The sequence below is a fragment of the Vanellus vanellus genome, assembly GCF_965231255.1.
Source record: "Vanellus vanellus genome assembly, chromosome: Z".
Taxonomy (NCBI): domain Eukaryota; kingdom Metazoa; phylum Chordata; class Aves; order Charadriiformes; family Charadriidae; genus Vanellus; species Vanellus vanellus.
Genome location: NC_138908.1, coordinates 47,321,226 through 47,382,173, shown reverse-complemented (window position 1 = coordinate 47,382,173; position 60,948 = coordinate 47,321,226). Strand labels below are relative to the sequence as shown.

The following is a 60,948-nucleotide window of genomic DNA, read 5'->3' as shown; positions in this document are numbered from 1 at the left end:
TTTTGTATATATTTCATTATTTCTTTTTATTTTATTATTAATATTTTATTAAAGTAGTTCAGTTCCTTCTAAACTCATAAGTCTCTTTTTCCTCCTCTGCCTCTCTCTTTGAAGAGGGGTAGAGGGGAGCATCTGTCGGTCCCGTCTGGGGTCCCTCGGGTCCCCAGTGGTGGATTTGGCCTAAACCACGACAACAACAAAGCTATTTTGAAAAAACAATTTGGATTTTTCAGCTAAAAATACCTCCCAGTGCCCACCAAGAGTTGTAATACCTTTCTTCATATTTGTATTTTTGCTTATTTGACATCCAGAATGCATCAGCTTGCTTCAATAATTTCAGACACCATACATCATCAAACAGTGTCTGTACAGTTTATAAGGTGAATGAAAACCTGGGGCAGCACAGCCATATAATCCAGTTACCTGAAATCAGCATTATCTAGTCTTAATACACGGGCTATTAAGAAGGCACTGTAAAATCTCCTATATCTAGTTAGTTTTCTAATTTGGAGTTTTAACACACTGAACCTTCAAATTAATCTGTGGAGGCCCAGATTTGTGAAAGACTACACTCTTTTAATGTAGCAATCACATTTCAAGTGCCGTATGAATTTACAGGCTCTTCTCTTCTTATTTATACAAAAAAATTTACCGAGTTGAAGCCCAAACCAGAATTAAAGCATCATTCACTTTCTCAACAAATGCAATAAAGCAGACCAATTCTTCAGTACTTCAAAGGTGGTATTTTAGACCAACCTCACGCTATTACAGCCTCTTTTTTTCTGGCCATACACTGGAGTAAAAAGAACTACTTAAAGGAAAAAGAAACCTATGTGAATTCAACATTTACGTAGTTATTGTACTAAATTACTTTCTCAGAATCCTAAAAACAGTTTTGGCAAGTACGTTGCACTGCAGCCAACCGGAGCAGCTAACACAATGCCTGCTGCGTACTTTCACTTCCAAAGACATTTGGTTCAGTATTCTTCAATTCTGGTGTCTTGCCATCTGACACCACCAAGGGATCCTCGCTTAGACTATCTACTTAAATTAGACTTACAACAAAGTAGCCTGTCCACAGTCCAGAAGGTAATGTGATGGTGAAAAAAAGAAAGTCACAGGAATTGGGAACGCAGGAAATCCTGGATTCTATCTAGTTCCAGGGTACATGCTATACATAAACCCTGGTCAGAGGAATATGAGTCTAAACTTGCATTCATAGTAAGTGAAAACAAAAATAAAGCATGCACGTAGAAAAATATTGCAGCAAGGTTAAAGAGATATTTATAAACACCTAAAAATATTATTTCGGGGAATACATGGAAAACAACATAAAAAGAGCAAGAAGTTACCTTTCAGCAGTTGCTGCTGATGAGATTTCCAACACATCCTCCTCAGCTTTTAACACTGAGCTTCCATCAGCGTCTTGTTTCACTTGGGATTCCTTGCAGACATCACCTCCGTGTTTCAGTCGCCGTATCTTAACAACTTTAACTACCAAAAAGGCAGGAGCCAACATGAAACACGTCTCCGTTTTAAGGTTAGTTTACCTACAAATCCAGCTAAAAGTTGGCAACTTCAGCATGCGAGAATACATTCAGTGTTTCTCTAAGGGTTGTCCACCTTTCTATTTCTTGTTTTAGACATACCCTTGACTGGCCCCTTCTTCTCTCCAGATCCTTTCTCATCCTCTTTCTTTTTTTCTGAAGAATATACAGTGTGTCTACCAGGCCTTCTGGGTGGTGGTGAAGTCAACAATGAAGCAGATGATGATGACGACATCGCAAACTTCCCAATGAGAGACAACTAAATTATGCATAGTTAACAATTTGTAAAACAAATTGTTTTGGAATATTAACTGAACCAGTTACAGTTCAGAATTATAACCTGCTCTTCACATTCTGCCTGCAGACCTGAGCACTCATCTCCCTTCTACGCCGGGGGAGAGCTATACACACGCACTTATCTTTTAAAGGTACGTGCCTTGACATCTAGCATGGGTATTAAGAGCGATAAAAGTACGAACCGCTAATTTAATGTAGAAATTAACTACCGCTGCTGCTTTTGCTTGTTTGCCTGTCAGATAAGGGAAGGGCAGCCGTTAAACAAGCCCAATTTGCGCGTGACCGGCACACCACACCGCTTAACCCTCAGTCAGCTTTAACGCCGCCGGAGCCACTTCGGCCGCCGCCGGCCCTGCCCCAGCCTCCGCCATGAGGCGGCTTTGCCGGGCCCCGACGGGGTCAGTCCCCGCAGAAGCGCTCGGCCCCAGCGGGCTCGGAGGAGGTGTAGGGGCCTCGCCCTGCGAACGCGGCCACCCGGTCCCCCCCGCGTTGGGCGGCAGGAGAAGCCGGTCACACACGCACGCACACACACACTGCCGGCCCGCCTCCCTTCAGAACGAGTCGCGCCCCCGGCAAGAGAGGCCATTTTACAACCGCCTCCTCCAGTTCCTGGCGCCCGGCCGGGCCGCTTCCCTAGGCACAGAGCGGCACCGCCGGGCGGGGCTGAGGCGGCGGGAAGGAGGCCGGGCTAGGCCGCTCCCGCCCCGATCCCGCCGCCCGCGCCTTACCCGCGGCTCCCCGCGGGCCGCTGACCCGGAAGCGCTCTGCCCGCCCGGCCCGGCGCGGCGGGGCCGGCGGCGGAAGATGGCCGAGTCGCCGGAGGAGGTGGCGGTGCTGGTGCAGCGGGTGGTGAAGGACATCCGCAACGCCTTCCAGCGGAACCCCCACATGTGAGTGGGGCGGGGGCCGGGGCGGGAGCGCTGCCCGCCCTCAGCCCCGTGCGTGCTCCTCGGCCGGCGGCCGCCCCGCTCCTATCGGCTTCGGGCGGGCGGGGGTGTGGGGTCCCTGCGGGGGTGGCGGAGGCGCGGCGGGCCGGCCGGCGCACAGCGGTGCCCGCCAAGGACCGGGTGGCGGGCCCAAGGTCACGCCGTGAGGGGGCCGCGGGGACCGGCCGGGTTTTCCCCACCCGGCGCCGGCGGCTTCGGCGCGGCACCTCCCCGGGGGCGTGCGGGCCGGAGGGCCGGCGCCGGTCGGCTTGCCTGGCACCCGTTGCTTCGAGGGGGCAGGTCGCTGCCGCACGTCTCCTGCTGCCTCTTCGTCCTCTGGATAACGCCCCATACCCGCTCCGGCAGCGTGAGGGGCGGCTGGAGGGGGGGCCGGTGTGGCCGGCCGGGCGCGGGCTGCGGCAGCACACTACCGCCGGCGGGCCGTGCGGCTGCGCCCGCCCTCCCTCGGCCCGCCGGCAGGAACGGCCTCCTCGGTAAAAAAGCGCTGGGTTATGGAAGCCGGCCAGAACGCTACAAATCTGGAAGCGGTGAGCCTCTTCTTAAAGACGAGTCCTTAAACGAACTCTGCGTGAATTGCAGGTTTGGCGGCGTTAAACTCGTGGAGTAGTCGAGGTGGAACTGTCCTCTGCCGGCGTGGTGGGGTCCGTGTGTGTCTGAGGCAGAGCGCTGGCGGGAGCAGATCTCGGGGCTGAAGCCCGCGGAGTCGTACCCTCGTACAGACGGTGCGGTTTGATGAATCATAAGATGGTTAAGGCTGGAAAGGGACCTCAAAGGTCACCTAGTTCCAACCCCCCTGCCGTGGGGGCAGGGGGCATGGATGGGCATGAATCACTGTTTATCTGTTAATAGAGGTGCCAGTGCTTTTCATAGTGTGTTGTTTTGAAGCAGACAAACGGAATGACGGCGTAAATACTAACTGCAGTTACTGCTATCTTGTGAGTCAGGATTATCTAATAATCTAGGGGTCAGATGGTCAGCTTTTTAATTTCAGTTCCACAGCTGACCAACTCCGAGACCCTGACCTAGGTTCCTCCTGTATTTCTGTTTACTTCCCGATCCTTTATTGTTTTAAGACACAGACTGTTTAGGGAAGCATCTTTCTGTCTATTTACATAAAGCCCATATTGGTTGTGGCAAATGAGGTAGCATATGATGGATAGCTATTTCATAACGTAAGTACAGTGTATTTGTGTCAGTCAGAAACACTGCAGTCTCTGAGGTGGTGGCCTATTAATCTGTTCCAGAAAATGGTATGCTAAGCAACTACATAGCAAAATTTTACGGGCAGTTAATTTATCCCTTTGCTTAAAGGAGAGGATTAGAATGAATACCCTCATGTTTCTATAAATGTAGTAAGCAACTTGGGTGGGTGGCCAGGTTTTAAAATACAGCATATGGATGCTGTCTAAAAAAGAACTGCGTTTTGCCACAAAGCTTCATTTTTAGGTTGTGAGGCATAATGTGCTGTAAACAGCCAGTATTTGTGAATGAATGTTTCTGATTCTTCTTAGTGCCTGCTCTTCCACCAGAATTCTTTATAGGCAGCAAACTCCGAGCTTGTTTTTGATGAATGTTATACTCTTTCTGTTTTCTTTTGTAGATGCAATCTCGGAGATGAAGGTAGGCTACAGGAGTTGTGTCCTCTGAGGCTAGTGCGCTGTGCTGTGCTTTGAGTGAGGAAGCTTAAGCTACTGCTGGTTTGCCTCCTGAAAGTAGAAGTGGCAATTCTGTCTGCTAGATTTCTGAACTGCAGTAGTTGAAATGGGACTATGCGTGGCAGGTGTAGACTGCAGGCCCTTTGCTATGATGCCTCTCTGCCTCTAGAGCACCAGGTTGCCGCCATGCTGCCTAAATGTTTTCCTGTATCTCGGAGACATCTTGTCTTTCTGCTGGTGGCCAAGACAGTTGTTACCAGCTGCAGTCCCTGACAGATGTTATCCTCTTCAATTGAGCAGCCTGCTTGTGTCACAGATCCAGGTTTGAATTTTTCTGCGTGGCAACTGCCGTGTGCATGATGTTCCTGTTCACATTTCATACTTTCGTCCCCTACTCATCTCTCTCCCAGCATTTGTTGTCCCTTGTCTTTGACAGTTTGTTCACTTACGCCCTTTGCATCTGTCAGAATGGGTGGTTTGTTCTGTCAAGTTCATGGTTTTGTAGGTTTTAAAGGGGGTGTTGTCTCTGATTAACACTAAAAAGCATGTAAAAATACAGCTTTAGACTTAGTAGAACACTGGATTGTTGTTTCTCTATTTTTTTTTCCTTTAAATTAAATTTGGAGCAAGACTGTATCTTCTTAAGACAAGCTTACTTCTAACTAAATATACAACTCAAAATTCTTTTTGCCTTGTCTTGCTGATAGCTCCATTTTCTTCAGTTGGATAACTGTCAGCATACTAGTCCTCAATTTTGAGGTATGAAATGTACTGGAATATATTTTCACCCAGTCTTTCAAGCATAGGTCATATACGTGAGCTATCCCACTGGAACTGAATGGATCACCAACAGTGAGCAGATCAACTTTTTGAACTTTCTGGTTTCTTTTGTCTTTTTGAACATTGCTATTCTTTTGCATGTCAAGTCAAACAGCAATAAACTCGCTTGTCAAAAAAGTACACGAATTTAATCTAAGATGAACTCTTAGATGGTAGCCCAGCGTTTGTGTACAAAATCTGAGGATTTTTTGAAATTGTAAAAGAGAATCTTGTGTATATAATGCACTGCACGATATGGGAAAAAAAACCTTTCAACTCTTTGATTTAGGCCCCCTCTTCCTTGCCTTTCAAATGTTGTAAACTCATTAGCTGTGTAGTCATTTCATTATGCTTATTTTAACGTAAAAATATACACCTTTTGAGTGTCCATGCTCTGAATTGTCTTCCAGTATTAAAAGCTTTTTATAACTCCAGAAATATTCAACTACTTTGGTCCAGACTTTCTTGTCAGTAGGATTGTAGTTGCATTGTATCTATTCACTGATTGCACCTCATTCAGATCTCCCAGCCATTACTTAATATCCTCTGTCTAATTTTGTGGGGAGAGGATGGCTTATTTTAAATATGATATTCCAGAAAAATAGTTGGAGAAGATAGGCCCATTCACATGGGATACCTAAAGCTGAAAAATGCCTCTTTCCCTAGCAGTACTGTGGTGCTGCGGTTTTGTGAAAGAGGGAACTTTTTTGTACCATCATGGTTTTTAAAGTTTGAAGTAGGTTGGCTAGGGTTTATTTTAGGGAGGGCTGAGTCAACCAAATGGGGCTCTTGAAGCAGGTCCTGCAACAGCTTGTCAGTACTGTTCTACTATTGAGTCAACCGACTGGGGCTCTTGAAATAGGTCCTGCAACGGCTTGTCAGTACTGTTCTGCTATTGATGAGGTTTCCACTATGGACCAGGTCTGGATTTTACGGCTCCACGCTCTCCTTGGTCTTGTCTTGCACATCTTCTCTGGTCTCAGCACAGGCTGAAGCAGCTCTGTAGTGGCTGCAGACTTCATGACAACCCACCTAAAATTTTGCACTGAGTTCCGGCTGCTTCCACAGTGTATTTTAGGACTGTGAACTAGCATGGTATCCTGTAAATACAGATATAATTCATGCAGTTTTGGAACGTGACTGTGGTTCTTACTTTGAGGAAAATAAATGTAAAAGCACCAAATAACTCCTAAAATTCAGGAGACAGTATCAGAAAACTGGGAAATCTAAGGACCTAAAATAAATTTTACTTTCATAGTAGAAGGTGTTTCTGGTAGTACAAAGTACTGACAAACAGCAGCCCTCAATTGGTGTCTTCTTCAGTATTGTGAGCAGCTTGCATCTGTCACTTGACCTAAATGTAGGCATCCTCCATCCTGCAGTGAGTTTGGGCAGTCCTGTCATATGAACAGGCACATCTTCTGTGACATGGCCAGGGGCAGTTTGAGCAAGATGAAGGGCACTTCAGTCACTTCATTTTACAAGCAGTAATTCAGTGGTGCCTGCATGTGGGTTCTGCTGCAGAAGCTTTCTTCAGGTGCGGAACGGAGTAGAGGCTGCAGGTATTCTCAAGCAGTGTCTCCTGAGCTGACAGACCTGCCCCATTACTTACTCCTTCTGCAGATCTGAGGGGCTTTCAGGAGCAGAAATAGGTGGTGGTTTGAATTAATTGTTTTGGTTGTGACCTAGACACCCCGCCTTAGATAAACCTGCCCTGCTGGTATTTTGCACCGTGAATTCTGTTCCTTCTCAGGAATTGACTGCAACATATGATTTATGAATGACACAGATCAACAAAAACAATACCGAGGTGTTGGAGACAACATTTCTACCAAGTGACAAGCCCTTATTTGCATCTTAGCAAAAACTGAGTAGTTGCCAGATAAACCATTTTTTGTTTTGCACTGTATCTTGGTGAATTTCATTGTACGGTGTTCTAGTCCTCTGCTGATTTTGGTTAGATGAGTGTGTTCTGGAGTTGTGGTGTTTCAGGCTGACTTGTCAGCTCTGTGCAAACCCTATCTATCTGTCATTTTGGCATGTTTAAAACAATGTTGTGAAACTTGACTTAGCTGAGTAAAACTTTTTGTATTTGGTAGGAAGTGAAGGTGTGGATATATGTTGTCTTTTTTTTTTTTTCTCTCTCCTTGCTGTTTACCTTTGATGTACTGTTTGTAAGCAACAGCTGGGAAATTCTTGTAATTCATGGAGTTAATTAGCAAAGTTGTGGATGACTGCATCTTCATTGCGGCTGGTGACCTGTATGTCCTTATATGCAAGGTCAGGCAGAGTTTGGACTTAACATTCATAAAGGAAAGGAGCCAGCGGTAAGTACAGACTTTAGGCTGCAAGGTGCCATGTTGAAAGAAGTAGACTGGAATGTCACTTTATGTCTAATCTGACTAGTTTCCTGAAGAGTTTAACTTGTGTTGAGTAGAGCAGCAGGGATGAGGATCCTGCTTTGATATCCATGGCTTGCAATTGGTGGTGTAGGAAAATGCTGGTTTTCCTGTCTCTGTTCTTGGATGACCAGTGATGGGTAACGGAGAGGGGTGTGTGTTTGGAGACAGAGGCAAGTGATTTGCAAATATCTTACTTTGAGTTACTTGTGCTCTTTTTGGCTTTTGGTGTATGTTGTGATGTATGGAAGATCAAATCCGTTTTCTGAATAAGCAAATATATTCTTAAACAAACACGTTGTGTCACTTTTGATTACTTTAGTAATAATCCAGTGAGGACACAGAACTAAATCAGTATGCTCAGATTGTCCAGTAACAAAATTAGTTTATGATAATTGAGTTGAGGTTGTGGGGTTTACACTTGAGTGCATCTGTATACCTTGTATTTAGAAAATTTAAGGTGGAGAATTCACTTTCTGTCTGACATCATGAGAGATCTTTTTTTTTTTCCTGCCTGAGATCTGACAGTCTCCTTCCTCAGCAACAAAATTTTCCACTAAATTCGGGTTGGTGGAGAAATCATGCATAATGGAAAGTATAAAATAATGTTGCTTTTTGTCCAAATGAGTGTGAATGCTTGACAACCTGTGGGGTTTTTTAAGAAGCTATTAAAGCTGCTCTTCCAGCATCTCTACATGCTAGAGAAAGATGAGGAAAAAGCAAAACATGTGGCCCTTTGAAACTAAACAGATAGGTCTCTTCTGCTTTGTTTGCTGGTACAAATTGTTGTGGCCATCACTATTTTTTTTTAAAAGGCTTGATTAAAACCTCTCATACAAAGTTGCCGTTAATTCAGATTGGCCCCTCTGTCTCAAATTTTCCCCCTGATCAGCAGGCTGCCTTGCCTAGGAGAAGGAAAAATGGGACATGTAGAAACACACACATTGCTGTCTGTATGATTTTCTTTTGCACGATCTTTGGTTTCAGAGCATCTGGTCACACTGCCACAGGGCACACCAGGGAAGCTTTGGATCAGTTAGGTGCCTGTACTGGTTAACATGTTTTGTTTCCCTTGCAGTAGCAGTTACGGCTCCTTTGCATCTCCATCACAAAGCGAGGGTTACTTGTGTTAATTCAGCTGGGTTAAACTGCTTAAGTGATAATCTAAAAATATAAAAAAGGGAGCTTCGTCATTTAGAATCTTTGGGAAAATCTAATAAAACTTTTCCAATTATCTTAAGGTGAGAAGAGCCAGAGTCACGGAAATGAATCTTCCTAGAGAACGTTTAAAGGATTTGGAATTCATGCTGGCGCTTCTAATCATGGCTATTACTTCCAGAGTCTTCAGCAAGTCTTAAAATATTTCTGTTTTCCTACCAATACAGCATTGAGGAACTAATACATTTTTTTTTTTTTAAGTGACTCTTAATTCAAAACCACAACTGGCTTCTATGTTGTGTCTGAATAAATTGTACAGAGGTAAAATGCATTTAACTTTTTTTGCTCAACTGAAGTCTTTATTCATGCCTTGAAACATGTTTGAATCATTTATTTGCCAAGTTAATATACTGCATGAGTTTTGCAGAGAATGGCTTTCTGAAAATGCTTTTTATTGTACCTGCACTCAGGCAAGAATCAAGAAGGTGAATTGAGGATAATGACTATGGATTTCAGTAAAAACAGGGAAAAAGATGATGGACTGACCGTGTGGGAAGTATTGCCAGTCTGCTTTATTGAGAAAAATAATTGGCATCTACGGAAATAAGCTTAATTATATTTCTTTCTGTTTTTTTTAAGAGATGAAATTGGATTAATACCCTGCCCTGAAGCCAGGTATAACCGAAGCCCTATTGTCCTGGTAGAAAACAAGCTTGGTGTGGAGAGCTGGTGTGTCAAGTTTCTTTTGCCATATGTCCACAATAAACTTCTCCTTTACAGACAAAGAAAACAATGGCTGAACAAAGATGGTAAGTTACCCAGTGGGAGAGTGGTATCATACGTGATTCTTAATGCACATTTTTTATTAGTCACAGAATCATTTAGGTTGGCAAAGACCCTTAAGATCATCGAGTCCAACCATAAACCTAACACTACAAAGTCCACCACTAAACCATGTCCCTAAGTGCCATGTCTACGCATCTTTTAAACACCTCCAGGGATAGTGACTCAACCACTTCCCTGGAAAGCCTGTTCCAACCCTTTTGGTGAAGACATTTTTGCAGATATCCAATTGAAGCCTCCCCTGGTGCAACTTGATGTCGTTTCCTCTCATCCTATCACTTGTTACCTGGGAGAAGAGATTGACCCCCACCTCGCTACAGCCTACTTTCAGGTGGTTGTAGAGAGCGATAAGGTCTTCCCTCAGCCTCCTTTTCTCCAGGCTAAACAACCCCAGTTCCCTCAGGCGCTCCTCATAAGACTTGTGCTCCAGACCCCTCACCAGCTTTGTTGCTGTTCTTTCGACATGCTCCAGAATCTCAATATCTGTCTTGTAGTGAGGAGCCCAAAACTGAACACAGTATTTGAGGTGGGGCCTCACCAGTGCCAAGTACAGGGCTTCTGTGTCACTTCCTTAGTCCTGCTGGCCACACTGTTTCTGATCCAAGCCAGGATGCCATTGGTTGTCTTGGCCACCTGGGCACACTGCTGGCTCATACTCAGCTGGTTGTCAACCAGTACCCTCAGGTCCTTTTCTGCCGGGCAGCTTTCCAGCCACTCCACCACAATCCTATAGCACTGCATGGGGTTGTTGTGACCCAAGTGCAGGACCCAGCACTTGGCCTTGTTGAACCTCATGCCATTGGCCTCAGCCCATCAAGGCAGCCTGTCCAGATGCCTCTGTAGAGCCTTCCTGCCCTCAAGCAGGTCAACACTCCCACCCAACTTGGTGTCATCTGCAAACTTACTGAGGGTGCATTTGATTTCCTTGTCCAGATCATTTACCTTTTTTGACACTACTCTGGCCCTTCTTAAAGCCAGTTTAACCTGTTCTGAAATAACCGAGTGTTACTCAAGGGGAGGACAGGCTTTGGATTGTGCATCTTGTCAAACTAAACAAGTTGTAGGGTTGCTTAGTTGAAAATGTAAATCCTCTCTCTCTTGCCCAAAATGGAAGGGTTAGAAGGAGATGATTTTTTCCCATGAGTGATTTAAGGAAGTGATGTTAATCTTCACAGAAGGAATTCTGTCCTGCTTTCCTGAGTCAGAAGGAAAACTGTGGTGATGTGTGGATCTAAAGTAAGAAGCAAGTACAGTGTTTTTCAGATGTAGGGACACCAGAAACCATTAGTCCATACAACTTAATAATTGTAAAGCATTATTTCCTTGTTCATCTTTTTGGTTTGGTTTGGTTTTTAGTTTGTTTTACTTGTATGAAAAATACTTTGGTATATGTTGTCTATTTTGATTTTTTTTTTTAAAGAATTATAAACAGATGTGACATGAGAAATATTTGACTGCTTGCAAAGTCTCCTATTCTGTTCAGAGGAAGAATGAAAAAGGGTAACTGTAGCTTAAGAAACTATTTTTTTTGTTCATGGTTCCAGGTGTCATCTGAATAGCAGTCAGCATAAAAATGTTCTTACTCTAGACTTATTTAAGTGGCTTATTTTTGGCATTTGTTCATGTTCTTTTTGAGGCTTCTTTCTTGTGTTTTTTATCTGGTACATCATTTTTAATGTTTTTGTGTCCCAGATGGAGGGATATTTTTCTGTTGAAGAACACCCAATGACCACTTACAGAATTCAGATCTTTAGTATCTCACATGTACCTGGTTTTCAGTTTGAGGCTCTTACCATGTTGGAATTTTTTTTCTGCTTGCATGAAACTAATCTAATGCATAATGGCTGTGTCCATTGTGCTTTAAAATGGCTGTCTTGGACTATCTTCCCCTCCTGGAACATACCCAACAGCCACCATCTATTGGGTTGTGTTGACTGCAACTGTAGCAAAGGCAGTTTCCCTGGTTGTTTGATGAACTAGTGAGTTAAATAATTATGTTTTTTATAGTGGGGCGCTAGCAGACATCTGGTGGAGCATCTAGTCGTCATATAACTAACATGCTGTACTGTCTTGAACAGATAGGTTTTGAGAGTAGGTCTGTGTAGATCAGGAAAAGAGTTCTGGTTAGTTACATCATTTTCTTGATATAACTGCCATTTTATTTTCTTTAATTTTTTTTTTTTTTTTACTATAGTCTGTTTGACCTTAAGTGGATGAAGCCAGCTGTGCACTTCCCCTCATTAAAGCGGAGGGTAAGGGCCAGTGAGATAGTGTTAGATGAGTCTATTATAAATGTGCATTTGAGCTTCTTTTGCATTCAGGGGCGATACGGAGAAAGAAGATTGAGGTCTTTATTGAATTTTGGCAAGGGAGCATTCTTAAGGCAATGAAAGTTGCCTACTTTTTTTGCCTGAGGGTGGGGTCTAGAGTTATTAAGCAGACTTTAGTTCCTTATTACAAACACGTGGATACAGAACACAAACATTTTGAAAAGACTAGCATTACATGGCAGAGAAGGTTCATAATGTGTGCGTGAATGCGCTTTACTTCTAGTGGATGGGGAGAGGTCATACATAGGAACTTTTTACATTTTTGCAAACCAGATCATGATAAAGAAGAATCCATTCTACTGGTAACATATAGTCTCCAGTGGTGGCTGTGTGCCTCGGGGTGGTGTTAAGAGTGACAAATCACTGGCTTGTGCACTCTGTAAATTTTACATTGCCCTTTATTTTTTGGTTTTACATCGTTTATTTTCTTCAATATTCTTTGTCATTACAGATGTCTTTAAAAGACTTTAATTCCTTTAATTAATGTATATTTCTAACATCAGTAGCTTCTATTTCTTACTTGGTCTCTGTGGTTTATGGTTGGACCTAGTAAGACCTGGATCTTCTTGATAACTGCCACCAAGCTGCTGCTGATGCATTCAGTTCTGATTGCAATCACATCACAATCACTGGTTTCTGGTTCAGAATTTATAATGCAGACAATTATACAATTCAATAAATAGAGCTTTGATATGAGAAATATAAATAATGTTGACTCTGAAATGTAGCCAGAAACAAATTTTATATTTAAAGAGCTGAACTTGCTAGCACAGGCAGTCTTACCAAGACCAATGGTTCTCATTGCAGTGTTTTTTTGCAGGTCTGAGGTAGGAGTTTATGTGGTGTATTTTGATTATGCTGCAGATCATCTGCAGGGAGGCTTTTCTTTTCGATCTCAAGTGTTACAGACAAGTCCTTCCCTAGAAGCTGCCATGCAGACAAAAACTTGTTTCAGGCCCAAATACAAACCACTGAGATTTGTGTCAGCCTTGTATGGGGAGGCTGGAGACCACTGATGGCTGTTAGCTGAAGGGCAGCTGGGTGTTAATGTGCTGGCACCCTGCTCCATTCACATAGGGCCGGGCGCATTGTTGTGGTGACACTGTGACACATGCCTGTTCCACCAGGATGGTACGATGTGCCGACTGCTTGGAGAGTGTCTCTGCTTCCCTCCCAGATGAAGCCTTGCAGTACCCTTCCTCTCAAAATGCAGATCACAAAACTGTGTTGGTAAATACTGCAGCGGCATGAAGTTTAGATTACTGCCTATTTGTTGAGACTTGTTTGGTTGTCTTTGTTTCTTCAATTACAAAAGTCAGTGTAAAATGTGTGAAAAGAGGTGATCTACAGCTTTTTCATGTCTATTGAGGTTTTGTGTCACTGCTGTAAAACTTGATCAGGACATCAGTATGTTAATAATCTGTTTGTAAAGCAAGGTACAGCTTATAGAATTTATTATGTCTTACCATAATTGAGTTTCACATTTGATAGGAAATTTTAGCAGAAACTGATCTGCAGTGGTGGAGGAAATAAAGGTAGAAGTCTCTCTAACATGGCATAAGTAGGCATACTCTGTATCACGAGTATGTTATATTTTCTGTATGTTTGAAATATCCTCAAAGGTTTTCCTCCAAATTACTTGCTGTAGGCAAAAGTGCATGCTGGAATTTGGAGAGGTAGTTTTTTCCTCTGAATGTAGTGAAGGGATAGATTTGTTTATTACTGCTGCAAAACTCAATTGCATATTCTATTGATGCTTGTAGTAAACAGTGATTGCAAATGTAGTCTCTTGTTACCTCTTTTGTCTTGTTTGAATTACTGTAAGCCATTTTAAATAGAACAGAGAAGAAAAACAGGGTGCTGATTCAAGTGTCTGCTTTCAGATGTGTTTGATATTTTTCTGGCATGATCCTGGAAGAAGTAAGTACTTTATAGTCAGTCATCGATAGCTTACTGTGACAGATGTTTAATTTAGTTATGTTTTCTTTTGGATACTTGAATAAGATGGTGTCTTGGAATCCAGAATCGTGACTGCTTTTCTTCTTGCTATTGTTCCAGTTTAGAAATCCTTATTTGACAATATGTTTTTATCCTTTCTCCAAAATATCTTTTTAATTTATGCATGCATATTATTTCTGTTATCACAAGATGGTTTTCCGAAATTGCTACAAACTTCTTTTCTTTTTATGTATTATTGTGCATACTCCCAGATTATCCTTACTTCCCATAAATCTGTGTTTCCACTTTTACGACACTCTTCTGAAAAGTACATCTTAGTGTGATACACTTATGAAAGTAAAAATCTAGATACAGCCATATTTTAAAAGAAAATGAGCTAAAACCATATCCTTTGGAGTACAGGAGACTTTCATGTACAGAAGGACATGTATGTTGTGAGCACATCTGATGCTATAGTTTGCTTAAAATGTATCTAGCAGAAAGTACTTTTAAACTGTAAGTCAAAGATATTTTTTGTTACTGATAGAGGGAACTAGCTGGCAACTACTATCATTGTGTGCCAGATCTGTCATAAGACTTACTATTGAAAAGTGGCTCAAGTTACTAAAATTGTGTCATTTGACATCTCTGGCTCAGAATCCACACTTCGTGAAATCTTCATCTGTTACTGGTTAATATGTAAAGATTAATTATTTGTTAATATGTAAATATTAATCATAGCCCTCTTTTGAGAAAATGCTGGAGCATATGCTTACGCTGCAGCACCAGACCTGAAGCGGGGTGTTTCTCTAGAGCTGGTGTACCTGTTATTGCGGGTGTGGATGTGGAAAACCTGCTCAGACTCAGGGTTTTCTTATAACATCAATCTCGCTGAGCCGAGAGCGTTTGTAGGAGCAGCGTTTGTTCCCAGTGCTGGACTTCTGCATTATAGCTTTACTGTTGGACTTGACGAACTCAAGGGTCTTTTCCAACCTAAATTATTCTACTCCATTCTGTTTTCCATTCTGTTTTCCATTCTGTTTTCCATTCTGTTTTCCATTCTGTTTTCCATTCTGTTTTCCATTCTGTTTTCCATTCTGTTTTCCATTCTGTTTTCCATTCTGTTTTCCATTCTGTTTTCCATTCTGTTTTCCATTCTGTTTTCCATTCTGTTTTCCATTCTGTTTTCCATTCTGTTTTCCATTCTGTTTTCCATTCTGTTTTCCATTCTGTTTTCCATTCTGTTTTCCATTCTGTTTTCCTGTGGGGACTGAGGAAAAAGAAGGGTTAAGTGTGGTAGAACTAATAGGGAGGAATAAGCAGCTGCAGCACTGTTTTGTCAGACGATGAAGTTCCGTGAAGCTACTCCCTACATAAGGAGGTGCTGCTCACAGGGAAGAGAGATTCCCTTTTTGGTTGGAACATGATCTTTTAGAGTACACGATGGTGTAAACAAGTAAAGTAGAAAATTACTGGCCTTGGTAGAAAAGTATATAAAGAGCACGCTTGCTTAATAAAGCTGATTTCGATCCTGCATATTGGAGTCCGTGCATTTCAACTGACGCATTTTCCATTCTGTTCTGTTGTTGCACAAAGCATCAAACAACATCAACATGAAAGAACTGGGTATTGCTTTGAGATTTTTCCTTTTGTCTGCTTCTTCTCTTTGATAATATCTGGGATACCTCTGTAACTGGAAAAAGGACAAAATGGTAGACAAGCTTTTGTTCAAGTTAGGCTCAGCTTGGTGCTGTTCCAGACCTTTGACGTTACCGGAATAGTCACATTAACTGGAAATCATGACGTAAGAGGACAAACAACTGTATTCTTCTAAGGGGAGTTACGGAGACTATGAAAACCATTTCTAAAAAGTATTTGAAAGCCTGAACTAGGCTGTAACAAGCTTTTGCTTAACAGTAGCATATACAGTGATAGTACCTAATAATGACTAAAACCATTTAAAAAGTTCCAACACTCAAAAGTTCAGGATTTTTTATTACTTAATTCAGAACTGCCTCTAATCATGTTCTTTGTTGTAGCATTTTGCTGTTTCTAGTTTTCTTCTTATCCTGCACTGCAGTTTCATTAACCTTTCCCTCCTATAGCAAACACCTTTCCCTCCTGTAACAAATGAAAAAGTCCTGCAGACAGATCTCCTTTATTGCACAGTCCTGTTGGATCGATACTTACCATGGTTGAGCCTAGTAGCCTTTAGATGAAGCCCACTGACCTCTTGAAAAAGTGATAAGGAGCTGAAAATAAAGTTCACCATGGGAAGTGTCAATCAGCTTAGGTTTGGTGCTCTGAACTCTTCATAATATGTTTAAAAAATTATACTAAGCTAGCAATTTGCTGTCAGTCTAGATTAAATAGAATTTAAAGCAAGTTTAAAATACATGTGACTCTTTTCTCTAGGGGACAAGCTAGTATTAGAATTTTTTGTGTTGGGTGGGAGATTTTGTTGGTGGTGGTTTTGTTTTTGCAAATAATCACCAGTTAGGGAGAAAGTTGGCTGGATGGGCTAAAAATGCAATTAACCAACTAAGGGTGTTTAGCCTTACTTTGTGTTAGCAACAACACTAGTACTTCCTGATTATTTTTTTTTCCTTGAGGAAACTCTCAGTCGCCATGTGGTAAGTACTGTGAATATGATGTAAAGATTTATGTTACCTTGGAAGAGTTATTATTAGCTCATGGCCTATTAGGTTTTGAAAGGCAATTTGTATGTATTGTTTATGACACAAGGTAATAATAGCAGAATAATCAGACCATTTAATTATGTATATTCATGGTATTGTTTTCAAAATATAGAATAAGCATTAATAGTTTGAGGAGGTAAAATGGAAAACCTACATGAAACAATGACAGCTCACGATTTTAACTATAGATCCTTGTAACTGGTGTTTTGTTGAATGTTGCCACTGAAGTTTTGAATGTAAAATTGAAACAGTAGCCAGCAAAACACTTAGATGTTTAATTTTACATATGTGAGATATTTCAATTGGGCAATTCATCTGTCTAAAATTAAATAGCTGCTGAAGTACTTTGCTGGTTCACAGGTTGTGTAAGTCAAAGAAAAAGCTTTGCACATTTAAGCAGCAAATTAGGAAGAAGCTTTGCACATATGATAAATATTTGTTCTCTGGCAACAAAGAGGGGTTTAAAATGAAATCTTTCATTAAAGGAAAAAAAATCTCAACTAGAAACCAGGAAGATTAAGTCAGTTTCTTGAGGTAACTTCTAAAAGATCACCGTAACAGCTTAGTGCAAAATTGACAGAGTACACTAAAGAATTTCCCCATCACCACCTTATATCATGGCCTAACATATTCCTCATAAGTGGGGAACATCATGGGAAACACAAAATTACTTTGTGGGTCATAAATGAACAAGCAGTCATACAGTAATATGCAAAGGTGTTCCACTTTTTGATCCATTTAAATATTAACTTCTCTCAAAGTCTTGGTTCAAAGATACATCAAGCCATGTGCCTTTGAGTTTTGAATATGCACCATTATTGTTGCATTTCATCAGTGTCTTTTTAAATTTTCATTTTACAGTCACATTAACTGCACTAACCAGAGATCTAGTTCCACAAGAGACCCTTTTTTCTCCGTTTCCTTTTTTTCCTTGAAAAGTAATAAAGTGCCTCTTATTTGCTGGGAGTCACCTGGAGTACAATCTACTTAGGATGTTAAATGCAGGGTGGTTAGGCGAGAATGTAGCCAAACTTTCTTGGCAGTAAAATCCTGGGTAGTCACCTTCAGTTTTGCGGCAAGTTTCTTCTTCTTACTCAATTGCAAAATTATAATGTAAATTTAAGAATTGTGATTGCAGGGCAGGTTAAACTGATCTGATGCTGTGTCTCCTGAGAGCAGAGTTTAAGGGAGCCAATGCAGTGACAGTCCTTAGTATCTCAAGCTTATATGGAGATGCCTCATGGATATCCCCTCTGTTACTATGGTGGGACTCAAACTGCTCAAGTGGTGCAGTGGAAAGGGAAAGACTACGGTACAATGAAATTGCTCTTCCATTCTCAGCAACCACAGACCTCAGTGTTGTTTTTATGATATTGTTAAAAATAAGTGTAATACATATATCTACAGTCTGCGCAGTGCTTAAACGCAGGGATGCAAACAAATATTCTGTTTGTTCTTTTTTTAGTGAGTTAGTCTTAAAACCTCAGTCTGAAGCAAGGCTGTCACTTCAGAATGTATTTAAAGTGTTTTCTGTGCAGTTAGATAGTGGAGTTATTTTGTGATCCTAATTCATGGTTATGGTGTTTCATTTTTCTAGCTACAGGCTTTTTATAGTATGTGGGTTTTTTTCTAAGAGTATGATGCATGGCAGCCATCTGCAGCTCAAACTTGTACTGAAATAGTAGGGTATATTTTTAATGGTACTACCTTATTTAAAATTGTTGGATTTTCTTTGAAGAATTCTCTGTTTATGATGTATATAGTGTGTCTGCAATTTAAATCAATAAATACTCAAGGATTCTATGTAATGGCTGTCCCTCGCTGAGGGCATACTGTATGTGTGATTGTAGCAGTACAGGTAGAGGTCAGAAATTTCCAGCTGCAAATTTATTAGATGTAAGTTGTTGGCAAGACAGAAGTCCATTATTGTGCTCCCTCTTAAATTAAGCTAACATTTCTTCTGGAATGAGACAGAGCAGTGTTTTGTAGAGGTGGGCATCCATAGGTACATCAGCCTGCAGAGAAGAGGCTTTGAGGAAGAACATGCAGTAGGGGAGTGCAGAGAGAATGCTGCTGAGTGCAAATCATTACTAACATTTGTGTCTCTTGTTCAATCTTTTTAGAGCTGATAGATATCACATGTACCCTGCTGCTGCTGAACCCCGACTTCACCACTGCTTGGAATGTGAGGTATGTCGCACTCAGCAAATGACATCAGAAAGACCTGGGCCTTATGTGTGCGTTAGCTGTGAGCTTTGTTTTAAGTGGTAATGAGTTACATACATAGCAAGAGCTGTTCATCTAAGGAGTGCTGAAGGAGTGTTAAGAATCTCTTCTATCCTGTATGCCTTGCAGATAGCTTCAGGCTGCGGGTTTTTTTGGTTTTTTGATTATTTTTTTTTTTGTAGTGCAGGCTAAAGGTTAGACTGCTCCATGTGAAGGCATGTGTTTAGCCCACATTTTTGGGGTGTTTGTAACCTTTAAATGGGTATATCCTTTTTGCTGAATCACGTGGTACCCAACTGATGTCTGCTGTCTGTCTTTGCTGTTTTCATTTTACCCCTCTTTGAATATTATACCTGAGTCCTTTTGAGATAACAGTTCAATTTGCTGCCATTCCTAGCGCAGCTTATCAAAGCTGAATAGCCCTTAATAGATACACTTCTGTTGTAGTGTATCTATGTGTCTTTTTTCCGGACACATTCTCCCTGACCCTTCTCCTTTCTTGTACCTGTTGGGATTAGTCTAGCTTCACCACTGGTCATGCTGTAGCACATGCTGCAGGAGTCATTATGGAGGGGGAGCAGGAATTTACCTCCTTGCTCTTAATGGAGCCCAGAAACAACAGTTCTTTACAACCCTGTAATCTGATGATATTTGTGTAAATCTCAGAGGTGAGGGAATATTTATTCTCTTTCTGCTGCCTAGGTAAGACTAGAGACAGTCTTAAAGGAATAGTTTTAGAAGGGCTGCAGGACTGACAAAATTTTACATTAGTGTCTAGAAGAGCTCTCATCAGAAATAGGACTTTTGTAGTTTAGATGAATTGTTGCAGTAGGAAAAATTAACAGAATGACCTAAAAAGGTGACAGCTGCAGGTAGCTGTCAGCCCTAGATATGGCAAATTCAGCCCTTTTTTTTTTTTTTTTTTTTTTTTTTCTTTCTTTCTTTCTGCTTTCACTGCTGGTGTAGTTCTGAAGGTGTCTGCTGTGATCTGTATCTTTCTAGCCTATCAGGTCTAAGAAAGTGGGATGAAAGTTATAGCAAAGGACTTACTGTCATGAAAACGCATAGGTTGAGTAGCTTTCAAGTGATAAAATGTAATTAGGAGCATATATAAGTACTAGAGATACTACAGTAATGTAATCTTGTGGTACTTAAAAGCTGAATTCAGGTTTTGCTTTGGGTTTTGTGGAAGTTTTTTAGTGTGAATGCATCCATCCTTATCAGTCTGGCTTTTTGTCTGCCTGACAGCTGCAAGAGATTGATCTCGCGTTCTCCACACACAAATTCACAGCTTTATCTTAAGAGGAAAAAAAAAAAGCATCGTAGACTCTTAAGTAACCTAAAAAATAAAAGTGTAATAGTTATTTACTGAATAGCAGCCCTGCACATGTTAAATTCTCCAGGAAACACTAACTCTTTCATTTTTGGCTGGGATAATCTCTTTTTCTGACATTGAATTTTCTGCTGAGAGCTTCAGAGATAGTGGTTGACTCAGTAGCACTGAATTTGAAGATACAGAAAGAGGGTTGTTTGAGAGTGGGAAAAGGAAATCTATTCCTTGGAAAGGAGACAGGACTTGCAGAGTAAGAAGGCTGGAGTGGTGGTGTGGAAGGCTAATGAGATTTCAGTTCAGCTGACAATCATAGAAGGTTGTATCTGGCTAATGGAGCACAGGAGAACATAAAGTATCAAATGTGTTAACTGTTAGGATGAGGTAGATAATATAGCTTGACTTTGGAGCTATTCTAAACAATTGTAATATGCCTGCTTATATTTGTCTTTTGTTTATTTATTTTAATTAGAAGTGACTCTGAAGCTACAGAAGGGCGGGGTCTATAACCTAAACCATGAGAACTGAGCAAGAGCTAATTGTATGGTGTAGGAAGGCACACTAAAGAATAGGAGATGTGTTGCTTCTTAGAACTCGGAAGGAAAACCCTATTATACTGAATGGGCAAGAAGACATCTCCAGTTGTTAATCATAATTTCAGTTATACTGTGTTTTTAGAAGTTAAAATGATCAAAATCTTTAGGTAAGTGATTGTAAAGGAATTGTCATAGATGTTTTTGTTCTTGCTGATACGCTTGCTGTTATGTACAATTGATTGAAAGTTAAAAGACTAGGTAACAAGATGCTCTGAAAATTCAAACTTTTTTCTATCAGACATCGATGACTTCAAAGGTGTCAGCAAAAACATAAGGCAAGTCAAAATCATTTCAGATTATCTTTTATGGGAGCTAGAATTCTGAAGGCTGAAAAATTATCTGTGTTCCACATGGCAAAAAAAAATGAGCTAGAAATTATTTATCCCAAGCTGGATGTTTGCTGAAAGAGTTTGAAAAAGATTTATTTGATACTTTAGTCATATTTATGATTGAAGTCCCTTACTTGTGGATGGGAGGATCTCTCATCTGAAAATCTATAAAACCAAAACCTGCTTTTCTACCACAGCAGTGAAAGTGAATTTGTCTGCAGTGAAATTGCCTGTAATGTTCCTCAACTTTGAAAAAGAGTAAATTTACTTTAAGAGTAAATATGTTTGAGCCTACTTATTTACAGCTAATGTTTGAATATAGAAAGAGCAGTTTCTTAACCAAGAGTTCAAGTTTTGGGAGCTAGGTAGCCTGGTAATCTAAATCTTTGTTGAATCTGTACATGCATTTGTTTTCAATGTTAGACTGATCTTGGCTGCTTTTTCATTGTCCATGTTGTAACTGATTTTTACCAAAATGTTACCTTCTGCATTGCAGTAATGGGACAATTATTCCACCTGCTCCAGTGTTGACATTCCCTGAATCTTTCTCTTGTCTGCTTTGCAAAAGTCAATGCACTGCCATCAAACAGTCTGGGCAGTCTGCTGCTCCTGACTGGTATTACCTGGATTTGCTGTTGAGCACCTGCTAAAAGCATCCAATCTGAAGCATGCTAGAACTTGATTCAGATAAACACAAATGTCCCAGTAGCTCTGTTTCTGATCTCTGCAGACAATTCTCTACTGACTTTGGCAGGTGTCAGGAGCAAAACTTCCTTAAGGATTTGTTCAGCTGTAGGTTCAGTAGCAAAAGAAGGGTCTAGGCTAGTGCCTGGTTGTATACGTCTCACCATTTTTCTTAAATTTGAAATAGTATGTTGATTGCTGTTAGTGTTACCATCATTAGCTTCTAACTGTGGGTATACAGTTCAATTAAAGCAACACAAAGCCAATGTACCAGGCGGAGTCAGTTTCCTACTGAAAACTTCCAAAAGAAACAGAAAATGACAGTAAGTGCACACACTAAAATTTGTGTGTGACACTCAGGCCATAATTTTAAAACCACATTAAGTGTTCTGTGTCAAATTGCAGAATTTTACCTTCTTATTGGATAGCAGCTTTTTTCAGAGGGTATTTCCTCCCTGTCCTCTTCCCCCCCACCTCCACCCCTTTTTTTTTGGTCAGAAAATGGATCATTTGCTCTTCACCTGCTAGTGCTCCTCTTGCTGAACCTGATGCCATGTGTATCGTTAAGTTGAACCACAAGTGATTAAAAAAAAAATAATCCCAAACAAACCTGTAACCCAAAACGAACAAAAAAGCCCCACCACCAAACCCATGCCGAAATTGTTTCGACTTCTTGCGCTCTCAGTTGTGACTTCTTGCGCTCTCAGTTGTGACTTCTGGAGGGTCTGGAAAATGCAGGTTTTGTGTTTGCAGATGGTAACTATAGAACTCACTGTATCTTTACTTCAAAGCCACTATCTACTAGATTGAATAATAAGATATGGAGATGAATGTCCTGGGAGTAACCGGTGATGGTGTGATGTCTACAAACATGCCTTGGGACAGGCAGTAAGAGTTAGAAAGCTAGAAAGAACAATAGGGTGTAGGGCAGGGAATTCTCTGCAAAGAGAGTGAGAAAGATAAATATGGACTTTCACTTTGCTCTGTCTATGTCGGAGGCACTCTGGGAAGGGTTGAACATTAAGGGGGAGGATGAATATTAAGTTTTGTTAGGGCAAATTCTTACTTTTTTTTAAACCAAAAGTTGTTTTACACATAAGTAAATTTAGTGATTTCAGCCTTTCTGTTAAGTTTGAAAAGCATTCTACACACAGAGAATATTTCCCACTTCTTTCTAAATTTAGGTATCCTTAATAATGTATCTTGAGCTGTATTTAAAAACTAAAATTAAGTGGGGGATTGGAAGTGTAACTGTATTTTCAGATGTACAGAATGATCTAAGGACTTAATTTCAAAAAGAAATGTTTAGTCATATATATAACCCTATTGGCAGCCCTTGTGTCAAACAAAAACAAAGAAAAAGAAGGCTACTTGTGTTATTAAGATGCTTTTAGAATGTGCAGATAAAAGCAACATTATTCTCAACAGGCCTTACATATAGCCCAAATGCCTTGGTTTTCTGATTAGTAACAGAAAATGTGATGGAGAGACACTCAGATACAGTTGACTGGGTGATTTCTTGGGAACCAATGGGTTGTATGTGTTCAGATTAAAATAAAGTTGTTTGGTCTGGATTTATTTTATTGGGCTTGGTTGAATAAGGTGTGCATATATATAGCAGAGTGGAATGGGTTAATCCAGCAAAGCCTTTTAAAACCCTTGTAATTTGACAGTGAAGTTCTATTATGATACAAAGGAAATGTCGTGTTATTTGTTATTGGGATTTGTGTTCTGTTTTCAGGTTACTACTTTTATTCATACAAATTTATTTTATCTTTTGTAGGAAAGAATTAATACTGTCTGGCACTTTAAATCCACTTAAAGATTTGCATCTTGGAAAACTGGCGTTAACCAAGTTTCCAAAGAGTCCAGAAACATGGATTCATAGGTTTGTTTCCCTTGTCTTCTGTTACCTCACCACACTTAAACATTTTTCCTAGGTTTCTTTTGTTTTTTTTTTTTTTTTCCCCTGTGCTTGGGTTAAGGAGAGCCATAAATGAAGGAAGACATCTAGAAATATAGCAGATTCTTTGAGCCAGTCATCGTAAAATACTGTGCTTTGGCTTTTGAAGATACTTGCCTGTATTGTACACTTAAAACTGAAATCATATGCACCTTTTTTTGCTGCGTATTTTTTTAATAAACTTTGGAGATGGTATAAATTTCCCTAAAAGTTTATCATGTCTTGCAGCACCTAAAATTCTCAGCCTGAGAATTCTGATTCCAGTAGTAAGTATTTGAGCATTGTGGGTTTCTGCCTTTTTTTTCTCCTCCAGCTTACCACTATATTGCTTGTCTACAGGCATTTCAGAAAGACAAGAATCTGTAAAAGCTAATCTTTATAACCAAAGTTGGATTCTTTTCCAGTCCAGTACTGGTCTTTTTGGTTTGGTGAATTTGTTTTTATAATTTCTAACCGAAGCCATGTCATTAAGTCACCACTACTAAATATTAAAATAACAGAGCACACTTTTGGAAAAGATAACTCCAGAATGATGCAAATGCACAAAGCTAACCATCTCGGTTATGACTGAGTGTATATAAAATGCCTGTAGCACAGCCAAGTGAAGTATAAATCTGTTGCTCAACTTTGTTTAGAAAAGAAAAAATAAATCTTGGTGTGTGTGATTTTATTTTTTTTCCCCCATCATGTATTTTTCACAGGATAACTCATCCTTTTATAGACAGCCTTAAAAGAGATTTGAATGTAATACATTATAAAGCAGTTTGCAATGTTTGCATTTTACATGTTCACCACTAGGACAACTGTAAAGTTAATACCCCATTAGGGGATTCATGCTTTATCAGAAACATAAAGCTTCAGTTGTACTGAACACATGAATTTTTGGAAGAGGGAGTTTTTGGTAAACTCTTGTTTGTGAGTGTGTAGCTTAAAATTCTCAAGGTTAACCTGGAATGTAATACACTTAATACTCCTATATGTTTCTTAATTTATAAACATCTACTTAATTTCTGTTTATTTCTTTCGTAGTAGCATTGACATAGCAACACCACTGATGAGTTTCTGCAATGTTGTTTTTTAATTTTGTTGTTCTTCAACTGCTTTTCATCATCTCCATGCTACTGACTTGTGCTGCTTGATTTCTTTGACGCAAAAGGAGTATGTAGAAATAATGAGGAAAAAAATCTTGCAGCTTGTCGTAGTTTAGCCTTACCTACATGGTAGCTAACACTGGAAAACTGATTTTTTGCATGTAACCTGTGCTTAACCTGGTGCCATGATGATCAATACATTTTTATGAAATTAGTCAGAACAGTAGGTTTTTAATGTTTATTTACATCTTAGAAATAATAAAAAATTCTGTCTGTGACTTCTATGCAATCTTAAATTAGGAGTATTTTAATAGTCTTATCGTTTGTTGTTCTTTTTCATATTTGCCTAAAACAGAAAAGTATATTTAAGGACAATAGTACAAATGTTTGGCTTGGATTTAGATGTGCTGGCCGTGGTTAATATATGTTAGAAAATAAGATGTGCAAAAATTTTATTTCTACATCAGCATAGTGATCAATTTTGTGTTTTCTGTTTGCCCATGATACCAAATTTCAGACAGAAGTGCAAAAAAATAGAACAGGGCAGCTTTAAAATTCAGTAAAATATCAAATATATTTTTTCTTACACATGGTGAATACACTCACTAAAGATGTTGAAATACCTGTCATATGTTTTGCCATACGGCCTTTTGCTATTAATTTTGGGGGAATTTCAGATAGATCGTGTGCGTATGCATTCACTATATCTATTGATTTCACAATTGTCACTGAATAATCCTGCATTCATTTGCAGTAATTCCAGGAACTGCAATAGTAATACTAATAGGAACAAGTCTTCAAAATTGTATATATTTATATATGTATACACAATGCGATTTTATATACGCATTGCAAAATAGAATTCTCACTTTAAAGAAAGTTAATTTATTGTTTTTATTTTATTTATTGATTTCTTTTAATCAGGAGTGACACCTTTCTGAAAGTAGCAATTGATCGGTTTTGGAACCGATGTGAGCCAGTATAAAAACAGAAAAACCTGTGTCACAGACTGGAGGATGTCAAGTTTTCCAGAGCATTCCACCTGGGCCCATTGCAGTTCTCTTGACACATACTGCTGCATGGAGGTCTATACATCTGTGATCCCTTTTTGTAGGGCCCTTTTGTGTAGGGTCTGCAGATGCACATTATCTGCAGCATTGAGGACACCTCTCAAAATACTCATCTAAAAATACTACTAAACTACCACTAAAAGTCAGTCCAAAGTAGAGTTAAAATGCCATGTAGGAATCTGTGCTTATCTCAAGTCACTTCAAATCAAATATGTATAACTCAGCAGTAAAAACGGTTGGTTTGGTTATCACAATAGCCCTTGAAACGGTAAGTCTTTTGCACTTTCTTTGCCCTGGTGATGTGCAGAAACTAATTTGGCTTGCTGTGTGCAGTACTGACTAATGTAGAAAATACAAAGCACAGTTAATTTTTTTTTTATCGTATAACTTTTTTCAGTCTCATTTTGAATACCTTATTTTAGTGCTATACAAGTTTCTGAAAGGGGAGCTCATTAGAAATTCCATGCAGACAGTTCTTGCATTTTTTTCATAAATCTGCTGTTTCCTTTTGTTTCCATTTAGTCTGCTTTAACTAGCCATGATCACTTATAGTGAGTGAACAAACAAATACAGCTAGAGTTAAATTATTTTGGAATGTGACCATAAAGTTGTAGCTTTCAGGATGGGAAGAGTTAAGATGGTTATGTTTACTACTTTTTCTTATTCATCATCTAGTTATAGTGTAGTTCAGATAACTGAAATATCAGAAAGGCTTCGTTGATTTGTGTAAATGAAAAAACACTTTTTCTCATAAAAATTGCTCTCTCACCATTAACACTGTACATCGTTTAACCAGACGATGGGTGCTGCAACAACTAATTCAGGAAAACTCCTTGCCCAGTCTTGTGACTAAAGGAAACTTGGGAGCAGCACCTGTGGAGAGAATTCACCGACTAGTGCAGGAGGAAATGAATGTCTGCTCTGAAGCTGCTGGGAGATATCCAAGCAACTACAATGCCTGGTCCCATCGCATCTGGGTTTTACAGCATTTGGGAAAGCTGACTGTCAAGGTATAATACAATAGTGAATAAAGTCTTAAATTTCCTTGTCTAAAAAAAAAAATAAAAAAATACTGATTTGCTAAGCAGATCCTTTGACATGGATGGAGAATGTCATATTAAGTTAGCACAGGTAGCTAAGAGTGTTTTAAAAAAACAGGCAAAATATTTCAATGATTGTGGGTTTGCATTTTTCTTGCTCTGCAGAATAAACAAATTTTTCTTGCTTATGTACAAAGTTCTGTTTGTGTACTTGGTGTTAATGAACTTGTGGGAGGAGGATAGATGGGACTATGTGAGCTGAAATAAAGAAGAGGCAACTGAAATTAACGCTAGCGCTAATCTTGAAATTTCTAATAGAGAAAAAAGATAATACATGATAGATACTATTTTGATAATGTAATGTGATGTCTTGTAGTGATATCCTTATTCAGCTTATCTGTGGTTTCAGAATATTGAAGAATTAAGTAAAGACAGCAGAAATTTCAGAGAAAGCACAGTAGTGCTTGTAACTAGTTTCTTCAGCTCCAACAGCATCTTTTGACAGCATTTAAACCGAGGGCTGATCAGGGTATTTCAGCTCCAGCAGGGACATCTTATGTGATGGTGAGTGTTTCACATCACATAGTATCTAAAACATCAAGACTTGCAGCAAACTGAATTAGTTAATGTGACATGGTCTAAAATCACATAGGCAGTTATGTAATACTGTGCTTTCTAAGCTGTTAGGTGAATTCCTTGTGAATATTAGGCTGGTACAGTGACACATTGCACACTTTTAATGGCAGCAGCTGTGTTTTGCCATCCTGTAAATACTTAGGGGAGTAAGGGAGGAATTTAGTGGAGGTTGTTGAGTTGGTAGAGCTGTTGTTTTTATGTGTTATGGGCTAGCTACTGCTAGCCATGGATGTTTTTTTTGCTGATGTTTCCTGTTAATTGTCACTGGAGAAACTTTAAAATTAGCTGTATCAGATCGGTAGTAAATAGCAGATCAGTTCAGACTTTGAGGGAGACAGCCCAGAATTTGGACTTATCTGCCTAGCAAGTTTGTATGAAAAAGTAGTTATGGAAAAGTCAGAAGAATTACAGAATTGGAGTAGATTGGAAGTTAGAAGTTAGGGTTAGAGGTCTATATTAACAGGAAACAGTCTTTTACATAAGTCTTTAATAGCTTTATTAAAAAGAAGGGGGGGGAAAGTTAGCCCTATTAATTAAAACTCAAGTAATTTTATGCTTTAGTTAACAGTAGTTTGAAGCTCAGGATAACACCCTGAGTGCTTTTTATGCTTGCTATACCTTATTAATTTATATAAGCAGAAAGAACTGTGTTGTGGTAGAAATAACTCTTCTCAAAGCTGGAGTTATTCTGGTGGGTTTATTCATTGGCAGTTGTTTGTCACAAAGCATGCCTGGGAAGGAAGTGTTTGAAACTTGTTCAATGACTCCCAAGTCCGTTTGCCTTGCCCGCCATCCCTGTTCCCATACTGGTCGTCTTTTTAGGCTGATTAGTAAGGGAGTGATATGTTTTTTTCTGGTTTTGTCCAACTGGCTTTTGTTACATCTGGCAAAATTTCACTGGTGCTGCTGTTCCCTGCTCAGTGTGTTTAACCCATTGGGAAATCTCCATGTTGATTCAAGGGGTTTTTTGGTGACACCACCAATGCCTCTCTTCAGATCGCGTAGCAGAAGGTGTTTGGGATGCAGGAAAATTAGGGAAAAGTGTGGAACGTAAAAGATATCAAGAATCTTGAGATAAAAGTTGTGTCTAGGTGATTTTAAAAGGCAGAATTAGAAAGTGATTATACTCAAGATATGATGTGAGGGTGGAGAAAGCAAATACGAAGGAAGACAGGGAGAAAGCAGACAGTACAGATATTAAAAAAAAAATATTCAGGTTGTTCTCTTATTTGTCTCATTTTATACCTTTAGCCATTTGTGTGCTTGAATATCTGAAAAGAATGGCAAATTTCACAGAGATGTAAGACTAGAACTGTGCTGAAGAAATTAGCAGATAAAACAGTCACTGCGATTCTACAGCCATTTAGTTCTTGCAAGGTTGCCTCAAATTAGAGCACCCTGTATTTTTTAGGGCCACATTTCTGCTGTGATAAAAACGTTGCTGGTAGCTTGAGATAGTTTTTATTACAGTGTACAAAGAAACAGACACCCAGAAACAGAATGCGTGTTATATTGTCACTGGAATAAGACTTCTCAAAACAGATTTATCATTTATGAAACTGTTGGCCTGTTTTGGAGGATTTGTGAGGGTAGGTTGTTTGGTTTTCAGGTTTTTTTCCTTTGGTTTGGTAAAATCCCAATGCTTCTGCAGACTGAACTTCAGTTCAAACTCTGGGAAAAAGATATAAAATATTAGAGGAGAAAGTTTTGGCCCTGTAGGAGGATTTTCTCAGAAAACATAGAAGTTTCTTCTTTCTTATATTAGACAGTAGAAGACATTATCTTGCTTGGATATAGAAATATCGGTTTGGTTTTCCTGCAGGTGGTGAACCACATTAGCAAGTTTACATAGTGTTTGAATAGTGTTTGTTAGTATCAGTTAAGGATTTCTCAAGAATAGGTTGTTCCAAACCAATCTGATCTTTCTGGTATTGGAGTACGTGCCTTCAAAAAGGAAGAGAAATCTTGACTTCCACTTTCTCACCTGACAGTACCATTAACTAATGAGGTAAAAACATGGGCTCCAGACACCTACTAGTAGGTTGGTGCGTAGCTAATAGGAGAACCAGATTAAGAGAATAGTATTGGTATAGTCTGTTAAAATTTATACACATGATGCTACAGAGAAATCACGCGGATACAAAAATAGAATGCAGTTCAGCAAGGATGGACAAACTTTCTTGTTTTCTTTAGATAGGAATACTCAATTTCATAATTACAGGGTGGAGACTGATGAGACCCTACATAAAAATAAACAAGGGAACAAGTGGTGGGGTGATTGTCATGAGGCAACACCTCTCTTGTGTGATGCCCAGAAGACAGAATCATAAGACACAAAGTAATCTTTCCTGCAGACAATCCCCAGTAAGGCCTTGGCTTTTTCTTAGATGACTGGACCTCCAAAGGTACCTATCTTTTGTGTTAGTGGATGTTGTCCCATTTATCTGGTTATCCTTAAAAGTTCCTTTTCATTTGCCTAGTGTCCCAGATCAAGGGAGTAGGTTTTGAGCTGCAGTTTATGATGGGTAAGCACTTTAAAAAAGCAAGCACAGGGTCAGGAAGGGTGTAAGAGGGAGTGCAGACCCAGCAGTTGAGGCAGAGGTCACCAAGCACGTATGTCCCATTCTGGAGTAGGATGCCAGTTCCACCAGCTCACCACCAGAGGCAGAAGAGGGCCCTTTATGAGAGGTTGTCGGGGGCGGGGGTGTTCATATAATTTCCTCTTTGCTTCACAGAAGAAAGGGTTTGTACTTTGTGGTGTGGAAGTGGAGAAAACTGACTTGGTAAGAAAGAACCTCTGTTGGAATTCAGACGTTAGCTGGCTTTTTGTTTTACCTCCAGTTGTTTGAAGCATTTTCCACTGTTACTTTGAGGTTCCTAGGGGAGAAGCTTTGTTTGTTGTAGATCTGAAGAGGTTTAATGGCAGTCTTCTGTCTTGCTTTTATAAAAGTGGTTTTCTAGTTCAGGTAAGGAGTGATGCTGGGAATCATTCTGTTTGCTTTGTGCAGAGTTAAAATGCATAATTACAATGTTCCCCTGTAACTTTATAGTTTATAAGTGTGTCAGGTAAATGAATCAGATTATCCCGAGATCGAAGTTGGACATAATGTGTGTAGTATCATTTCTAGCTGTATAAAGACTGGTCTGATTTTTCTGATGTTGCCCTTGAGCATTATGTTGTTTTTAATAGGCTTTTTAATTTTAATGTTCAGGAATTTAAAATAGCAAGCTCAATTCTGCTGAGAATAGAGAAGCTGATCTTGTGGTTTAAAGTGCAGAACCGGAGATGGGGAGTTTTAGGCCCCTTAAGGCTCTCACATGTGGGCTGTTATTTAATAATGCACTTCAGTTTGGTGATCTGTAAAAGGAAGACAATACAGGTATGTGTTGTCAAGATCTAAAAAAGCATGTTGAGTATCTTGGGTAGAAGGCACTAATTACATCATTTGTATTTTCTCTAATATCTTTTAGAACAGATGCACCACAAAAAAGTTTATAACTAGCCGTGCACATTTCCATGTTTTTTTTTGTGGGAGGCTGTGCCTCTTGTGCTGCAGGAGGAAAATGAAAGACTTGTGCCTATGAAAGTTGCTTTGCATCAGCTGGTCCTGTTAAGTGATGTAGATAGCTTAGAAAAAGATATTAAAAGCAAGAATATACCACTAAGGTTATATCCACAGTCTTTAGAAGTAAATGAAAAAGGTAGTTTTGATCTCTTTGGAGAGTTCAAATTCCAGAGGAACAATGTGAGGAAAGGGGTTAAAGCCTTTAAAGAAATACAACCATTAGTTGTAATAGAGAAAGTGAAATAAAAGAAACTTTGCCCAGTAGCCAAACTCACCCATCTTCCTAGAAATAAATTTTAAAGGTTTAAAACCATTCAGAATTAAGAGAAAATTCATAGGTGCCAGCAGTGTTACAAATACAGCTGCAGTCACCAATGTAAGTATTTACCACAGTTATTGGGAAAGCCCTTCTGGGAGTTCACCAATTAACAAGTGAAGCAACTTAGTTATGGACAAGTAGTTTTGTATTCCACAGGCTCTAGGACTTGGAACACAATGTTAGCGTTTGACATTCTTTTCTGGAAAATGAAAGTGTGAATTACTTTAAATAATTTATTTGTTTATTTTAAGGAACTCATCCACCCTCTGACACCCAGAATGCACTACCCAAAAATTAAAATACTTCTAACTAATATCCATGTAGTTTAGTGTACCCTCTGCCTCCTCTAAATAGTCTTTATTCCTAACCATTTTGAGATTCTTAAACCACTGCTTATTTCTCAGTATAAGTGGTTTGTTGTTTTTTTTTTTTTTTTCCCCTAACCCTGTGAGAGGGTTTCTGAGACACCTACCTTTTCGGAGTTCTGAACAAGTACAGTTTCTCTTGTGCAGGGATACCAAGATACTTGTCAGCACCCAGTGGAAAAGGCTGTGATTATTTAATTTTTCTATGTGTGTTTTATTAAACCATTACCACAGTGGCTGAAATCCCCAGAGGAGAGGTTACCTTAATACAGAAACACTGGTGGTAAATTCCTTCTTTATAATTGTCACTGCTTTTCGTTTCAGGTTCTCCTTGATGAACTTTCATCCACTAAATATTGGGTATCCATGCATGTCTCAGACCATAGTGGATTTCATTATCGCCAGTTCTTACTCAAGTCCTTGATAGGCAGAACTGTGACTGACAACAATGTACTGGTACAAAATCAAATGGTAAATGAGCAAAACCCTAGCCCTCAAAAGGAGGAGGAGAGTGCAGGGGCAGAAGCTGCATGTGCAGAGGAGCAGAGCGTGGATCTCCTCCGTCGTTTGGAGGAAGAGTTGGAGCTCTGCACTGAGCTGATTGATACTTACCCAGGGCATGAAACCTTGTGGTGTCATAGGTAAGAGGACTTGGTCAAAAGAGTGTCTTCTGATTTGTGGATTGTTTTTTGCCTGATGTTTCCAGAAAAATTGTTGTTCTGGTTTTAAAAGATACCACTCCATAGAAGATTTCTAAGCTACCATGTCTTAAGCCTTTGGAAAGTGTTCCAGAGCATAATCAGAGTAATGGAAAATTTGATTGGGCTTAAGTATCTTGTTGATGTAGACTCCACTTGTTCCCATAGTTTGTGCAAGAGACACAAGACACTGTTGATCAGCCTCCTCACACTTAAAATGTTTAAAGGGCAAAAGTTGAGCAAAGATAGGCAGAAGATGGATCAGCTGCAGAAGACCTCTGCTTTGCCAGCTGGGTGTATGTGCCTGACTAGGTAGCAGCAGATTTCCCAAAGTGTCACTGAGCCCTTTTTTGTCGAGTATGAGCAATGACAGCACATTGGAGTCTGTTTGTGGGGGAATCTAGTAGGATGGCAAATGAACTGAAGCAGTTCAGCAGCAACAGCAGATTATTTTCAGTGCATGACTTTCTTTTTCTCCCCCCTTTTTTTTCTTCTTTCCTTTTCCTCTGAAGAAGGCGTGTGTTCTACCTTCAGCACCACCTGACCAACAAGCTTCCTCTTCTGAGTGCGGTGGTATCATCTGTGGACAGCAGTGATGAAACTCTGAATAATGCCCACCACAGTCCTGCAACAAGTCACATGGCACAAGTTATGGATGTTGATGGTTTGAATGAATCCAGCAGCAAACAAGGTTATACTCAAGAAACAAAACGCCTGAAGCGTGCTCCTATGCAGGACTCTCTTGGTCCAGAAATGGAATACCAGTTCATTGATAAAGTATTATCAACTTGTAGGGATGCAGACCAATCCAGGTTTGCTACTGCTTATAGGAAATGGTTAGTTAGTTTTTTAGGTCAGTGAAGTAAGAGTTTAAAGCCTTCAGGGTTCTTTTAGTGCAATATTCTCTTTTCAGACACAAGTGCATGTGTTGGTTGCAATTATTAGCTAACCATGTGTTTCTCACTCTTTCAGTGGTCAGTCCTAAAGTTCATATTCAGAGTAGAAGTCTGTCACTTTATTTATTCAAGAACCGGTGTACCTTTTTATTAAGCAAATGCAGTTTGTTCTTTGACCTTTTTAAGAAACCAATCTGTCAGCTTCCTACCATGCCATTTTCTTATTTTTTAACTTCTGCATTAAGGTGGACTCTGAATCATTTTGCTTTTTTTTTTTTTTTTAAAAAAAAAAAAAGTAAGTCTGAAATGCTTTTAAAACAGAGTGTCTGGAAAAAGAATAGGAGGATCTGTCAGTATCAACTAAACCTGCTTTCAGGTTGTTCCTCTTTACTGTAGTGGCATCTTGCCAATACCTTATTGGATTCAGGCTATATTTGGTGAGTGCTATTACTTTTGTATTAGCAACCTTTGGTAGAACACCAGACTGCAGTGTTTCTTTCTCAAGGCCCAGTAACAGTATTGGAGCCATGCCTTTTACTATTGTAACTGGGATTTTGTTTGGTTATTATTTGTCACATGAGTTTGATAGGAAAGTCTGTGAAGTTGAAATCATGAAAAGCAGATACAGGAAAATGTGACAGAAAATAGTTCAAACGCACACGTTCACACTCAGACTTACAGTCAGAGCTGTATTTGGGAAGACTTTTCTTGGAACAGACTACTTTACCTTCATTTCCTACTTTGTATTTATTTATTTATTTTATCTCAACAATCCAGAATTAATGACATTTGATACATATTTCTGAATGTATTGTGTACACTACAGAATCTCAGCCTGCTAAATCACACATTGGTAACTTGTACTTAACCAAGACCATGCAAGTCCAATAGATGATGGAGCAAAAGGTAATTATTCTAACTGCTTATTGAGACTATACAATTCAAAAAACAAACAACCCAACAAACAGCAGGAGGGAGCTATCTTTTCACTTTTGTTCTTTTGCAGAGCTTCAGTCTGGGTTTTTTTACTTTTGACTCTTCCTTAAGAGCACTTCACCAACCATACATCTCTGTTTACATAACTGTAAATTTTAAGGGAATTTGAAACTTATTTCTATTCCAGTGAAATTAAACATGAATGGTTTATTTTGTCATTTCCTCCAAACTTGTCTATATAAGGGAATTTTTACACTAATGGAATTGTGCTGGTCCAAAGACCCAGGGGAGAAACATTGTACAAGTGTAGAAGTTTTTATAATGGCAACATTGCCTCTGTTCCAAACAGACTATTCACTGAGGGGATTAGATTTTCAGCTAGAGTCTTCACCAAAATTGCTGTGTATTTCTCCTGCCCAAAGTGCCTCCTGACTGTGATAAGTTTCAAGCTGCTGTTTCTGTTGGGCAGAGAGAGCAACAATGAGGGAGACAAAAAAAAATAAGTAGCCTGCTCAAAAGGTATCAATTGGAAAGAAAAAAGGCACTTGAAACATGGAATTCCAACAGTTCTAAATAATTTGATTGATGGGGATTACTTTTGCATTTCAAAATGAAAGTAGACGACCTCTAGTGTTCATCTCTAGTGAACATACTTAGAGAGTATGTTCATAACTCATTTCAGGCACAGAGTAAGTAGCTTACAGAGACATTTCTAAATGTATGCTCTTCTGTTTACAGTACCTAGATAAGACTGACATCGGTTTGAGCATCTCTATGGCAAAGCTTTGTCTCACTGGGCATGCACACCTGCCTCTGTATAGCTAGGGACATATTACATGGCCATCTGTTTTGAGGTGCTCTGGGATGCTGTCTTGGTTGATGGTTATAGTTGCAGAAAAACATAACTGATGTGTGAAGGAGGTGTGGGAATGGCTTGAGAGGATAATTTCATCATAAGATGTTGTCTCTATGACCACTGACAAATGGATAAGTTCAGGTATAAACCAGTCTGAACTTAAGAACTTAACTTGAGCAAGAACTTTTACGCATCCCAGAGGACCTGATGTTTTTAGAGTATGAAAGATACATTAAAGCAAGTGTAGTAGCCTGGGTAAGCTTGATTAATTTCATTAATGACTAGTATGAACCTGGAAAGTGTGAAGTCAGCTGGCAATGTATTCAGGACCACATTCTTGGCCCTAGATTACGTAGACAGTTAGTAACATAATTGTGTGTTGTGTTTACCGTGGCAAAAATTACCTGTTCATGAGAAATATATTAGTGGCGGGAGCAGACTGGGAAGGGGGATCATGATAAGAAATATTTCTTGAACTGTGGAAGGGAAGAGATGCACTGGAATGATTGAGGTTTTTAGAGGAAAAGGTTTATATTAGAGTCTGACTTGAAACCCATTATATATTTCTTCCAGACTATAATCTGGAGTCTTAGTGGCTTTCTTAGATCTATACTGTGGAAGTACTGTAGTATTGAATTTGGCAGTCTTCCCATCATAAACATTTAAGATCAAACAGCTGCCCTCATGTACATGTGTGCAGTTCCTGTTCGTGTCAGTACGAGTTATGCATGCTTGTAGGAAGACAAGATTTGGTCCTATGTAACTGAACAGAGTCGCATTGTATTTTCATACTTGGAGAATGTTCTGAGAGCTCCAATCAGAGATGGTGCTGGTATTTTTATTAATTTTACAAAACACTGATGGCTATAGTATGACTTTTAAGTGTGGATTTTTAAAGCCTACACCTGATGGAAATAATCTCCCTTTTTTTTTATCCAGTGAAAATAGTTACATTTAGAAACGTTTGCTGACCAGACTCTGCCACACAGAAAACTAAACATTAAAAGTGAAATTGAAACAAGTTGTATCTTCTCCTTTAAAAGGAATGCAACCAATAAGCTGTCAAAATTGAGCTTTGATTTTTGTCATGGTAACAATATAAATTATATGAAAGAAGAAAACTTATAACTAAATTACTTGAAGCTGTCCATGTTCTGAAGCCTCTTACATGAAATGATTGAAGAGAGAATTCCAACAAATTGCATTAAGACCACAACTGTCTGATGTTCTGGAACTATGATCTTCGGAACATACCTGTCTAACCATTCAGTGTTACTGCAGAGTCCCATTTGGGCACTGCTCGAAAAAGAAAAGTGGCTTCAGGCCATTTATACATTAACATGTATAAAGGTTACCAAGTACAGCTGTTTAAGTAAAGTATTTTAGTCGTTTGCTGTTTCAGCGTCAGAGAATTATAATGTAGTCAATGAACATTCTTGCAGAGAAAATGTCCAACAGAAGCTGCAGAATACAAGGCTTTCGTTCTCTGAAGTTCCTTCAAATATAAAATCAAACTTTGTACATCTGTAAACGTCTTCATATAAAGTTCAACATCTTTACTCATTTTTTGCTTTTGCTGTAGTATGTGTCATTTGAATTGATGCAAATTCTTTTTGTTCACTGGATTAGTCTTTGTAGAAATTTCTTTGTGCTAGAAACAAAGGGTTTTGAGGAACAAATTTAATTTGAAACTACAAAAATTAGAAGTCACTTTCAAGGGGTTGAATTCTGTGCTGCTGAATACATTAGCTGTTACTTCATTGGCATTTGATTTATCTTGTGTGTTACAGTTACTGGAGCAACACATGCAGCATTAAAGATAGCTATGATAAACTTATATAAAGTTATTATTGGAACACATTGCTCTGCTGCTCTGATTAATATTTGTTAATCTACTTATGCCTGCATATTAGTGTTTTGTTGACTTCTTGCATATTCTTTATACAATCAAATCCTTGTGACATTTAAATAGGGGAGAAAGTAAATTGTCGGTTTATACTCTTTGATTGATTACCTTATATAGAACTTGTTTTAAGACAAATAAGCAAAGTGGTAATATAGTGAGAAAGCTTAGATTCTGTCTTATAATAAAAATTTCTGGCATTTACAGTTTTGTGTTAGTGCTGCTTAATTAGAATGTGTAGCTAGCCTTTATGGACAGGAGTGAGTTTTTTCCTAAGTGGATAATTAATGAATTTTTAAAACAGTACTGTATAATACTGATAAGCAAAATCGAAGGGTTTTGGAAAGGTTTGTTTGCATAGCCAGACTCAACAAGCATACTTTTTCAGAATAACGTATAATAGAATGAACAAAATGTGACTACCAGAGAATAATTTAAGTGGTGAGTCTTCAGAGACTTCATGATTGAATATTCGACAGGGTTGCTTAGTTTTGTTTTGCCTTCTGTGAGAGAAGAATGTTCCTTAGTTTGTTTTTTTGGTTGGTGTTTTGTTGTGGTTTTTTTTTTTTTTTTTTTAATTTAGTAGGAAGTGAATTATTGTATTTGCAGTGTGTGGGGGGGGGAAACCCACAACTCCTAAGTTGTAACTCCTAGAGCAATTTTGGATAGAGAAGCAGTGAAGTGAAATGTAGATGTGACTTTTAAATGCATGTTTGTCCTACAATCATTTGGTGATGAGATATGTTTACAATTAGATCTTACTGTTTTGTTAATGTCAGATATAAAGGAAAGAGGGTAACTCACCTATTCTCAAATACACTTAACGTTCAAGTTAGTTTCAAAGGAAGTTCAGTGTCACTGTCTAACATAATCTTCCTTCTTTTTTTCCCATGTGCTCAGAGGTGTGTTTCCTTCCCAACTTTCTCTCTGTTCTTCCAACCAGCAAAGAAGAATGTAGCAAAGCATTGGCGAGGTGGCCTCATTTTGTGTTTAGATAACTCTGACTACCTCCCAAAAAGTGCTCTGATTGATATCCTTAAGTGGAGTTCATCAGGCTCAGTTTTTTTTGGAACCTCATGCTAGGCATACATCCTCTTTCAGAGGTGAAAAGCAAGAGCTTTATCTATGAAGCCATCTAGTTTTCCCAGGAAAGTTTAAAGGAGAAAAGGAAAAAAAAATAAAGTCATGTAGTTAAATTTGGGAAAACTAGAATTAGCATAAACTTTCATTAGTCTTTTCCTCAGAAGAAGCAATGTATTGCTGAAAAATGGAGGAAATATGTGCTTCCGAGAAATTCCTTGTAGGCAGTTTATGCTTTTGAATTAATTACATACCTGACACTTTATAGTGGCTTTTTCTTAGTGTGTAATGTTACTTCTCAGGGCATAGTCTACTGTAGTGAATTAGGGTACATTTTTACAATTTATAATTAGTGATTTAAAAAAAAATCATAATTGCTAAACATGTAATAACTGGCTTTAAAATTTTTCTGTCTAGCGTAGTGTTTTATACCTACCCACAAGCTAATACTGTACCTAATGATTTGTGCTAGACCTTACAATCTCGTCTGCATTATTGTTATTCTATATCTTAAATTGATGTTGCAGACTTGCAGGAAGCTCCTGACAGTTGCTGAGTTTCTTCTCTGAGTTCCCTAGTACTATTCCGTAGATATTCAGTATCTCACAAAGATGTATATTGTAATGATGGGGAAGCTTTTTACAGTATCTGTGTTGATGCACTATGTATCGTAGCTTTATTTTTTTTAAAAAGTTTTGTTAGGACTGTGAATATTAGAATTGCAAAAGCTTTTAGTTGTTGATAGCTGGCAATACAACTATTCTGATGAGCAGAATGCTTACCTAAGTCTGGTTTATTAAGGATCTTTACCTGCACCATCTGGAACCTGCTGTTAATCCTACTGTATAGATGGAGATGGGGAGAACCCACAGCAAGGTGCATATTTTCTTCACGGGACACTTTCTGAAAGAATATAATTATGGTGAAACAAAGAGCTTTTCTTGGATGAGATATTCCTGTACGTTCATTGTGAATAAAGTTATAAAACTGGTACATCATTAATACAGTAAGATTTCCTCAATGGCTGCATAGAATGAGTACTTTTTTTTTAACAAGAGTATTATTCCCTACTATTTAAAAAAATCACATGAATGATACAAGGTACCAGAACTTGTTTTTACAAGGCAAAATATATTTATACCTACTGTGTTCATTCCCTTTTGTTCCAGTTTTTCTTTTTTGGAGTGGCTGCATTTAAAACTGCATAGTCATCTTGAAAAGTGTGCTTGGGAATGTCGTCTTTAATTTCATGTAATAGAAATACTAGATGTCTTAAATGGTTTTAAGTAGCATTAAGATCCAAGGCAGTGACAGCACTACAGTATTTAAGTGAGCCATTAAACACTAATTTTGTAACACCATCATGTCCGTCAAAGTACTGTTCTATCTAGGGTAAAATGTTTATTTTATCAAGATATATAAAAAAGTATTTAATTCTCACAGCTTTCATATTAGGGAGAAATACAGTTGGTTTTAAGCGTAATATTTTGCAATATTTTTTCTATGAAAAGTTCTCAGACACACAGTTGTGACCATTGTAAATTTTATGTAGATTTCCAATGCAGATAGATTAATTAAATGGTAAGTTTTGTAGTAGAAAGAATAAAATTATGACAGGACAGTAAGACACTGGAAAGTAATCTGATAAATGACCAGTGTTCTACAGGATAGTGAATGTAAAGCATTAAGTTTGTTTTTCACTGGTCTTTGTCATAGGATGAATTCCTTTCAGAGGGGGATTATTTTCTTTTTTTTTTTTTTTTTTGTCATCAGTAGAGAGCTTATCTGTGAATAAATTATCTCTATTTATTCTCCCGCAGTAAGTGTGGATGTATGTGTGGGTGGATGTATGGATGGCGGAACTTTACTTAGGTAACGTCCTGTGAAAAATGCAAGATCTCCCACGTATGGCTATTTTTATCTGACACTGGTGATCTGCAAACAGAACTCTTCCATGGAGGACCTGTCCTAAGTTTGAATCTAGCAGGATCGTTGCCGGTGTCAGGGGTTTTGCTGAACACATTGCTTCCCCTCTCTGGCTTACTCTGCCTTACTTTCAGGATACTTGGGCAAATGTGTGCATACGTGAACCAAATTATTAGAGGTAGCGTTTATTCCAAGTGCTTGTAGGAAGTGTTTGAGACGGTGGAAGAGTTTGTAAGGTCTTGCAGGCTGGGGGAACTGGGAAATGCTCAGCCAGTGTCCTACTGGGGGATACCTTTCAGGATTCCTCCAGGAAAGAACAAGACAGGCATATTTTGGAGGAAGTGCTTTAGCATCACAGGAGATTGGGAAAAGTATGTCAGCCACAAACTAGCAACTGAAATTGGTATTTGAATACAAACAAGTAGTCTTTTTTGGTACTTTATTTTCAATATTTTTCTCATGTTCTTTTTATAAAAATAAGTCACATTTAAAAAAAGATTTTCAGAGATACTCATCATTTTGAATGCGTTCTGATTTTGAATTACTGGATTTGAGAGCTCTCCTTAAAGGGCTCAATTTGATTGGAAAACGCTAGCACTTTTCCTCTCCTCCTAGACAATATGATTCATTCCAAATGCTCTAAAATGAGCACCTAAAATCACAGGGCCCTGCTGAAAATATTGCTCATTGTCTTAAATGCAAAACTTAAAAGAGCGAGGACTTGTTTTGCTCATATAGTTTTTTAGGGTTTTCTTGATTTTATCTTACTAGCTGCTAGAACAGAAGGTAGAAAGAATTTGTAGGGAAGCCCTGAGTTGATATGTACAATCTTAATTTACTTAATTTGGGGGTTCATTAAATCAGAAAGCTTAATAGGAGCAAGTAATAAACTTTCCAGGGCCCTTGTACATAAATAATTTGCAGGATCTGGTCATTAGTTTGTTTCTGATCTGAGTGCTTGATTTTTACATCTGTTAAAATGAGTGACAGAATTCCCACCGACTCTCTGGAACAGGCTGCCCAGAGAGGTTGTGGAGTGTCCTTCTCTGGAGATATTAAAAACCCACCTGGATGCATTCCTGTCCAGCCTGCTCTAGGTGAACCTGCTTTGGCAGGGGGGTTGGCCTAGATGATCTCCAGAGGTCCCTTCCAACCCCAACCATTCTGTGATTCGCTGACACAGGATCAGGCCACGCTGTGGAGAGGATGCCAGCTGCTACATGGTAGCTTTGACATTTTTAGTGCGATGGATTATGATTTCCTTGTCTTTTGCAAATGGTCATATTTATGACTTCAAGGAAAAAAGCAGTTAGGGTAGTGGATATTCATTAGCACTGTGGTTGAGGAGAAACTGTTAAGGTTGTGGAATACTACAGGTTTAAAAGGGCAGCTAGAGAAAAATGTGGGTACTAGGGGGGTATCAGTAGCTAAGAAAGGTTTGGGTTTTTTTTTCTTCTCTCTCTGCTTTTTTTTTTTTCTTCTCTCTCTCTGCTTTTTTTTTCTTCTCTCTCTCTCTCTCCCTCCTTTCTCTTTCTCTCTCCTTCCTTTCTCTTTCTCTCTCCTTCCTTTCTCTTTCTCTCTCCTTCCTTTCTCTTTCTCTCTCCTTCCTTTCTCTTTCTCTCTCCTTCCTTTCTCTGTTTTTTTTTTTTCCTCTTTTGTAGTGGAAAAAAGTTTCATACAATATACCTGTGTGCAAACCTGTGTGGTAACACATTAGTTTGGGAAGTATTGCATACCAATAGCATAAAGGTCAATGCCTGAGTTTTATGCGAGATATTTAGGGATGAATGGTAAGCTTTTATGTGCCATGTGATAATATTGATGCAATATTGAAGGGAGAAAGTCTTAATAAATAGTGAATGGCGTAAGTTTTAGTGGTCTCCAAGCATGCTATTTAGATTTATGGTGCAACAATAAACTGCACGTTTGTCACCCTGTCATCTCACCAATGCTTATGACTAGGTAACAGCTAATTTCCTTTTTAAAATGCATCTACTTAATGTTGATTTGACATGTCCTACAATTATTTGTTGTTATCTAATACTAGATGATTTTCTCTACACCTTTAATCCATATTCAGTAGAACCTAGCCAGGTATAGACTTTCATGATTATAAATCTAGTTTTGCTGTGAAGGGAAGTTGAAATTCCACCACAAACGTTCAGTTTTCTGATGTCTAGTTAGAAACATAGGAGGGCATCCTAGCGCTGGTTTCCAGTTGTGCACACTGAGTTTTACTTTGTTTATCTCAAATATTTTGTATTGCATGTTACTTACATTTTTACATATCCTAGTAGTACAAAATGTATTAAAAAAAAAAAAAAGAGCACCCCTACAGTCTAACTATTCTATGCAGATGTCTTCCAAAATTTACAGGTACAATTTTAGTGGTGGTGAATTGGTAAATAGATTTTTTTTTCCATTTATTTATCAGCAGACTTGTTTTTATATGTATTAGTGACAGAATGGACTAAGCACAGCTGTAAGTTATTGTATTTCTGTAGAAAATGGAAAATAGTGTAAAACTGGTTTTGTTAAATGTTGGCAGTTTTTAAATAAACTTTTCATCTTCTAGAAACCGCTGTTTTCTGTGGCAACATATTTACCCTGGACTCCAATTTCATTGTTTACCAACAGATATCCTTCCTAATTATTGCTAATCTCTTTTCAGTGATAAGCATCTTTTAACAGGAACTGTGTCTTCCCTTGTGAATTTAGGTGATGGCAGCACACTTACTTTATGGTCTATTTAAATGTCGACAATTAAGGCTTTTCCAAATGCATTTCCTACATCTTTTGTTCAAGCTTAGTTTATGAAAGGATGGGGGTGATCAGCAGCTCTTATGCGTAAGCTCTTATGCGTAAGAGATTTCTTTCTGGCAGCTGGCTGTACCCTCTAGAGCTGCAGAACTTGGACAGCTGAATGATGCTCATGTTTCTCTAACTTCAGCCTGACGTTCAGTGACGTGCTTGCCTTTTTTAACATCTCAAATCAACTTTCCATAGTCTGTACAATTTTTGCACTGTCACAATTGAAGTGAAAACATTTCACGGATCTTAAAAGGTGGTAACTGCCCTCATGTTCAAAAAAATATACTTTTGTTTAGTTCGTATTAACACTGGATAATATAGAAGCGTGGTACTTTGATCCCAGTTGATTGCCTTTGGAACGTAAATTTTGCTCTATAAATTTTGTGGGACTACCTGAAGAAGAATCCTCGGATGACCCCTAGTCTGAACTGGATGAAAATGTGTCAGGTATGCTCGTTGTTTTTATAAACTCTCTAATGGTGCAAACACATATGCGTTAACACCTGGATCCACAGTTTTAGATCCACAGTTAAGCTCCTCAAATAGCATTATGCTTCATGTATAGTTTTGTGTTTTCATTTATAAAAAATTGTTCGTGGTTTGTCAAAACTGACTGACATGTTAATATATCTTTCATAGACTTGAGTTACTGCTGCAGTACATTTGTTTCCAGTCCTTGTATATTGGGACAATCAATAGCTTTCTAAAGAGCTTTCATTCCGGGCTGTTATCCAAATAATTCTGAGTTTCGTACAATTTAAATATTTAATAATTTATTAAATTATTAAATAGTACTTTAAAAGAATATTGAATTATTAACGGAATGTGTGGTTGGACTTTTTTTTTTATCTAAGCAATGGCTACATTAGGATACTTCAGTGTAACAGTGTACGTGAAAGATTCTTCAGATAAAGTTAGGCAGTTGTGTATTTTAGATACTTTACAGTGTATGACTGGAGTCGTAGGTCCAATACTCCAGTTTACTTAAATGTTTCTTGGTTTGTCTTGTTACCCTGGTACCTTGTTCATTATGTGTACAAAGTAATGAGGTAACAACATGTATGAAAACAAATTAAAAACGTGATGTGTCTGCATGGCTGTTCTCTTCAAATTTGTAATATTTATTTGCTCTCTGGTATAGGGCTTCAAGTCTTCCACTGTTTTCCAGTTCTAGTAAACACAAATGTTCCCCAGCTACTAATAAGCATATGAAGACCTCTGGAACTCCTTTGCTGGATGCCAGAAGGCAGTGGTGGCATTGTCTGGTTTCTCAGAGGTACGGAGGACCTGGCTGCTCGCCTGCAGTCTGTTTGGGGTTGCTACACCTTTGAAAAGGAAGCCGTGGATTCACTGCTTCCTTGGTAGCCCAACAGTTGAAGCACTGCAGTATCTGATAGAGAAGTAAAAAAAAGAAAGGAAGTGGAAATGTTACGTTATGTCAGCAGCGAGGTGAGGCACAGCAGGGGAAAAAAGCATGGCAGAAGCAGTTTTGTCATTTGATTAAGTCTTTGTTACCTACACAAGGAGTAGCTGACATGCAGACCTGTTGACAAGCCAGGAAAGCAGTGCCTAAGGGAAGAAGACAGCCTTTTGAGGGCAAGCATGTTTCAACGCTTGAAGTGGAGCGTTCGCAAGGGAAGGAGTTTTCTATTTTACTGTGGGACAGCTTTTTTTAATTTCTCTTGCATATATGCTATCTCAACTCTGCCATGCCCTGTAGTATCAGTAATTCTTTTGACAAAGTAACCTTTCCGGGTGTCTTACAGCTCAAAAGAGAAAGTGGATAACAAAAGATTTTTAACTGCAGAATCTGTGGGGTTTCAAAGGTCTTGCTTTCTTTCTCTTTATAGGCTTGCTTGTTTAAACAGAGGTATTAATCTGCCTGGCACCTCCATCTAATTGGAAAAAGGGATGTCTCTGGAGGTGTACTTAGTGATTTCCATGGCAATCAGTGATTGCCAAGTGGAGTCGAATGGAAGGTGGGAAGAGAGAGATCAGTCCAGCCGTTTATTGTCGTTACCCACCCTAAAGCTAAAAGAATACATTTTTAATGAAACGCATGCAGACATGAAGTTAAGTAAGACTTTGAGGCATCCCCGTTCTGTAGTGTCGCTTCAGGTTAGCGCAGCTGTGTATGCGTGTTTAGCTGTATGGGAGATGAGACTATTTTTAGCCAAGGAGATTTATCAGAGCTGCAAACAAATCAGTGGAGCCATGAAAATTTAGGAGCCACTGATAATCTGTTGACCCTGATTTCTTTCCTCGTTGGGGTGGCTTCACTGTTGAAGGGCAATATGGCTTTTTCTGAGGAAAAGGGAAAAAAGAACCTTTCTCTCAGTATGTAACTGCTGTCTTTGCAGTGTACTGCCTGGCCCCATGACTGGCCCGTTGTACCTTTTGCTGTCTACCACTGCTTTGTTCCTCCCTGTTCCCACTGTTGGGTGGGGGTTTTTTTCCCTGTTTTCAGGGAAGTTGAAAACCTCACTTCTGTGTAGTTTATTGTATCCCATCACAGCTTTATTCTTTACTTTCTGAAGCCTTTTTGGTTTGACTGGAAATGTAAATCTTTCAAAAAAGCATTAAAAAAGAATAGAGATACTGGTTCCTACAGTCCCAGCAAACACAGCCTGTTCAATTTAGCAGTGCTTGACTTGAATTAATAGAGAAACTAAAATATGCTTCCAGCTGCTCCATCTGTGATTGCACCATCTTACAGGGAAAACTGCAACTACTGCTCTAATTGAGGAATCAGAGAGGAGAGTGGGTGGCAGAGGTGAGAAGTAGTTTCTTAGGGGCTAGAACAGAGATGGAAGGGGAACAACATGAAATATAAATAAATCGATTCCCTTTCTGTCTTACAAGACTTCAGGTTTTCTCAGTCAGCAGTAGGTCTTCAATTATAACAGCTCAAATCTTGTGTGAGAAAGAGAAGGTACTTGCACTAATGAAGTGGATGCCACCTGGTTAAAAATAAGTATGGAGACTTCAAATGCTCGTTGGTACACAGCAGGGCACAGCTGGCTGCACTGAGTCATATTTAAGAACTGGAAAATGAACTGGGAAAGTAATGTCAATTCTTTGCTATCTCTGCTAACAGTACTAATCACTGCAAACTTACCAGCACATGGGTGAAACTGTCAGATCACCTGTGGGAGCTGGTAGAAAGTAGCACTGAAACAACTCTTGATGACTCTGGACATTGAGGGGAGAGAAAGGAAGGTACGTATCTCCATCCATCTCTAATTAGAGGTTTCCACAAGGGAAGCAGAGATATGAAGCATATTTTCCCTTAAACCTGGAGGGCAAAGTGTTGTCTTGTAGTTAGAATTTTAGCCATTTTCATTAACATTAAAGTTGTTAGCTTTAAGGTTGTTAGCATTAAACTTAGGCCTGTTAACTGTTGGCATTAGCTGAACTTCTGATATAGGTTCTTGCATATGACCATTTTGTTATGTACTTGGCCAGATGGTCGGCCTTGGGAATGTTTCTTCACAAGTACCTGTGCTAATTAACGGAGGAACTTTCTGAGATGTTCTCATGGATAACGAGGACTCTATCCTTGAATCGTATGAAAAAGAACACCTGATCAAGGAAAGCATGTGGTGGTGTCTTTGGAGTAAAACATCCTGGAGCAGATGAGCAGACGAATGTTGAGGATGCTCCTAATCGACCATGTTTTGAAAGGCCTAGCCGACTTGGCAGAAAAGTGAAAATTCTGGGTGTCCTAAACTGAACTACCTTCATTACAATACTAAAAATCACGCCCATAGGCCAAGAAGACCCTTGCCCAGGTGAAGACCCTTCCCTTGCACAGGCACAGTAACTGAGGAGAATGACATAACCAATATTATAAACACATATAAATTGCTAATCAATCATTGTAACTGGGAGTGTGCTACCTTGTCACTTTTGTGGATAAATATGACAAGAAAGCCGGCATGGGGTGTGCATGATTTGTGGAAACGTTCCACCATGCACCCTGGCCAGAATAAAGCAATGTCTCCTCTCTAAACATAGTCTCTTGTGTTTTGGGAGAATCAGGACTTAGACCTCTTTTGCAGGTAACAAAAGAGAGGATGAGGAGAAGCCGACTGAATTATTTAGGTTGTCGTGTGACACTGAATGTAAGATGAGGTCACTACCCCGAAGGAGTTTAATCACACAGCAGGAGAAACCTGCAGGGAGTGGGTCAGTGGACCTGCTTGTTGGAAGATCTCAAGCCTGATCTGTCCCTTTGTGATGGACAAAAGCTATGTTATACTGAGTGTTTCTGGGAGTCTGACTATGTCAGTGAGTTGAGCATTCCTTATACCTCCCTGTATGGTTAACTAGTTTGCAAGATACCATCTTACTTCTTTGTTTCTCCCTTTGTTATTTTTCTGGATCAGTGAATAGGGTTTTTTTGCCTTTTTCCGGTACTGCCAAAGGTTCAATAGGAGGAATAACGAGTATGTCCCTGCTCAGGCAAGGAAGGTAACTGTTTGAATATGATGTGTGGTAGTTAAATGTGCTAAGCAGTATGCTGTGGCACAAACCATGAGTGATTTGTTATTGTAGTTGTTGTTTGCATTTTGATAAATCTGTAGGAGAAGGACAGCTTTATTAAAAAAAAAAAAAGGGGGGGGGGGGCTGGGGGGGGAGCACAGATTTCATCTGTGCTTTTGTGTTTAGCACCTGGCTGCTGTGACTTTTGTTCTGAAGAGTTAAGGTCGTGTTGCATGTTGTGAAAAGGCTTGTTAGTTATACTAAAGCAGATTATTAATGACCAAAGATAATGGAAAGAGACAAAGGAAACAAAACCCTTGGGTCTTAGAGGTGTTGATCCTCAGAGTCCCAGCACTTAATAATTAGTGTTTCAATAGTCAGCATTGCCATGGCTGGCATCTCTATCCTCAGGGAGTCTGCAATCTGTTTACTTCATATTGCAATGAACGGGATTTTAATATTGATATTTGATATATAGGGTTTGATATTTTGACAAGCTATTAGTGCTTTAATTCCATATTTTGTAGTTTTCTCAGTTTTCCTATGAAATAAAGCAATACGACCTATGCTTTATACATAGATTGCTAACACAGTAAAGCTAAAGACTGAAGCTGAGATAAATGATCAATTTTTTAAAGCTGAGATAAATGATTAATTTTGATTCTGCTTTGAAAAACCTGAGGCCTTTTTAATACAGAGCACTTAATGATATACATCGTATTTTACATGACATTTTATCTGACGTTCAGCACAAAATTCCTTTTCAGTGGCAGTGCTCTGCATTGCTCAGCATGCCACAGCTCCTACTTGGGACCCAAAAAAGAAGGAATACTCGGCGTGCATATGTATTTAACAAAATGCAGATTGGTTAATGCACTGTCACACAAGAATCCTGTGGAGGAGGCATCTGGGACACAGCTCTCTGGTCTGGCTCTTCGCCTCCATAGGTCATTCATCATGCCCTCAAAGGACATAAATTCAGTCGCTGTGGAAAAGTTTTTATTCCAGTTTGAGTGATCTTTGTATTCCTATGTTTTTCAGTAATGCAAGCATATATGTGCATGTATATATAGGTTTTGTGATTTCAGTTTCTAAATTTGACAAAAACAGTAGGTAGAAGTGCTTAGATTAATGAATAGCAGGCATAATTTTTACTAAGACTGCAATGTTGTAACTGCAGCAAAGAATCCGTGGCATTTTTGTGATATACCATATATGAACCACAGTATGCGGTCTTAGTACCGATGCTTCTTGTGTGAACATACTGCATATAGAAAGAACTTTTAATAGGTTAACTCCTACCTACCACAATTTGCTTCAAAAACTGCTAGCGAAATGAATCTCTGCACATACTGTTTTCACAGCAGCCTTTATCCAGGAAGGTGTCTAACGCCAGAAGTTCTGACTTCAAACATCCTTTTGCTCTTCATGTCATTATTTTCATTGTAACAGTTAAAATAGTGGAGTCTTGCTATGCATTTATTACCTATGAAGATATTATTTCCGATGTAGATCTATATGAAGCAATAATACTATAAATCAATAAAAATGAGCTTTATTTTAATAAAAGTTAATCTTTAAAAAGTGCTTCCTTCCTTCTTCACTCTTTTAACATGCTTCAATTTATTCTTACGGGGATATATTGTAAAACCATGACAACAAAAAAATCATGAGAGGTCAGAAGTACCAGACTACCTTCAGCTAAAATAAAGCTAAAGTAAAATAAAGAGAGTACACATAACAATAACAGTTGGCTATATCTTTACAGCAAGACTAACGTTTTTAAAGGATCTGTTCTATCAATACTTTTAAATTTGTCTGTAATAGTTTGGAAGCATGTCTGTCTCCTCTAAAACTCTCCCAAGAGGGACAAAAGTGTATATCTAGGATCTTCTCTCCCTCCTGTCTTCCTTCTTTGTGGAAAAAATGGTAACCTATGAACATACATTTATGTACCTATATACATATTTTGAGCGGGGATGAAATTTCCTCATCAAAGTAATCAAAGATCCCGTTTCTTTAGCAACAGCCATAAGGCTGCCTTTCACCTTAACTTGCTTCATATGCTAATGCCAGAACATTTCTCAACTAGCCCTCCACTGACCCTTTTCACTCAGTGTTACCGCCCACTCTTTTCACCTCTAAATCACTGTCGTCCTTAAACCTGACCCAGCAATCGGACTTTGCAAGAGGAAAAAATGTCAGTGGGGAGGCATTGTGCATGAAGTACATCATCCTTCAAATCTACTGGACTTCACATCTCATTTGTCGCTGTCATCTGCCGTTTGGTGAGTAGTGTTTATGCACAGTGCCCCGTTAAGTGAAGGTTTTACAAATGGAAGGTATAAAAGGATCTTTCTATAATGAACTTAACAGACATACCTGAACTTCATCTAAACAAGCAGGCTTCCTCCTGAGCTAATCTACTTTGGCAAGGAGGATGTTCCATTTTCAGCGTACAGAGTAACACACAATGTTTAGAAGTTGATTTATTTCTGTGCTTCACCATCACCATAAAAATTGTGTTATAATAGACTTCAGATACATTCCTAGCTCTTGTACTTTGAATGAATGTAAATATTAGCATAAACGCAAGTCTAGACAAATCATTGCTTTTCATTTAGTCTGTTCCTTCTGTGTTCTCAGAGAAGGTGAAAACTATTTGTTTTCCACAAGGCTTTATTATCCAACACTACTCATCCTTAAACCCCACAAATACCCCTGACTTCTTCTATGACAGCTTCTCTTGGGTTGGGTCTGCTAACTCTTGTATATTTCAGTTGCATCCTGTTTCAGTAAAAACTGTTGACTCTTATTCTTGTATTTGCTCCTGTGGCCTGAATGTGGGCCCCCACCTGAAGGATTTCCTCATTGATTTGGAGTAAGTTAGGCTGGGTTGAGTTTTTGTTTTTGTTTTTATGTATTCACTGAGCTTCAGACAAGATACCAACTCCCTCATACTTATTTCTCCAATAAGCAAGGCCCAGGTATCACAAGTTATTGTGAGACTGACACTTGAAAAGGGATCACATACAATCAGTGGTCATTTTAAAAAGATATAAAAAAAAAATACTCAGTTTCACTGGCACTTTTCTTTAAAACAGTGTTTAAATGAGCACCTCCAGTCCTGCCAGGCAGCTTGGTGAGGCCTAAGATGTAAACAGTTGCAAAGTGCGAAATAATTGTTGCGGGTGTGAAATAATGCGATATATTTTTTGCATGGGGTAGCTACCACTGTGATGTTTACATGCTTCAAAGAAAAAACGGTGAAAGATCACATCTGAATTCTGCCACAAGCTTCACCGTGAAAAAATAAGACTTGTGGGCACATTCTGAAAGCCCCCAAGTGCAAGTGATGAGCTGGATGCAGTATATTGTTAGCAGGAGGGAGTTTGCGCCTCCGGGATTCCTTCACTGGTGTACCTCCTTTCCCTCTCTCTTGGAATCCCGGGGGCTACCAGTGGAAGTGCCTCAGCTGAGGTTCTTCCCAAAAATCAAAGCTATGGTGAAGGATACTGGTGCTAAGTCATCAATTTAAAAACTGAGATTGCAACCAGGGGGCTATGGATTAGAAAACGGGAGCTGAGCCTAATTCTCGCCTGGTTTTGCCAAGCAGTTGGGCTGGTGCCATGAGTGGTTTCTATGGCACCGCACGCGGTGCTAGAAGTACCTGTCTCCAAGAACCAGCCCACCAGCGAGGGTACCATTTGGCTTGTTGCTGAAGTGACAAGAAATCCCCGTCAAGAAAGAAATCCAGCCAGCTGATTAGTGATACAGCCGTTCGGGGTTTTTAACATTCCGTAGAGCAAACACTGCTACTGTCTGTGCTCCTTGCAAGCATCTGACTCGGGGCTTCCCCTCCCTTACCAACAGATGGAACCAGCACCAACCCTGCCAAGTCTGACCCTTCTTTCAACTTTGCAAGCCACACGCCACTGCTGCCTTCTCTGATTTCGGCTTTACACTCGCTCATGTCCCTCTTCCTGAGACACCGCAGAAACTGCACTGTGATGGAAAGACAAAAATGGAGGCAAAGCTATAGGCAAAATCACACTGCTAGAAGAAACACAGTCCAGAACGTCACTTTTAATTTTTCTTTTCCCTGTATAGATGAACCTGAACTGGAGGTGGGTACTCTGGAGAGTCGCTGTTAGAGAAGGTCATTTGGGTGGACTGACAATGTCCTATCTCCATCTGCTGCTAGGTCTTAGGTGGGGAAGAGCAAGGTAGGGTTGGATTGTCCCATCCACTGTGTAGATCTCATAAGCAGGTAAATTAACATATAAAACCAGCAGTAGAGCTATTTGGTGCACTTTGGCAGCGTGCTGGTGGAGATTGCTGTGGAAAGAATTCAGGTCTGAAAAGAAAGGCCTGGAAAATGGGAAGTCAAAGAAATACAAGTGACATTGAAATGTCCTTGCTCATAAGCTGTCCTGGTTTGAGGTGAAACAGAACCAATTTTCTTTTCAGTAATTTCACTTTTCAGTTAAGCCTCTTCTAACTCTCTGAAATTTACAGGATATTTTTAAATGTCTGCTTCTAGCAGATTTGGTCTGATGTTGGTAGCGAATACCAAGGGATGGTATGCAGAGAGGCTGCTGCTTATACTTATTGCTATAACAACCAGTAGCTAGGTTGTTACACCAGAGCTAGGGGATGGATGCCTTTTGGATTTCAGAAACGATAGTTACTTTCTTAAAATCATGATTTTATTATTGATTCAGGGGCTGTTCATATTAAATATCGGTGCAGGAGTAGGTATTTTAAGACTGCTAATACTCAAATCCCATGAGTGGCTCCGCCACCCATACCGGCACGAGCTACCCCAAACTTGACATTGACCGCTGCCACTGCTCCAGCTGTCCACCAACGAGTACTGCTGCTACTCCAACCCCATCAGTACTGGCACAAGTTGCACTGGTGACAAGGAAGCAAAAAAAGAGGTGAGCTCGTTCCCCTGCCCCTTTATGACAAAGACCAGATAAATCCAGATAGCATGGGAGAGAATTAACACAAAAGATATTCAGAAGGAAATGCTCGTGTTGCAGGAGTTTTTGGTGACAGCAAAGAGAAGTCATTTTCAGTAAGACCTTATTTCTTATGTCTTACCTGAAAAATGCCCCCGTGCCACACAGCCATAGGGAGACAGGCAATGCCTGTGATTGCCACCAGGAGTCCCAAACCTCCACCCTTGGTTCCAGCAGCTGGGAACAATCAGGATGCTCCCAACAGGTCAGCTCCTCAAAATCCCACCTATGAAGGCAGCTGAGGAGGAGCATAAGGTAGGGTGAGTCAAGTCAGTGGTCTTCTCCAGGCTCCTTGTTCTCCCCTTCCCACTGTTTGCACGCGCTGGCTCCTGTAACCTACAAAAGATCTATTGGGGTAAAACTACAAGGGCAGCCAGCATATTTGTTTTAACGTTTTTATTCCTTCTGAGAGGTTCTTGATGTGTAAGTTTAGCTAAAGATTCCCTTGTGCACCTATATGAAAAATATGAAAAATCCCAGTTGGGTGTACTAAGTGCAAGATACTCTCTCGGAATTAATTGGCTTCAGTAAAAACCACGTTCTGTTCAAGGCTGCTCTGAGAAAAAAACAGCCAAAGCAGTATGAAGCCAGATATTTTACATATATAAATTCTTCAGTCTGATTATAAAGTAAGGTGCTTTATACTCACCATACAACTACTTCTTCTGACTGTTATATCTGGAAAATGCATTTTATTTTCCGTCACTGTGGTCATTAAAATTCCTAGGGTGTTCACATCATAGTTTGAATGTATATTATAATCTGTAATACAAAGGAGGTTTTCTCAAATTGTCTTTAAACTGTTACAGCTTTTTAGAAAAAGATATAGTCTTGGTTTATTCAACTGTTATATACAAAGAACCACTATCAGCTTTATTTCTTATCTATGTTTATGTTTCAAAAAACTGTAAAAACAGTATGAAAAAGTGACTGATTCACTAGTAAAGGGGAAGAGCAGAGCAAAATTCTCTACAGTGTGTAAAAAGGGGGACAGTAGATGGAGAATGACCTTCAAGTAGATAATACTCCATTAGCATATTTCCAGACTTTCAAAATTGCCTTCTTCAATGTGTTGTTGCTGAATTCCTCAAACACTAGCACACATCATGATATTATCCATATGGCTGATTGTTGACTGATTATTTGTTCCCTTTTATTACACCTCGAGCTTTCAGAATTTTTTTATATCTTTGGGATTTTATTTATTTTACGATTAAGTCTGTTGCCTAGTATTCTGGCGCGCACAGCAGTTTTACTTTATTATACCCTGAAGAGCTTTCTCCTCGCCAGCTCTCTATTTAAGGCCTCTTCATAGATAAGGCTGCATTCTTTATAATTTAAATTAATTAAATATTTAGTATATGGCCCCTCAGGCAAAGTAAGTGCTTCAAAGCATAACTAGTCATATACTGTCCCCTCAGATTGTTACAACATTAGAGAAGGGACAGCCTGTTTTTAGAGGCTATGGGTGGGCAGGCTGCAATAATGGCAAACCAACAGAAGTAAAGTTTTCTGTTCCAACACACAGGAGGGCTGCTCCAAAGCTTGGCCAATGGGATGACGAAAATAAGGCTCGTAGAAATCTGCACTGAACTTTTTGGGAGCAATAACCAATGCTTGAAACAGCACTAGGAGACTCCAAGGGGTGTTGAATCCCAATTAATTAGAGGCTGTCTTGCTGGTGTGTCATAAGATATAATCAAAGAAAAGGGAGAAGAAACATTTACAGAATAAAACCTTTGAGATCTTCCAGGACTATCTCAAAGACTAAACCTATTCAAGTGATAAAGAAAATGCCAGGCATCCTCCTTGAGTGCTTGTCTGGTGTGCAGGAGTGCTTGAAGATATGTTAAGCTATCATTCCCTGTCATAGGAAATCACTTTATGACGGAAAATGCCTGTGGAACCTAAGTGTTTGTTGTGCTGCTAATGAGTTGCAGACAGGATGCAGACATGCACAGTGAAATTTTACAGGTATGTTATGTGGGAAGTCAGAATAGTTAACACCACTTGTAACTTCTAGTCTTGAAAAGCATAGATCTGACCCTGTACTCCTCACTTAGCTATTTCAGACCAAGCTAATCAAGAAGATAAACTGGCTGAATCTAGATTTTATTCATAAAACTACCTTACTTCAATTCATTGGTCCAGTATCAGAATTTGAAAACATTTCCGTTCCTGAAAGCCACCTACTTCAGTACCAGCAAGCACCTCTGAAACAGTCCACACTCTTCTAGCAACACGTAATTCACACACCAAGAGAGCCGGAGACTAATGCTTTTTGACATATGAAAGCTGTAATCCCAAGCTTTCAGGCAGTAAAAAGCATTCATTTCCATCCCATGTGGATCTCGAGCTATCTGACCTTAAAACTATGTCAAGCTTGTGCTAGTCTTTTCAGCCTCCGAGAGCCGTTTTGCCTTTGGCCCAAGTAACAAGTCACAGACCTAAGATCACGGCAGTGTCCAATTCCTGAAAATACATACGAGATGACTAGATTAGTAGACCAATGTAGTAAAAAGTGTCTGAGCTGCCATGGCCAAGGCTTTTATCTAAGCTAATGAGTATATAAATAGAGGTGCTTTGTAGGCATGCGGAATCCAATTAATGTGCTTTACAGAGTGTAGGTTTTTTTCCTGAAAAGAGAAACCTTCAGCGCACCATCTTACCCTTTGAAATATCCAGGCCCAGTTAATGAGATGTCCGTGTGAAACCTGGGCCGTGAGATAGATGCTTTGCCAATACTTATGCAGCAGATTGTGCCAAACTGACCCTAAAATATTACAACAACAAAGGCAGACCATGTTGTGGAGCAGATTCAGAAACCTGGTATAACTGTCCAACAAGCCCAGACGATCTTTGTGTGTACGCAGGAACCGAGGGGAACAAGGGCTCTCTAAAATCTGATAATTTCCATCTGCTTTGAAACACAGGTCGGGGGAAACCTATATACAATGGAAAATTGGTTCAGTGTAGATAGCACTATTTACACAGCAAGAGTGTCTGAATATACCAGAAACCGGATGATTTGCATTTGTTACAGATTACCATAATGACTTTGAAAACTGTCACCCTCACAAGGCTATCATTTAATGTCCAGCAGATTGTGTAGATTCATCCACAGCATTCATTTTATAAAAGTTACAGATTATCCTTGGTGCTTTTGACACTAGTTTTTCAGCCAGGTTTTGTCTACTATATTTACATGTGAACTGGTCAGTTTTAAAAGGCAGTTTACCTTTGTCCAGGAGGTTAATTTCATATAAGTGTGGTTTTACAAAACTCAAAATTGTTTCTATGTTTTCAGAAAGAGCTAAAACAAAACCATGTTGCATAAATGAAAGCTCTACCTTGAAAAAAACAAACAAACAAACAAAAACAACAGACCACAATTTCTAGCATTTTAGTTGCCAAAATTGAAACAGAAAAAAAAGTTGACTAAATAATGATGATCAGATTAAAAACCTGTAAGAGCCTGAAGGTCAGTGCTAATGCAGCGTACTAATACTATTGCATTAGCAGTAGCATCTCTCCAGGTTCACAGACAACCTGTGCGCCAGAAGACCTGTCATGATGAGCTGTGAAACAAATGGGGTAAAATGGAGCTCTGGAAGAAAAATGCAGTTTGGATACAGAACTTTTCTTGTGTACAATTTAGCAGTCAGGAAGACTGTTGTTATTAGTCTTTTGAAATTTTAAAAATATAACAGAATAAGGTATGTCGGGAGGGACCTCTAGAGGTCATCTGGTCAAATCTCCCTCTTAAAGCAGGGCAAATTTAGACCGCATTCAGGTCTAGCTGCTTCGTTAAATTGAGAGAGAGGAGAGAAAGGAGGAATTTAATCACAAGTAAAGTGTTTTACCTAATGTAACTATCCGAGAATCACTAGCTTTGGAAGTCGCTCACAGGCATTCTCTACACCTTAAGTTGTGGTAACCTGGGGCCGTACCAGGGTCGTATATCCAGGACATATGAAAGAAGAAGAGAACAGAGATCTCCTCCAGGTTTGGTTATTTTTGCTACAAAAGCTTCCAACCAAAAGGTTGGAAGATGTCTCCAGGATAGAACAGAACATCAATGAATAAAAACTATTAGCAAGGGGGAGGGAGGGGCAAGAAGTGTTACAATGTATAAAAAATAGAGGCAAGGATTCCGGTAGCAGTTGTCTAAGCAACGAAAGTCACTCATGTTTTCTGAACTTCTTCCCTTTTTTCAACAATATTCTTTTTTACATACTCTCATTTTTGAAGTCTTCATCTGCCGAGTACTGCAGCATTTTGGCTAGGATATAGAAGCATGGCTGTGCTTATGGAGTGGCTGAACCGTATCATAATAGTGGAATGGGTGCTGCCCTAATACCAAGGACCAGAAAGTCTCTTTCAGGTATGTTTTTGGAACGGTTAAAACAGAATTACATTCCAAACTAACACCATGTTATCATAGTGATTAATTACAAGTCTTTATATGTACAGATTACTTATGATGGTTTGCAGTGGGGTATGCCTAAACACTTCACAGATGCTTATCACATACTTTGAACAGACCAATTGGCAAAATGTACCAATTTAGGCTGCAAATACAGCAATTTTGCCATAGTTGTGAGGAATCTTAAAGTCTGCTACCCTTTTTTTTCACGTGGAAAAACTGATTAGGTATCCATCTGGCTGTAAAAAAAAAAAAAAAAAAAAGTGTATTTCTTTTGGTAGTTAATTTTGGTTACGATTGTCCAGTCATATTGATTTAAATACCATAAAGTGGTATTTAAGACACTGCCTTGAGGAATTTAGGATTTTGTACCTGGGCGTGGAATCACTGAGGCAGTGAAGGAGGGGGGTGTGTGTGTGCAGGGGCTCGGAGAAGCAGTTACGAGATGCAATGGCTACTAGAGCCTGGGCTGTAAGTGCACGGTAAGGACTAACGCTACGGTTAAACAGGCGAATACAGGAGTAAGGAGCACTCCTTCAGCAAAGGAGCGCTTTCCACGGCGGGGGAATCAGCCCCCGCACGGGCTGCTCGCCTGCACGCCCGGGTCAGCTCCGCACCACCGCGGCCTCGGCAGCGGCGGCGGAGGCCCGAGGCCGCGCCACATCCTCCCCTGCGCCTCGCCAGCCCGGGTGGCGGCCCCCCGCTCCTCTCCCCCCAGGGGCAGGCCCAGCCCCGCGGGCCCCGGCCACCGGCGAGGTGCGAAGGTTGGGCCCGCGCCCTGCCGGGCCTCTCTCCCCCGCTGCTCCGCCACACGTTCCCTGTGCAGGCAGCGCTCAGCCTCCTGTCAAGGCCCCGCTGTCAGGGGGAGCGCTCCGCCTTGCCGGGCAGGCTGCTCTCCCTCCCGGCCCCGCCGCTCCGCCTCCCCGTGGCCCACCGCCCCTCACAGCCTGCCGGGGCCGCCCGGCCCCCCCTCCCCAGGCTCCGGAGGGAGTGGGGCGGGCGGGCGCGCTGACGCGGGGAGGGCGGCGCGGCGCCGCAGGAGGGGCCGGGCCGGGCCCGGGCGGTGTTGGCGGCGGCGGCGGCGGCAGGAGGAGGAAGATGGTGGCGGCGGGAGGAGCGGCTGGCTGCCGGGCTCTCCGCCCTGTGCTGCGCTGCCACCCCCGCCGGAGCCGCCCCGCTTGCTGAGGAGGCGGCGCGGATCCGCACCAGGTGCGCAGGGGTCGCGGCCGGGAGCGGACGTTGGGGTCCGTCCGTGTGTGTCGTGTGCCCCCCCATCGCCGTTGGGTGGCGGGGAGGCCGGCGGGCCCGCGGCGGGGTGGTGCTGCGGCGGTGGGGGTGTTTGAGCCCGGGGAGGGGGTGGAGGGGGCGGTGGAGCACCTGCCCCGAGCTGCGGGGGGGCGGCGGCGGCACAGAGGAGGGGAGGTGCGGCGGTTGCAGCCGCCGGCGGGCGGTTACGTGCTGTCGCTCGTTTTACCCGTTTAATTATGTTATTTAGCGTTGGTGGGATAATACTGCGCGGAGCTATGCGTGTCCTAATGCACTGGTGTGCTCTTTTGGGTTATTTATTTATTTATTTTTGCGCCCCCCCCCCCCGTCCATCTTTTCTGTGGTGAAAGTGGAAATGGTGGGGGGGGTGGAGGGGGTTTGGAGGATGTAGCGATTCTGCAGTCGCGGTGAGCGGCGGGTGAGCGGTGGCGGCGGCAGCAGGACGGGGAGGGGAGCCCAGCCCCCAACGGCGGGGGGGTGCTGCCGGGGCGCTTCGGTCCCTCCCGGTTTGCTGAGGGGACCCCAGAGGGACCTAGGTCGTCCCCCTCCCTCGCCCCCCAAAAAATTCCCCTCCCCCTTTCCCGGGTCGGTGGGGTGCAGCGAGTTCTGCTCTCCATCCCTGGGCCCGGGCGGGGCGTGGGGTGTGGGGTGGATGTGGGGGGAGAGAGGACACACGACACATCTGGTAGCATCGCGGACTGGTTTCAAGAAAGGGAAAGGCGTCTTCATCTTTTCTTCCCGGAAAAGCGAGGCGACGTTAATGACCACCCAAAATCACAGCGGCGGTCAGCGCAGCCCAATGCGCTGCGTCTCCTTTCTGGAAAGATCAGTGTTAACAGGAGCGATTTACCAAGACTTGTTTTATTGCCATTGTCTATTAATTTGCCTTTCTTTAAGAGAGATGGGAGCTCAGGCCTAAGCTGGAAGACTGCAACATCTTTTTGCTTTCCCTTGCTGTCGCTTTTTTTGGGGCTGTGGAATTGCAGTTTGCGTTGGAGAGTGTGTTGCAGATCCGGCCGTTTTCGTAGCTGCTGAGCAACTAGAAGGCAGAGATGTTTGCCTGACTCTGCATATATTAAGAGTGAGCTAATGTGGGTGTAGGGCAGATCGGGGATGGACCATTTCCCATGTCTTTGGTGTGCAGCGCGTTATGCCAGCTGACAGGAGTACACCCAGGTGGCTGCAATTTTGCGTCTGCTCTGCGACTGTGACCCGTGGGGTCCCAACCAACTTGCCCTGGAAAATATTCCAGTCACAGTACTCCAGGTTCTGCTGCATTGCCGTTAAAATCTGGATCGGCTGCACTTGCCTTTGCAGCCCGTGGCTGGAACAAGCACGTGATGCCTCATTTTCCCAAGCACCGATGGTGACATAGAACGTGTTTATTCTCTAGGTGCTACATTTTGGTGGCATACAGGTAACCAACAGTGAGGTGCGTGTTTACTTTTTGCTCTAACGGTGGGAGGGGGGAGGGGGGGGGCAGACTGCCCAGAAGCCTTGTTGGGGAGTGAAGGAAAACAGTTACTGTAGCATTCGGTGCATTTGTGTGTATTTACACTGAAAAAATAAATGTCCAGTAAATGATAATGGAAGAAGAAACTCTGCAAAAGCAGAAAATTTAGCATTCTAATACATCTTGGGACGGACATTGGAGGTGTCCAATGAGTGAAATGTAAACCGGAGTGGAAGGCAGCTTGCCTTCATTGGAAAATGTGGTCTGAGATTCTGTAAGCTTTGAGGCCAGTCTGATTTCTACAAAGTAATGGCATTTCAAGGGTGGCTGTGTAGTACGAATGATATAATTCATTGGTCCAAGTTTTCTTGGGCGTTTCTGGTTGTAGCTTGAAGCAATACTTTTATCTTACATTAATCCATTGTCCTCACTTAAAATAGCAAATTTTCTGGCTGCTGTGCTGTCTTCTAACAGATGCAAGGCCAGCCTTTTGGTAGGCTATTAAAATAAAAGTATTCACAGATTAGCCCTTTGGTTATAAAATGTAAGAATGCTGGGAAGGTGTTTTGGTACATCTAGGTAGACAGAAAAGATAGTTTTGGTGTGTTGGAGATGAGGGAGAGCCACCTAAGCTTTTTAGTTTAACTGTTTTTGGTTACTTAATAGAAAATCCTTGTTACAATTGCTTGAGTTAGTAATTTAATTCTCATTCATTTGTTTATGATAAGATTTCAATTCCTTACGTATTGGGAAGAGTGTAAATGCATTCCCAATTTTTGATTTGTTAAAACCATCTTTGTGTGTTTAAACCATAGGAAGTAAAGCTTTGGAAGAAATTTTGTGATGCTGGATGTGGTGGCATGGCGGATGCCAGAAGTGAAAATCTTGGTGTAGTCCACAGTGCCCTTATTTTTGTGGGGCAGAGAAAATGGGTGTGGATTTTTGGAGATAAACCCAAACATCTTGTTTGCTCTGTGCGGATGTAAAGACTCCATAACGCCTTGAAATCAGGGACTACTAATTTTAAGGCTAAAGTTTGTGTCATGTCTTATAAACAACACTAACCAGAAACCTGAATTTTTTGCGTATGAGAATTGGACCAGGAATTGGCTTCTGAGTTCTTTGATACCATTTTAAGCCACAGTCATATATAATGCTTATGCTCTTCAACTTAAAAAGCCTGCAATATAAGGATTATGTGCATCTTTGAAATGTAGTTAACCTTTTTATAAGCAGCGCCTACTGCTGCTAGAGCTGACATGGAAGTCATGTGGGTGCAAAGAAATGGAACGTCCTGTTTAGCTGCTTATTTTGTATTTTTAACAGGCCAATGTGGGT

General features: G+C 40.2%; 1 protein-coding gene across 2 annotated transcripts; it reads left to right on the top strand.

Annotated features, from left to right (window-relative positions):
- Window positions 1-2,633: 2,633 nt before the first annotated feature.
- On the top strand, window positions 2,634-33,422 carry PTAR1 (protein prenyltransferase alpha subunit repeat containing 1; the record flags this gene model as incomplete). Of its 2 annotated transcripts, XM_082497876.1 has the most annotated exons (7): window positions 2,634-2,734; window positions 9,462-9,631; window positions 18,756-18,822; window positions 23,581-23,685; window positions 26,718-26,931; window positions 32,172-32,488; window positions 33,058-33,422. In XM_082497876.1, 7 exons carry the CDS (start codon window positions 2,649-2,651, stop codon window positions 33,404-33,406), a joined length of 1,308 nt encoding a protein of 435 aa, XP_082354002.1. In that variant the 3' UTR covers window positions 33,407-33,422. The 2 variants fall into 2 exon arrangements, with proteins under 2 accessions (XP_082354002.1, XP_082354001.1); XM_082497875.1 differs by lacking the exons at window positions 9,462-9,631; window positions 18,756-18,822 and having other exon boundaries at window positions 2,649-2,734.
- Window positions 33,423-60,948: the final 27,526 nt, after the last annotated feature.